A 60948-nucleotide genomic window follows, 5' to 3' on the forward strand; every position below is an offset into this window, starting at 1 on the left:
GCTACTCCCTACCATTCTTACAACTTTCTATCATATATCCACCATGCCAAAACCCATTAAATGTTTACATATTTGACTGATAATACTCGAGTGTTTGCAATTATAAAACGGTAACAGCATTTAATAAAGTTTTAATTTGTAAAACGCCACGTTCCATTCTTCGCTGTTTACTTCCGGGTTCTATTCAATGTTTGTTATCGCGATTTAATATGAAGATATACATGTTTAAAACCACACATTATTCGTTTGCAGAGTAGTGTAAATTCAACCAAATTTGTCAACATAATTATTTTTTAATAAATTATTTCAATGAAATAATATAACCCCCCCCCCCCCTCAACTGAAACAAAATTTATAAAGTTATGGTAATATATATATATATATATATATTCAATGTAAAATCCAAATTATATATATATATATATATATATATATATATATATATATATATATATATATATGTATGTATGTATGTATGTATGTATGTATGTATACATGAATGATATGATGAAAAATAAATAGGAAATTTAAAATATTACATATACTGTTTTTTGTTCTTAATTTTCTTTTTCTTTTTTTTACATGCAAGTAGAAATATAACAATGCTTTTTCATGCACATTTTCCTGAAATTAGAAATGACAGTGGTATTGTTTTACAATATTTATAATTTCTTAATGTAAATAATTTAATTGGTGTACAAAATGACAATCTGATAGCAATTCTGATTTCACTGAGCCTGTTTTAACATAAACGTATTTGACATAGGTATATAAATATTCTACTTTTCAGTACTTATATCAAGAAAAGTCTACTGTAATTTATCTTAATCATGGTTCATACACTTATTTACCAATCAAATTCATGACTTTCCATGATTTCCACTCATAATGAAATTAACAGCAATTGAAAACTGCTTTAGACATACTTTTTTTCTCTCCAAAGGCTGTAAGATTAATAAATTATAAATTAAAGAAACAAAATACTGCTATTTTACAAATGTGGATTTCTAAAACCAGATGCAGTAAGAAACAATTATGACTATATATATAAAAGTACACTTATGGTTTAAAGTGAATATAGGTACAACACCAATTAACTTAACACTAATTACATTAATTTCAAGAGATGCATTACATGCAGTATTCACACATGGCTTATTTCATGTTAATGATCAGAGTATGTACATGTCTTTGATAGGTACATAAACAATAACTATCTGGTATTATATTTTCAGTCCAACAGTGTGGTTTTTTCAATGCCATGCTGGAATTTATCATAATGTAGTCAACATACTCCCCCAAAAAGTAAAAAAGTATTATAAACTGTTATACAGCTTAACAGTCACTGCAGAAAGGTAAAGGTAAAAGGTAATAAATAAACTGAACAAATATTAAAATTTCCAGTTTCAGGATATTTATGTAAATAAATTCTAGATTATAATTTGGAAAGTATTTTGTAATGGTCAGTTTGTTTTTGGGTCAGTAGCAAAAACAAAACAGTTTGTTCTGTTTTATCTCAAGTATTTAATCAAATCTCACATTGCAAAACAAGCTCCTCAGTCTCTTTAGAATAACCAATAATGAAAATAAAATAAATATTTTTATTACATCTCAGCACATTTTAAATTTGGTGTTAAACATCTGTGTTTTAGAAAACCAGCCTTCATAATTTTGACCCATTGTTATTCTGACACTTGGCATAGATACTGACTCACTGAGAAGGTAAACCCATGGCCACCACACGGGCTACTCCTACCAATTACTTTAATTTCAGCATTTTCACCTTCATTGGAGTTATTTGTTTACACCACCATTACAGCATCCTTTGGTAGTGTTTTTGTCAGTATTTTCAATATAAGCTTAGTATAAAGAGAAACTGCATCCTAGATACATATTACATCTTACAAAAGAGATACCCAACTAGTAGGCCCCCTATAGACAGATTAACAAAGGAATAATCAAATACAGTTTAACAAATGAAGAAAAGAAAATTTTATTCTGCCTTGTGCCTAAAAAACATTCTGGGAACATGACTAAAAAATATTAGGTAGGGCCAGTTTAAAAAAAACAAAAAAACAACATTTATACTCGTTTTCACTTAAAAAACAATAAGAAAAAATAGGGAAAAATAATTAGGGTAAGCCCTTTTTTCTTAGGTAGGGTCGGTTTCAAGAAACTTTTTTTTTTTATGCCTTAATGGGCACACCACAACTTCACTAATTTATGTCTATATCGCATGTATGCTATTTGCATGTCTTGAACAGTTTTTTTCTTCTTCAAACTGTGTATTAGGGGCTGCGGAAGAGGTGAGGGCCGATAGGGCCATGGTCTCCTCTTTTTTCGTTACTGTGCTCAAGTCTGGAGATGCTATAGGGCCTATGTTAACATCTGATATTTAAACTTCCGGGTGAGCATGCCTCCGAACCCCCACTAACAGGTTCGGGCCTTCAAATACATATACATCTGTCTGTCTGTCCCTCTCTCTCTCTCTCTCTCTCTCTCTCTCTCTCTCTCTCTCTCTCTCTCACACACACACACACACACACCACAACCTTTTAAACGACAGCACACTAGTACCCCCACCCCATCCCCACTTTCAAATACACTCCGCTGGCCCTGTACATAATTTTAAAAAGGTGTGTTGTTTTTAAAACACTTTTTATTTTAGTTTTGTAAAATTATTGATTAAAATAAATAAATACATTATTAATCGACAACAAACATGATCAATGTCATGGAGGGGAGGGGGTAGGACGACCCACCAAAACCCTCCCCCTCACCAAAAAGTAGTGAACTGAACACCCAAATAAACAAATGTCCACATAGTATACATGAAAGGAAGAAAATATAATATTTCAACTCGATTTTATTCAAATAATATATAAATAATTAAAAAAATTTAAATCCACAAACCGAGAATGGATAGGTTTTTGGCAATGTTGTTGTTGGTTTTTTATTTTTTTTATTTTGTCATATCCGTTATGCAGTCTTTGTGCAATGCCTCATCGTCTGAAAAAAATATGACTTTTCCTGTTCGTACAAAGGTGGACAAAGTAATTTTATACGACCAGTGGCTTCAAATCACACTACCGAACAGGATCCATACTCACAAAACATCGTAAGCCTAGTTTTACACGTAAACGTAAATCTACGACTGAAGAGCTAGCTATTCACGAAACAACGAAAACGTAAGTTGTGTAAAGTTGGACGTAAATACCGTCCCGTCTTGCCATTTCGTGGTACTCACCAATTCGGGGTATTTCCCAAAAACGTCATATCTCGCGACAGTTCATGTGTACTGCGCCACCTAGCGAACGTTTCTCAAGAGAAAGCGTCCCTGGATACCGAAGAACAAAATGTTCAAGATTGCATCAATTAATGTAAGCATTATTAAACTACATTGTCAAACAAGTAAAATACATTGTTCTTACCAAAATGCATTTTATACCATTGAGCAAAATAAAGTACCGAAGTTAGTACAAGACCTGTAACATGAAAATGTATGCATCGTCTGCTCCACCTTGTTATTGTAAATTATAATCACGTGACATATATGACGTGGCTTTCGCCAATTTTTGAAACTATGGAATCGCATAAGGGCTGTCTCTTATATCTGATTCCTTGTGGGTTTTTTAGGATTTCACGTCACGTCATAAAAAGCGCTATCGATCATATAGCCCTACTCAACTTAAAAATGCATATGCAGATGTCACTGAAAAGGGAACTTCTGTATATAACGCTGCCAGGATGTATTCCGTTCCTGAACAAACACTCAGAGACAGAATATGCGGGATTATTTCCTCAGACACGACAAGGTCCGGACCTGGTCCAATGTTTTCAAACTGGCAGAACATTTGAAGTTGATGGCGTCTGTTGGCTATGGCTACACAAGAGCGCAGGTTTTAAATCTTGGAACCGACTATGCCACCCATTTAAACAAACGGCCACACGATTGCAACTCTCTTTCTCTACAGTGGTTTTATGGGTTCATGGGAAGATGGCCAGAATTAAAGTTGAGACGACCCAAATCCTTGTCAGAGCTTCGAGCCTACGCTACTTCAGAGGAAAGCATAACGAAATACTTTGATGAACTGGAGACAATTCTTGAAAAGTATGACCTCAAATCATCTCCTGAAAACATATATAACGTGGATGAGAAGGGAATTAGTATGACTCACGCACCTCCGTATGTTGTAGGATCTACAGACGAGGTTCCAATTGAAATAAAACGCCAGAAAGATCATCCACAGTCACTATGATAGGGTGTGGCAATGCACTGGGTCAACAAATCCCACCATATTTCATTTTTCCTGGGGCTCGAATGCGCCAAGAACTATTAGAAGGAGCCACCATTGGTACGAATGGCACTGTTAGTAAGTCAGGATGGTCCAATTCAGACATATTTCAAACATGGCTTGTAGATCATTTTGCGAAGTACGCAAAAGTTGGTGGAGATAAGAAGAGACATTATTGTTGTATGATGGTCACAGATCCCATATTTCACCTTATTTGGTTGACTTTGCAGTGCGGAATGGAATCATCCTGTTTGTTCTACCACCTCATACAAGCCATATCCTTCAGCCGATGGATGTGGGTTGTTTTGGACCGTTTTCTAAAGTTTTCAGTGATGAATCTCGAAAATGGCAACGTTTCTCATTCTGGAACTCTCACCCGCTACAAATGTCTGCTCTATTGCATGTCGAGCTTACGACATCTCGCTGACTCCCAGGAATCTTCAGAGTGCTTTCAGGAAGAGTGGGATTTATCCATTTAACCCAACAGCAATTGATTCATCTCTGTTGAAACCTGTTCAGTATGCCAAAAAGAGAAGAGCGGAACAATCTACAGAAACTGCGAGTAACAATGCCGATATTTCTCAACCACAAGACAGAAACACTGTTAACAATTTCTTTTCAAGTCACCTGCCAGTTGTACACCACGATAAACCCCATCAGTCTAAACCCAGGCGTTCAGTTCACAAGGTTGTTGGTGGAAAACCAATTACAGAGCCAGATGTATCATCCCAACTGTATGAATATGTCTCTTCCTCTAAAAAACCCAAAGTTGTTTCTTCAAGAAAAACAAAAACTGTAGCACCAATCAAAAAATCAAATTCACCGCAGCCAGGGCCCTCAGGAGTTGATAACGGGCTGATATCAAGTGACAACTTCTCGGAATCGGAAACTGAAGATGACGAAAAGTGTTGTGTTTGTGGGCTTTTTCAACCAGTTGAATTAAAAAGATGCACTTCACTGGTATTTACTATGTGGGGACAGTGCATGTTCCAAAACTGTAATCACTGGGTTCATTTAAAAATACTGCTGTGATGTACGATGTCTACGACGACATGACGTGTTTTTCTGCCCGTGTCATGGCTTGCCATGCAAGCAGGAAGAATAAACATACATGTATCTTGAGCAGGTGTGAAGAAACCAGACCTGTAAATATGTTACATTTACGTTGGACGTTTGTGTGTTTGGGATACATGTTAAATATAAGTTATATTATAACAATGACTAACATATTTTGTGCTTCGATTCTTTACGGAAATTCCCACTTGGTTGCCATCACTGGCCTGCCATAGATTGACTGAATGACGTAAACCCCGAATTGATAGGTACGTCATTATGCAGACGGGTTTTCCAGAGGCCTCGACGGTGATCATGTGTCGGCAATTTCCATCGGGGATGAATTGATTTTATGTAGCAAAGTATAGTAGGGTAAGTGAATTTTAACTTAGTGAAAACATATTAGCTGTATGTTTCCTTTGTTTATAATAGTAACCAATTCTTCGTTAATGCCACGAAAACTCGGTACGCGTGGGTATAAAAGAGTGCCTCCAGTTACAACTAACGCTACACGTAAGTCGTGTACATATAATAAATCAAGCACGATCGCCGTTATTTACTATTATTTACGAAAACTGGCAGCATTTCCAATAATTGAAGCAGTTTGCGATGGCGAACGCCCACGAATTAAAAAAAATTGTTGGTGATCGAACGGATGTTTTCGACTCGGCCAATTTCTACTGAGTTATCTTTTCCTTTTTAAGAAATATCCACAAGTTCGTACCAAAACGCGGATCCTCACCAATACCAAAACTGGGGCGGATCCAGCTTTTCTGATGAGGGGGGCTCCAAGACAAAAAGGGCACCATAACATTATGAAAAGGCACTATTGAAAAATTACACACGGTTCACATGGACCATAATATAATAGTGCTACAACAGGGACGCTGGCAGACGGATTCTACAGTGTTCTATACATTGACAGAATAAATAAATTTGTAAAAAACCTAAAAATCTAAATAAAAGGGGCACTTCTCAGATTTGAGGGGGGGGGGGTCCGGACACCTTGGACACACACACACACACACACACACACCCCCCCCCCCCCGATCCGCCCCAGCAAAATATCATGGTTCGCCGTTCGCGATGTTATTGTTAGCAAAAAACAAACGAAATTGCGTTTTGCGCATTTGTTATTTACCCAGTAGCCATCGTTTCTAATGGGGTTTTTTTATTATTATTTCTCCGGTGAGTGTTAAATCGTGGATTTACGTCCAACTAAGTTACGTTTACATTTACGACAGTCTTTGAGAATAAGGTGCTTCTTGCACGTAAACGTAAATCTACGGCAGACGTAAGTGCTAGTCGTAGACGTAAATTTACACCTTTTTGTGAATATGGGTCCAGCTGTTTAAAGCGAGACTATAGGGTGTATAGTAACGACGCGACCTCTAAGGGGGAGATAATTTCTGGGTGTTTGCCAAGGGGCTTATACAATACCACGTGTTCTTAGACGTGTTTGCGGTAATCAGTAGCGTAATTGTCTCCAAAAACATTTCTCCTCCAGCAGTTAGAATTTAAAATCTTCTGGATTGTCCAAATTAAAATGCACAGAAAATGAAGTCCATTTAACTAAACAAAAAAATCTCCATTCTGGGCTTCAAAGTCCTTTTTTTTCCCTGTCGCTGGCTTATTTTCACACCCAAGACCGTCTTTCACAATTCACCGTTACAAAATAAGACAAAAATGGTCTTGCTTGGTGACACTTAATATTTGCATATAACAAAGTTCAAACTATGTTTTCGTAATATTTCAACCAATAGAACAAGCCATCTAATTACACATGCGCACTAATTCACAACAGTTCCCTTGAGAAATTTACAGCACAATACGTCTGTTAAAAATCATGCGAAGTGCGGAGCTGTAGTTAGTGTGGTAGGGGTGTCAAACTATTCCCTATCCAGTAAATTCCCCAAACCTAAAAACAAAATCATTAAATTTTATTTCATAAAAGGATTTTTTAGACGATCTAAATATAAAAAATGTTCTCGGAAATAGCATTTTAGTACTTAATTCTCCATGCTATTCCCATCCCGAGAAATATAAACTACGTCCCTGAGTTTTAATATATTCCGATACCAGTACAGCCATAACACACACACACTGATAAAACTACCACAAACTGCATTTGCACGTGCGACACGAACAACTGAATAGTTTCATTGCTCCGGAACAAAATGTGAGGCTCACGATATTCTAGTTATTGATTGTATTTACCATCGAACTAATATAATTAACTCGATCTTAAGTGGGGTATAAATCGCCTCGGGGGCCACACGACTAAAAGTTTAGGGATATTCACCGATACACCTCGTAAAGTGTGGGTATAACTATTACTTAATATCTATATATTAGGTGTCGAGGTTGACGATTACATACATAGATATTAACGCACTGGCGCAGGAGATAATTAAATCCTTTCTGGTCTCACAAATTGTCCCATGTCTTTGCTGGGACTCGAACCTATGGCTCCGAATCGCCCGCAAATTGCAGACTTGCCACGATACATGTACGTACGTACCTGTTATACCATACCATATCACACATACTGCAGGAAGAAACCCATCAGCAACTACGTATATAACCGGAACATTATTAAAAAGTGGTGCTGTCGGGTTTCTTCCTGTAGTATGTGTATTAGTGATTAATATGTGAAACATTTGTTATCAGGGAGCTCGAAAATGATCGATATAACGGTATTTAACGTAAAACATAGCATTGTTGTTGTATTAGAGCAGAAATCTTTGACTACCGTTTGGTAGGCAGCGTTTGCGCAGAATTTATATAGGTTGGCCTCTGGTGGTTAGAGAGTGTTGATTACTGTCAAAATGTGCGTCTAACTCTCTTACCGTCAGAGTACTTGGGCTAGAACGTGACTTGTTTTAAGTTCGTCAGTGCACATCAATCTATTTATTAATCATCGGCTATTGGATGTCAAACATTTGGTAATTCTGACACGTAGTCATCAGAGGAAACCCGCTACATTTTGCCTAATACAGCAAGGGATCTTTTATATGGGCCATCCCATAGACAAAATAAATTTTAAAAAACCCACCAAAAAAACATATAACACTCCCGTTTATATACCAGTCGTTGGGGCACTGCTTGGGACGGGGTAAAAACCAATCGGAGAATAGGTACGTCGAGGGGATTCGATCCTTCGACCGAAGCAGTTCATGCGAGTGCTTTACCGACTGAGCCAGATCCTGGCCCTCAGTAATCGTTGAAGTTGGATTAGGAGCTATTTACGTTGAGACTAGGGCATACTCATTCGCCCCCAAGAAAACAGAATCTACATTTCCAGCTATATTAAAAAAACCCTAAAAAACCTAAAAAAAACAAAAAACAAAAACAACCCTTTTTTTAATTTAACGACGCACTCAACACATTTTATTTACGGTTATTTGGCGTCGGACATATGGTTAAGGACCACACGAATATTGAGGGAGGAAACCCGCTGTCGCCACTTCATGGGCTACTCTTTTTCGATTAGCAGCAAAGGATCTTTTATATACACCATCCCATAGGTGGAGCAAATCATCAAATTCGGGCAAAAACGATAGAGATATTCGGGCAAAATGTGCTCATCTGAGACCTTTTTTACCACGTATTTCCACCATTCTGCCCGCAAAATTAGTTGCATAGATAGTGATTCGTTTGTAACCCTATATAGCTGTTTGACAGTAGTGCTAATATAAAATAAAATAAATGTTGTTATCCAGATTCGGGCATTTTCTTTTAATTGGGGCAAAACCCAGCTAGCTGCCCCTTACAAAAATAGGAGCCCGTACGTCTGTGTGCTGAGGTGCCATTCATTCATTCATTTATCGTCTATGTTACACGCGAACTTGGGATCAAATGCTATTCATGTGTGTTTAAAGGTGTTACCTAAAAATCGTTTATTTTATATTGTGAAAACGATTACTGTTTTTGTAAACCTTGGGCTTTGCGTCTGCGTTTTAATTTGGATAACCAACAAGATTTCACTATTACTAAGCAAAAAGTGGAAATACGTTTTCGAGAAGGTCAGATACGCGTATGACAATTACAACGAGCCACAATTTCCGTGAATACGTCAAAAATTAAGACTACATCAAGTAACATTATGTATGTATGTATAGTTGGATGTATGGATGTATGAATATGATATATTGTATGTATGTCGAGGTTGACTGTTACATACATAGATATTAACGCACTGGCGCAGGGGATAATTAAATCCTTTCTGGCCTCACAAATTGTCCCATGCCGTTGCTGGGACTCGAACCTGTGGCACCGAATCGCCCGCAAATTGCAGAGTAACCACGATGCGCTCTGAGCTATTGAGGCATCCATAAAAAGTATGCTCTTTAACTCAACCACATGCCTGGGACCTACAATCTACGTGGTCGATCCCGCTTACGTGCATGCAACAGTAGGCAGACCTGGCACTGGCTAGTATGTATTGATGTATGAATATCTATATATTGTATGTATGGCGAGGTTCACTGTTACATGCATAGATATTAACGTATGCATGAATGAATGTATGTATGTATTTATTATGTATGTTTGAATGAATGTATGGATGGATGGATGGATGGATGGATGTAGAGGCACCACATCAGGTGAAGTAACAAAACAAAAAAAACAGAAACAAAAATCCCCAAATGAGAGAGAGAGAGAGAGAGAGAGAGAGAGAGAGAGAGAGAGAGAGACCGACCGACCGACCGACCGACCAGAATGAATGAAAACGAAATATGGCACTATGATTAAGCACATATAATGCTGTTACTCTACCATAATTATGAATATTACTTTTTTAACAGACTGACTGATCCGTCTACAGAACAGCCTACGTCAAGACTTGTTCCAACAGAACTATTTGAAACTGATGGATGTGTGTAGAGAAATATTCAAAGACTGTGGAAATGCGCAGCACGTACTGTATACTGTTAGAAGTATCCCCTGCGGTTCTAAAATATTTAATTACACAATTACAGTATGGTACCATACTAGTTAGAATAACAAAATGGTCAAGATTCACCTATTCACGCTTAATAAAATTATCAGTACCAACTGTACCAAGTGTCCTGGCAGCTGTAGTGTTGGTAAGTATCCGCTGAACATATTGTTTCAGCTATGTCGTAAATTAAGAATAGTTCCCTATAGCTCTCATCAGGTTTAGTTAGTAGTATTAAGCATAAATGCAGAACATACGTCGCACCCTTTATATATTACGCAGTTACCGTAGTGCTCCGGTGGTGGAAGGGGGAATCCCAGCCAACCATAATGTTTTGAAAAATGGTGATTACCCTTTTCCGGGAAAACCGTAGAAAACTTTGATATTTGTGATGCTATTTGAGAGGCAGGTATGTGACAGTATGACATTTGATGGTATTTAACTTATTTTTAATCAAATGAAAAGATGCCGGTTTTCTTGTTTGATAATATTAACTAGGTAGAGCCTAAAGTTGAGTGCGAATTGGGCAAATTATCATCATGGATGAATCGGTCAGCAGGCCTCAGACAATAATTATTTTCGCTATATGTTTCTATATAGCCTTAGTGGCCATAACATTTTTTAATAATATCAGCAGGCCCGTGAATTTTTGTATGTACCTTTGCCTGTCTGGGGGACACATACCCAGAAAAGGACAACCCCTGTTGTCGGCTCTTTCTCCCAGCATATTGGTTTAAACAAACACACCCTCTAAACCAGGCCGGAGTACACCCATTTTACACAAAAAGCATGACTTTTGCATGGGCCGGAATTACCACAAACAAGTCTTCAATGTCAACAAGTTACACATGTTTACAAATTACATGTTCTCCCCTGTTACTTCAGTCAAATAGTTGCCACTTCATAGCCATCTGCCATGAAATAATCACAATCAAACAGCAGACTACTTCATGGTTCGCACGGTCTTGAAAAGTGCTTGAATTTAGGAGTTTGAAATGAAAAGTGCTTATTTTCAAAGTGCAAAAGTCCTTGAAAAGTCCTTGAATTTCATGTCAGTGTGACTAGCGCGTCATTTTAACCAGAAATTACAGAACAATAGAAATTTAGCATTTTTACTTCCGTGTTCGCACTTTCATTCTAGCACTCGCGACGTTCCGCATCCCGAATGTACTCGGCCCATTCCGGGACAAATGCTATGTTCCGAATGCCTCAGCCGAGATTTACCGAATATTGACGAGTGTAATAGCCTCGTTTTGAGAACTGCAAACAATAGTCAGGCGAGACGACACAGAATGACTTAGATTTTGAAGTTTTTGCAAGCACATGTTCAAATTTAAACATGCCTAGTGGAAAGTGTGTTTTTAACAAAACGTGGTGTCGAAAATATGCATGGATCAGAGAGAGTAAGGACGTGTCAAAGGCCGTGTGTTCCTGTTGTCGCAAGGATATTAACATTGGCGCCATGGGCGAGAGCGCACTCAAATCGCACCAAAACGGCGAAAAACACAGAAAAAAATGGTTATGGTTTGTGTAAATTTATGGTCCTTGAAGACATAAGGTAGGTCCTTGAAAAGTGCTTGAATTTTATGGGTCCTTGCCTGTATGAACCATGTACTTGCGCGGTCAAATTTCCAGATTTTGGACAACCAAATGGGAAGATAACTGTAATCTGAGGCCTATCAGTCCATTTTCCCCCCTAAAAACTGGCCCACACTAATGCATTCCAATGATATACATATTAAAGCAATGCTTAGTAAGTATCGGGATAACACCTTTAAAATGAGAGTATATAGAGGTTGTGTTCAAACACCTACTACAGAGCCTTGCCATGGCCAATTTTAGCAATGGAAACTTGAGGGACACCTGGCTGCAACTTCAAAATGTAACAACTTTATCAAATGTTGGAATTCTTTCATACAGTAAACAGCTATTTTTTCTTCTACATATGTCAGGGTTAGATCTTAACGGTAGTCCGGTAGTCTGAGACTACCTGAAAATTAACAGGACTACCTGAAGCTGCAAACAAATAGTCCGCCGGACCACCTGGAATTTTAAAATGTATTTAGCACAAATGTAACGTTTTGTGGATGATTTACCCAGTACTAAATTATCAAAATAACAAACCGTAGCGTTATTTTAACTTAAAATTATTGCAAAATATGGACCACCTAAAACTTTGAGGGACTATCTGAAATGAAAGCCAGGTAGTCCTGTTAACATCCTGAAAAAATTATGAAGATCTAACCCTGTATGTTCTAGCTACACAGTGTTGTCTTGGAAAGATTTTGAAATATTTAAAGAAAACAAAATCAATCATTAGATTTTACTTCATTTTTAATGAAATATTAAACTTAAATTCAAATTTTTGAAACAAATTAAAATCTGTATCTGTAAAATTTAGCATTTTAGATATCGTAATTGGAGGCTTATTAAAGATATGGTGACTGAATTCATGGTACCTTAATTATTAGAAATGTGTCAGAGGGATGGTGAAAGTCACAAAATTGGGGCCATTTGCAGCAAATGTTTATACACTAATTTGAGGGAAAATTAGACATGATAGGCCTCAGATTCAATTTTGACCTGCTATATTTACTGAATCTACTTCATTTACTGTATTAGACATGTAGCCACTTCGTAAAAGGCAAAACAGCCCATCTAAATGCATATTAATATGAATATGCCCAACAGATGTTACTTAGGTATACATCATAATATCAGTGCTTCTAGAATTTTTATAAAATCCACTAGCCGTGGGACCAGTGATTTAAAAAATTTACTAGCCACGATTAAAAATTCACTAGCCCTTCTTTACTTAAGTTATTACAATTTTACCAAATAATAGTACTAATCAGATATGTTACCTAAAGAGGAAGATAGAGCTTAAAAACACTAACATTTGGGGGTTGGGATGGGGTTAGGATATTCATATTTACAAAATAGACTTAACTGCAACATTTGATCCAAAAAAAATTCACTAGCCTTTGGGCCAGGCAATAGTTATTTACTAGCCCAACACTGAATATCACTAGCCATGGGAGTGGGGCTACCATAATCTAGAAGCAATGTCGGGCATGGCAATAGTAGTTATTTACTAGCCCAACACTGAATATCACTAGCCATGGGAGTGGGGCTACCATAATCTAGAAGCAATGTCGAGCATGGCAATAGTAGTTATTTACTAGCCCAACACTGAATATCACTAGCCATGGGAGTGGGGCTACCATAATCTAGAAGCAGTGTCGAGCATGGCAATAGTAGTTATTTACTAGCCCAACACTGAATATCACTAGCCATGGGAGTGGGACTACCATAATCTAGAAGCAGTGTCGGACATGGCAGTAGTAGTTATTTACTAGCCCAACACTGAATATCACTAGCCATGGGAGTGGGGCTACCATAATCTAGAAGCCCTGTCGGGCATGGCAATAGTAGTTATTTACTAGCCCAACACTGAATATCACTAGCCATGGGAGTGGGGTTACCATAATCTAGAAGCAATGTTGGGCATGGCAATAGTAGTTATTTACTAGCCCAACATGGAATATCACTAGCCATGGGAGTGGGGCTACCATAATCTAGAAGCAATGTTGGGCATGTCACTGGTAGTTATTTACTAGCCCAACACTGAATATCACTAGCCATGGGAGTGGGACTACCATAATCTAGAAGCAATGTCGGGCATGGCAATAGTAGTTATTTACTAGCCCAACACTGAATATCACTAGCCATGGGAGTGGGACTACCATAATCAAGAAGCAATGTCGGGCATGGCACTGGTAGTTATTTACTAGCCCAACACTGAATATCACTAGCCATGGGAGTGGGACTACCATAATCTAGAAGCAATGTCGGGCATGGCAGTAGTAGTTATTTACTAGCCCAACACTGAATATCACTAGCCATGGGAGTGGGGCTACCATAATCTAGAAGCCCTGTCGGGCATGGCAATAGTAGTTATTTACTAGCCCAACACTGAATATCACTAGCCATGGGAGTGTGGCTACCATAATCTAGAAGCAATGTTGGGCATGGCAATAGTAGTTATTTACTAGCCCAACACTGAATATCACTAGCCATGGGAGTGGGGCTACCATAATCTAGAAGCCCTGTCGGGCATGGCAATAGTAGTTATTTACTAGCCCAACACTGAATATCACTAGCCATGGGAGTGGGACTACCATAATCTAGAAGCCCTGTCGGGCATGGCAATAGTAGTTATTTACTAGCCCAACACTGAATATCACTAGCCATGGGAGTGGGGCTACCATAATCTAGAAACAAATAGTCCCGGACCATAATGTTTTACACAAATTTGTTTTGTGGACAACCCAGTACTTTATCAAAATAACAAACCGTAGCGTTATTTACTTAAAATTATTGCAAAATATGGACCAGCTGAGGGACTATAAATCCTACCAATAGGTAACTTGCACTACACATGTTGTCTTTTTATTTAAAGAAATGTCAATTTCCAGTTATTCACTGTAACAAGTGTAAATCATGTGCCAATTGTCATGGCGACCTCAAATCTAGTGCAAAATTTAGCATGTCAATATCTTTTACTAGTCAAGAGAATGGCTGAGGATGGTGTGTGTTATGAAAATGCAGAGGAATGTTGTCAAAAAACAGGAGCAAATGTTTATAACTAATTTGACAAAATTAACCCATAATCGCAAGGTTGTTGGACCTGCTATAACAGTTATTTCTACTTCATAACTGTTATCATGTAGCCACTTCGTAAAAGGCTACCATAATCTAAATGCATATTAATATGAAAATGCCCAACAGTAGATCATATCAGTGCTTCTAAAAAAAATCCACTAGCCGTGGGAATTAAAAAATAATTTACTAGCCAATATGTGCATATATATTTACTTAAGTTTTACAATTTTAAATATTATAATCAGATATGGTAAAGAGGAAGATAAATATTAAAAACAAAAAAAATGGGGTTTTTTATATTTACAAAACATTATAACTGCTTTGAGGTTATGTTAATTCACTCAATTGGGGTTTGGCAATAGTTATTTACTAGCCCAACACTGAATATCACTAGCCATGGGAGTGGGGCTACCATAATCTAGAAGCAATGTCGGGCATGGCAGTAGTAGTTATTTACTAGCCCAACACTGAATATCACTAGCCATGGGAGTGGGGCTACCATAATCTAGAAGCAATGTCGAGTTCCATAGTAGTTATTTACTAGCCCAACACTGAATATCACTAGCCATGGGAGTGGGGCTACCATAATCTAGAAGCAGTGTCGAGGATGGCAAGTAGTTATTTACTAGCCCAACACTGAATATCACTAGCCATGGGAGTGGGACTACCATAATCTAGAAGCAGTGTCGGGCATGGCAGTAGTAGTTATTTACTAGCCCAACACTGAATATCACTAGCCATGGGAGTGGGACTACCATAATCTAGAAGCAATTGGTATTTTCTTAGTAGTCTTGCTGTGACATGTGATTTTAACATGCATCGGGTATATTGCTGTCAACTCTGGGCCAGAGTTTGGCACTTCAGATCAATCATACCCTTATGTTATTTTGGCAAAAGGGTTTTTTTTTTTTTTATGCCTACAAAAATGTCATTTAACAGGAGAAATTGTCTCCTGCACAGGCTGTCAGGAGATTTCATCAAATACCAGGAGACTCCTGCTGAATCCAGGAGGATTGACAGGTCTGCCTCAGTGTAGTATTTCTTGATTGGAAGGATATTTGTAGTAATGACCACTGAATATGCATTATGGATTATTCTGCCATATGTATTACAAGCCAAATGTTAACCTTTCTGGCACATTTTCTGCAATAAACTTGACAAGTATACCAGCATCTGATTACTGAACACAATAAATACATTCAGACAGCATAGAATATTAGCTGATTAGATTTTCTAAGGATAAAAGACCATTTTTGAAAAATGACAAGTGTGTAATTTACACAAATGTAGGTGAAATGTATTATTAGAGTACTTAATCTTGTTAAAAACTATAGTATTTATTTAAAGTATTTAATTACATTTAGTAGTGATATATTCATTATATTTAGATCTTCTGTCTAATTGCAATAATTGAGAAACTCATTAAAATTAAATATTAAATTATTATTTTTAAATTTAAATCTCAATATTGACCAACAAAATCCAACTTTTACTCTTTTTTACCAAATTATTAGCTCAAAACTGTTAAAAAAGATTGCAACAACATGTAATAACATCAGAGGTCATTTTATGCTATTTTGGAGGATATTGAAATTTAAAAGTTGAAAATTTTAATTTTAATTTTTAATAAATAAAATATTTAGAAAAATAAATAAATGAGTTTTTATATTCCTTGTGGTATTCACAATCAGTCTGTGTAATTTCACCTCTCTGGCTATAATACTTTCAACAGATTCAAGCATTGAACTAGTGTAATGTGTGAACTACTGTAAAACGGGTATTTTTCGCGATATAAAAAATGCAGGCAGTTCGCGGTTGTTAATTTTCGCCATGTCATGGTTTTTGTTTGTTTGTTTGTTTTATAAATTACTAACACGTACAAAACTATACTTTGGTACATAACATTAAATCGACACTAGAGTGGTCAACAGAGATATACGTAATATTATCCCTTTCTGAGCGACTAGTGCTGCAGCCACATGTCCAGCGGCGACCACACTGTGTGTACAATTAATGAAATTAATCCAGAATGTGGTTCAATCAACTCTCCAGAAAGTGTGAAATAAAGACAAACACTTGTACTAGTAATCTTGTTTTAATGTTTAAACACTGGTTGTTAAAAACGTCTCACCTCTTTTGTTTTTGTCACTTGTCGATGACGTTTTTCCGGACACTTACAAAACCATTTGTGTCCCTTATTTTGATTGGCCAATTAAAAATGGCCCATATTATACTAATTTCTAAATGTTTATTCACAGGGTAACAATACAAGTAAGAATGTCGGTTCCAAAAATCAACTACATTTATCATTCTTCACAAAAACAGCATTATGGCAGGTTCAGTTTTGCAGTGGTTGAAAAAAGCGTGTACAAACCTGAAACTGTTAGTTTACCTGACCCTTTAACGTGTTTAACGATCGAAGAAGTTCAATCGACACAGGCTGCCAATGATGCCGTTGATAAATTAAACACTTCTACAAATTGTAAACAAAAACACGGTGAATATAGACTGTATGATGCAGAACAGCATGCCAAAATTGCTAAACTGTTCGGGTTTTTTGTGGGGTTTTTTTTTTTTTGTTTTTTTTGTTCTAATGGATTTTATTATTTGCGTAAGTGTAATTTTCGCGGCTACATTAAAAACGCGAAAACCGCGAAAATTACACATTCACGAATAATACGCGTTTTACAGTATATCAGACCTCAGACCACAATTAATTTCGCTATATGTTTCTATATAGCCTTAGTGGCTATAAAAATATATGTGTGTGTATGTATGTATATATATATATGTATACTAATTTGTGTCAAGTGCCTGTGTCGCATGCAGATTAACAAAACGTTGGGTCACTTGGCTATAACTTAAGACTACAAATTTCATAGTATGCATCAATGCAGTGGCCACTTTCCAACCAGCAAAACTAGTTATTTGGTTTGGTCGCATACATGCAACTTGGTACAATGGTAGTAATTTTTGGTCACACTCGTCAAAAGTCCAATCGCATTTATGCGACCAGTTGGTCGAGAACTTTGAGCGCTGCTAATCACTATTATTATTTTTAAATCGCTTAAACAATTGTATACATATATACTTTTTACTTGCCATTGCCACTCTTTTTTCTCAAAATTAAGTGGGGTTTTTTTTTAAGTTATAAAAAAAAAAAACCAGGTTATGCGAACCAAAATAGGTTATGCAAAATCTTTTGGCATAACCCCTTTTCAGGTTATGCTAATTTTTAATTTGCGCAGGCCTGCATTGATTATGATATAATGCAATTGTGATGACGTCACATTAATTATACATCACATACTTGAGAGGCTTCCACCCGTCTTGACAAGTATTCCATAATAAGATAAAATGGCAGATGGCGAGAAATTACATGTTTTTTGTCCTAGGAGATCTTGGTGAAGTCGATATAGGTGACATGTTTTTTTCTTCTCGAAAATCTCACGGTTTTTCTCTTGCGACAAAAATCCATTGTAGTTAAAACAATTTCTGTTCTTGCTCAGTCGAGTTCTCGGCCAATCCGGCCAGAAATAATAAACAAAGTGAGAGGAGTGGACACAACAATCCGTATTTAGAAGATCAATGCCAAATACGGTTATCGCTACCAGTCTCTCGCATTCTCGTTGAGAGTTTACACACGTGACGTAAAAGTGAAAATTCCCTGACATCACCTGTCAAATATTGTTTTTAACACAAAAGAACGACCACTTTATTTTGTTTAGCACTTGATTATGTATGAATAGGTCAATCTCCAGGTTTTTACAGAAATCTCCAGGTTTTTGGGCTTCAGTGACCAGGTTTCCAATGCCTCGAGGTTGAGAGGTCTGGGTAGGAGAGCAATTTTTCGTAGTTGTTAACATTTTGGTTCGGACTTTAAAGCTGCAGTCCCTGGAATATTTTTCTTATTTAAGCATTTAGAATAGATTATCAAGTTCTATTTGGTACATAAAAGGTCCATCACATCGCTATAGTTTCGCAATGCTCGCATATCTAAATTATCTAGGTCAACTATAAATGCAATGGCCAGCTTTGTTTTTCTTCATTTAGCGGGACGCCAGTAGAACTGGGACTTTACGTGATTTGCGCAGACGCTGAGCTTCTAACGTGATTTTGAACACATTTAACTGTCTTGATCGAGGGGTCGTCTCATATCTCCAAAACATATTTATATCCATAGAGGTATGGTACAACACCTTCCCAGGAGTCAGTGGGGGATTTGCCTTGAAATTTTGACAGTGGCCAGCGGTTGGCATACGCATTAAATGTAAGGGGGTGTTAATAATTACGTAACGCTCTTGGGATGGAGGAAGAGGGTGTTGTGTACAATTTACATAACATTTTTCAAGACTCTATGTTGTTTTTATTCATTACTTAGACCTAAAAAGGTGGGGGGGTTTAACTGCGCAGTCGGTCTAGGATCGATCCCCATCGGCGAGGATATAAAAGGCCATAGTATGTGATATCCTGTCTGTTGGATGGTACATATAAATGATCCCTTGCTAAAAAGAAAAATGTAGCGGGTTTCCAAGGCGTGTGTGCAGGGATTTCAGTGGGGTTGGGAGTTGTGTTGAGTGAAGTCTATATGGGGCCATGCTCCCCCAGAAAATATATTTCACGTTTTTTAAGCTTGGGCAGGTAAGGGTTTCGACCCCCAATACCCTCCCCCTACACATGCACCCGTTTCCTCTCTTAAGATTCTATGTCAAAATTACCAAATGTTTGACATCCAATAGCAGATGATTATTAAATCGATATCATTGATATCGTTAAACAAATCAAACTAACTTTACCCTTTCCAAATGAAAGAATAGTTATTTGAATTTGTCGATTTTAACACTCCTAAAATTAAGAAAAAAGAAAGAAAGAAATGTTTTATTTAACGATGCACTCAACACATTTTATTTACGGTTATATGGCATCAGACATATGGTTAAGGACCACACAGATTTTGAGAGAAAACCCGCTGTCGCCACAAATTTAAGTTTGCCTTCAAATTACAGTCTTTGAAAATCACAGAAAAAAAAGGTATTAAGAAATATGCCATGTTTATGAATGGGTTATGTTCAATCTTGATTTCTTCGCTTGTTTTAATGTTATTTTTACGAACATTTTTGTGAATGTGACAGACACCTGAGCGTAGGAAGGTGCCAAAAAGTGTGTGTGTGGGGGGGGGGGGGGGGGGGGGGGGGGGGGGGGGGGGGAACACTTTTATATTTACACACTTTTACACTGTTATAAAGCGTTTCCTATGCCAGTGGTTTGTTTACTTTTCCCGTGCAAAAGTCGACGCCGTCGGAAACTTTCAAACACATGTACTGTTGCGTACAAATGACACAAGCGAAACAGGTCCACGGACAATAAATGTATTTCTTATCATCCTAAGCCTGAGGTGTCATGTGTCCACTAGCTTGAGTCACCTCTAGCCCTCCCCTTATTGATATGCAGGCCTGTGAGAATTAAAAGTTTGCATAATCCATATATGGGTCCCACGAATGTTTTTCAGGTAATCCATTTCATTTTGCGTAACCCGTTACAAAGAAATATATATCATCATTTGCACAGTGACAAACGGTGGTGTAAAATATTTTTAATGTCTTTATTTTTTCATGGGTTGTAACGTAAAACTAGACTTGCGCGAACAATGAGCAAAACGATCGTTTGCGTAATTTTTAGAGGCGTGATATGTTGTAGGGGAGGGCTAGAGAGGACTGTATGTAATACTTCTGCAATCTTCGACGACCAAATGGTAGCCAGCTACTGTGTCTAAAATACATTCCACGTAAATCTGATACCACAGAGCTTTAGTTTGTAAAGTAAAGTTTGTTTTATTTAACGACGCCGCTAGAGCACATTGATTTTTAATCTTATCATCGGCTATTGGACGTCAAACATATGGTCATTCTGACACTGTTTTTAGAGGAAACCCGCTGTCGCCACATAGGCTACTCTTTTTTACGACAGGCAGCAAGGGATCTTTTATTTGCGCTTCCCACAGGCAGGATAGCACAAACCATGGCCTTTGTTGAACCAGTTATGGATCACTGGTCGGTGCAAGTGGTTTACACCTACCCACTGAGTCTTGCGGAGCACTCACTCAGGGTTTGGAGTCGGTATCTCGATTAAAAATCCCATGCCTCGACTGGGATCCGAACCCAGTACCTACCAGCCTGTAGACCGATGGCCTGCCACGACGCCACCGAGGCCGGTAGCTTTTAGTTTGATTATTCTCGAGTCCAGTTATGACATTAAACGTACATGTAGTTAACCAGTACCAACGTGTCACGTGGGCACACACTTTGCTCTACGGCACCACAAGAACGTACAGCGCAGGTTCGTTTTGCTTACAGGTGTCCAGGGCTCACACTGCAATAAATTTTAGTTTAGCCAATTTTCAGATATGTAGAGTATTTCCTTGAAAATTATTAAAGTGTGGTTAATTTAAGGAATATTCTATTAGCCAAAAACTAAATGTTGTAGCCACTTTGTATACAAATTAGCAATTGGCTTATTTGGAATGTACAGGGTGAGCCCTGGGCGTCGGGTGTCTTCCTGTAGTGTTGGTACTAGTTTATAACAATATGTAAATTTAATGGGACAGTCCTGAGTTTACAACCATTGTAAAATGTTTCCTACCAATAGAGCCTTTTCGATGATGTAACATACAAATTAAATACATTTTCTTATTTAAAATATCAGTGTCCGTATTCACAAGGTTTTTGTTGTTGTCCTAATGCTTGTGGTAGCCTAAACCAGATTTTACCTCCCAATAATTTTGTACGTATGAAAAAATATATGTATCATGAATTAAGTAAAAACTGTATACGACCGTAAACACATTTGATATACAGACACTGGTATTCTAAACAAGAAAATGTATTTAGTAAGAAATAGTAGTCGCCAACAAGGCTCTGTTATCGCAAGCATCTTACAATGGCTGCAAATTCAGGACAGTCCCTTCAGTGTAATGACTGGACACGAGAATAATCAAACTAAAGCTCTCTGCCATCAGATTTAGGAAAATATGTCGACGATTGCTGAAGTATTACACACGGTCCGCTCTAGCCCACCACTACAACATATCAACAAGGGAAGGGATAGAGGTAACCCGAGCTAATACACACAGTCCTCTCTAGCCCTCCACTACAACATATCAACAAGGGGAGGGCTAGAGGTGATTCGAGCTAATACACACAATCCTCTCTAGCCCTCCACTACAACATATCAACAAGGGAAGGGCTAGAGGTAACCCGAGCTAATACACACAGTCCTCTCTAGCCCTCCACTACAACATATCAACAAGGGAAGGGATAGAGGTGATTCGAGCTAATACACACAGTCCTCTCTAGCCCTCCACTACAACATATAAACAAGGGGAGGGCTAGAGGTGATTCGAGCTAATACACACAGTCCTCTCTAGCCCTCCACTACAACATATAAACAAGGTAAGGGATAGAGGTAACCCGAGCTAATACACACAGTCCTCTCTAGCCCTCCACTACAACATATAAATAAGGGATGGCTAGAGGTGATTCGAGCTAATACACACAATCCTCTCTAGCCCTCCACTACAACATATCAACAAGGGAAGGGATAGAGGTAACCCGAGCTAATACACACAGTCCTCTCTAGCCCTCCACTACAACATATCAACAAGGGGAGGGCTAGAGGTGATTCGAGCTAATACACACAGTCCTCTCTAGCCCTCCACTACAACATATAAACAAGGGGAGGGCTAGAGGTGATTCGAGCTAATACACACAGTCCTCTCTAGCCCTCCACTACAACATATCAACAAGGGGAGGGCTAGAGGTTATTCGAGCTAATACACACAGTCCTCTCTAGCCCTCCAGTACAACATACATGTAGCAATAAGGGGAGGGCTAGAGGTGACTCGAGCTAATACACACAGTCCTCTCTAGCCCTCCAGTACAACATATAAATAAGGGGAGGGCTAGAGGTGACTCGAGCTAATACACACAGTCCTCTCTAGCCCTCCACTACAACATATCAATAAGGGGAGGGCTAGAGGTTATTCGAGCTACTGTCCACACACTTTCCTTTATGTCACCACAAGAAAATTCAGTTCGGCTTCATTTGACATATAGGGACGTCGGGTTTCTTTGTCTGGCGTTGGTACTAGTTTATAACAGTATGTAGGTTTAATACCATAGTCTGTCTCGAGAATAATGAAACTAAAGGTTTGTGGCATCAGATTTAGGAAAAATATTGTATTTTAGATCGAGTATAGTGATAGATATAAGAATTTTTTTTAATTTGTCCAATAGACAATTCGGGGATTTATCCTTGACTTTTTGCCAGGGTTCCATGTCTGATTGGATTTGGAAAAAATTTAAATTTGTAAATCATACTTGGGAATATGTTTTCAGGCCACTGAATAATGCGGTTTAGGGATCCTTGTTCTGTTAACGGTGCAGAAACGGATATTTTCAAACACTCAGAAACATGTGACAATCGGATCCAACCAAGAAGCCAAAGTTTGTTTTGTTTAACGATAACACTAGAGCACATTGATTTATTAATCATTAGCTATTGGATGTCAAACATTTGGTAATTTTTTTACGTATAGTCTTAGAGAGGAAACCTGCTACATTTTTCCATTAGTAGCAAGGGATCTTTTATTTGCACCATCCCATAGACAGGATAGCACATACAACAGGCTTTGATATACCAGTCGTGGTGCACTGGTTGGAACAAGAAATAAACCAATGGGGCCCACCGACGGGGATCAATCCCAGACCGACCGTGTATCAGGCAAGCACTTTACCACTGGACTATGTCCTGCCTCACCAAATAAGCATTACATACATATATATGTGTTCAAAATGGTTCAAAATCATCTGTTATCGGATGTGTTTTATGGATGACAAACGGATGCAATAATCAGACTGTTTATGATGTATATGTGTCACAAGCTTTAAAAGACCGATTTATGCTTCAGCAAAGTGTATTTTCACTCAAGCAATCTGGTTTTACCTTGGCATAAATTTGTTTTTTAATGTAATTTTTTGAATTGCAAGGGCCACATAATATGTTTTAATTATTTCATTGTGGTGAGGTGCACAGAAGAAAATTATTCTCAAAATATGTTGGCTTAATTTTGTAGGCATCGAAATAAGAAATATGTAACATCACATTAGTTACTGTTACCATATTCATAGTTCAGGTCAAGTTGCTGGTCAGATTACAAAACAAAAAATCAATAAGTTTTACTAAATAAACTGATATTTAATTGAAGCTGTACTGACACCATGCACAAATGAATTTTGAACTTTGAGTAACTGTAAATTACGTGACGTCACATAAGTTACACATTTGTTCTTTCAATTTCTACAAAAGTTGATATATTATGTGAGTAATTTTCTAGTGTGCACTTCACCACAATTAACTTATTTAAGAAAATTAATGACTGCATTAAATTTTGTACCTTAGTAAAAAAAAAAAAAAAAAAAATTGAAATAATAATTGGTACCATTTGTGTCGCATAAGTTACATATTTTAGACTGGTCTCAAAAGTACAGCAGTTACATGTATGCATCATCATGTTACAATTTTACCAACAATGATTAATCAACAAAAGTATATTTTTCTGTTCTATAAAATAAAAAATAAAAAAATAGTTTGAATAAATTTTTTTTAGGAATTTTTGTTTATTAAAATTAGTGAAAATTGGCATATTTATTACTGACAAATTACACCTTTCTTTTCATGCCTAAAGTCGCAAAGGCTGTCTTTTGTGCATCTAAAATATGCCTTTTTAAGAAAGTTTACTTCCTAAAAATACCAATATTATTAACTATATAAGATATTTTGTCATGTTTGTATATATAGACCACTTCCTGTGAAATGGCCATATAAAACAGTGTTTGTTCGCACTTACATTTTAAATTGTTTTAGTTATACCAGTTTAACTAAACCACATACCAAAGTGTTTTAGCTATGCCAGTTTAGCTATTCCGGTATATAGTGAAAAGATTGTGGTCCCACTTACTTTTTAAATTGTTTTAGTTATACCAGTTTAACTAAACCACATACCAAAGTGTTTTAGCTATGCCGGTTTAGCTATTCCGGTATATAGTGAAAAGATTGTGGTCCCACTTAAATTTTAAACAGGTTTAGTTAAACTAGTTTAAAGTGTAAATGTGAACGCAGATGTTGTTAGGCAACGTCATTTAATTTTTTGCAGAGTTCTTATTTTAAAATTGTTTTTCTTTTAAATATGTTATTTGCAGGTGGAAGATGTTGTTAGGCAACGGCATTTAATTTTGCAGAGTTCTTGTTTTAAATTATTTTTCTTTTATGTTTGCAGGTTGATTCATGTGCTCCATTAAAGACGTCATAATAGTTTCTGAGATACACATCAAGTGATTTGAGTTGTATGTGTTTTGCTCTTGGTGAATTAAACTACGTGTACACGTTTAGTATATTTTGCTTGCATCAAGTGTCGTGAGTTAAATCAAAAAAGATGAGCATGATGAGTCGAGGGATGCAAATGGATGCTGAGGATGAAGGTGGTGCGGATTTCAGAGCAGACTTGCTGTCGATCGATGATGACCTACATGTGGACGATATCAACACACTCAAGTTCCTCATTCAGGATTTGGCTCCGAGCAAAAAACTGGAAACCATAAACACTGGTCACGAATTGTTCGATTACCTAGAAAGGAGTGGTCGACTGAGTGAACAGAACAAATGGGTTTTGGCTGAGATGTTGAAAAGAATACTGAGACTTGATCTTCTTGACATGTTAAAAGTCGACGAGAAAGACCTCGATGAGCATCTGGCAAATTCTGGTTCTCATTTTTCTCTCTACAGACTTTTACTTCTGAGACTGGCCGATGACATTGGCGTTGATGACCTTCACAAATTGCTGTTCTGCTCGACCGATATTCCCAGATCCAAGAGAGAGAAAATAGCGACAGCGATGGACCTTTTTACTTTTTTGGAACAATCAAAGAAGCTGAGTCCTGATAATGTCGATCTGTTGGAGGACAGTCTGCATCACATAGGCAGGTGCGACCTTTCACAGGTCGTCACCGATTACAAAGGAACTAATTATTCCAATAACTTCCCAACTGGAGCTCCCGGGAATTATGTTGGTGGCACAAAACCGGCATACCAAAGTGCTAAGTTTAATCCTCCTGCAAGCCAAGCCCCTGTGACAGGACTGTCGAACAAACCTGGTCCTCCTGCTAGACCAGCCCCTGTGACAGGACTACAAGTGGAGTTTTCCAAACCACCAGCACTTTCCCACACAGGTCAAGCTGTGCTCGATCCAGGGTCAAGGTTACAGCCGTATCACGAGCAGATGCCAGAACAAGGTAACAGATTAGTTCTTTTTTGTTAAATTAAATCGGACTTTTGTTTGCGGGAATTTGTTTTTTTCCCCAACTGATTTTAATTTTTAGCTGATTCAGTATCAAGTTTTTAACTATTTTTTTTTTAGATCCCTTACTTTTTAAAATGCTCCACACAAATATTTCAGATATTTTGTCTCATATTATTTTCATATCTTGGCTTATAATGTTGCAGAAATGTTATCTTCTAATTTTAGGCAAAGACTTAACTGCATTAACTTATATTCTTTTTTGTCCCACATCAATGAAACTTTATGTAGTTTAAACAATATTTTATTCCATTTACTGGTGGGATTGGTCGACATGCTACAAGCCTATATTAGGACCTTTCCCTACATTTTTTTACAAACAAACTGACAAGATGACAGACGAAGTACAATTAATAATGAATGAATGAATATTTAACGACACCCCAGCACGATACAATTAATAACTAACAATAATAAAAGTTTATTAATGAAACTTGATTTATAGTTACAAACTGACGATGACAGACGAAGTACAATTAATAACTAACAATAATAAAACATAATAGTAGATGATTAACATAACAGTGGGCTACAGAAAGGAAAGGTATGTACATAGAAATAGTACAGGTAGAAAAATGTAACAGTGCTATTACGTTTATTAATGAAACTTGATTTATAGTTACACATGTCCAGGTATGGATGTTTATTACAATGCATGAAATTAAAAAAGAAAATATATATCCTCTGCCTCGGTGGTGTCGTGATTAACCCATCAGACATAAGGCTGGTAGGTACAGGGTTCACAGCCCGGTACCGGCTCTCATGCAGGGTGAGTTTTAACGACTTGATGGGTAGATGTAAGACTACTACACCCTCTTCTCTCTCACTAACCATTAACGACTAACAACTAACCCACTGTCCTGGACAGACAGCGCAGATAGCTGAGGTGTGTGCCCAGGACAGCGTGCTTGAACCATAACTGGATATAATGGCACAATATTTCACGAGAACCGTAGTGAGTCGGTTACACAACTTTAAAATCACGAGAACCGTCAAACGGTTACATGGTAACAAATACATTCTAAAATTTAAAGTACCATGTATCAGTAATGAAAGTGAAAATCAGTTTGTTTTTAAATACATGTGTATATTTGAACCACCAATGTAGCCTAGAACCATAGTTCAAATGTATTAGGATTCAGTAGGCTAAACTCATTGTTTACGAGAACTGTATTCATGTAACTGAACATGAACTGATTTCCAGTTACCTAAGATTTTGAAATATTGTCCCCTGATATAAGCACGAAAATAAGTTGAAATGAAAAAAAACGTTTATTTGAATTATTTTATTTAATTCAATTTTTTTTAAACATGCATTGAGATGACCATCTATGGCTGCAACTATCAGTGACACCGAATAAGTTTATCATGGGCATGTTACATGTACAAGCCTCCGAAAATTGTTTCATTTGCGCGTCACTCGCTTAAATATAGTTTGTGCTGTAACCCATATTTTGTTCACACATTGAATTTATGGGGCGGGATCACAGTGGTAAAGCGCCTGATGCCTTGATGCGCAGTCCGTCTAAGATCGATTCCAGTCAGTGGGCCCATCAGGCTATTTCTCGCTCCAGCCAGTGCACCACAACTGGTACATGTATATGAAAAGCTGCTGTACGTGCCATCCTGTCTGTGGGATGGTGCATATATAAGATCCCTTGCGACTAATGGAAAAATGTAGCGGGTTTCCTCTCTAAGACTATATGTTAAAATTACCAAATGTTTGACATCCAATAGCCGATGAAATCAATGTGCTTTAGTGGTGTCGTTGAACAAAACAGATTTTTTCGTCACATGTATCTTTATTTTATTTAAATATAATTATTTTTCTTTTTTTTTACAGTTATTCCAGACCCGATAATTCAGGATATTGCCATGCACATGTCGAACCAACAGTTTACTGCCCTTGGCTTTGAGTTGGGCTTTAACTTGGCGAAACTTCAGAGCCTTAGCCGGCGTTTTGCAAGACCGACCGAGAGGAATTTCAGCATGATCAAGGAGTGGTTGCTAGACAACCAGCTGGGTAGAAACCCGACCGTTGTGAGGCTTGCGGAAGCCATGAGGAGCGTCGAGATGACAATTGTGGCAGATCGTTTGGAAGAGATGTTTGGCCTGTCTCAGCCAGGTATGTTGACTAACATGATACATACAGGGCGTCTAGATTATGGTAGCCCCACTCCCATGGCTAGTGATATTCAATGTTGGGCTAGTAAATAACTACTATTGCCATGCCCGACAGGGCTTCTAGATAATGGTAGCCCCACTCCCATGGCTAGTGATATTCAATGTTGGGCTAGTAAATAACTACTATTGCCATGCCCGACAGGGCTTCTAGATAATGGTAGCCCCACTCCCATGGCTAGTGATATTCTATGTTGGGCTAGTAAATAACTACTATTGCCATGCCCGACAGGGCTTCTAGATAATGGTAGCCCCACTCCCATGGCTAGTGATATTCAGTGTTGGGCTAGTAAATAACCACTATTGCCATGCCCGACAGGGCTTCTAGATAATGGTAGCCCCACTCCCATGGCTAGTGATATTCAATGTTGGGCTAGTAAATAACTGCTATTGCCATGCCCGACAGGGCTTCTAGATTATGGTAGCCCCACTCCCATGGCTGGTGATATTCAGTGTTGGGCTAGTAAGTAACTGCTATTGCCATGCCCGACAGGGCTTCTAGATTATGGTAGCCCCACTCCCATGGCTGGTGATATTCAATGTTGGGCTAGTAAGTAACTGCTATTGCCATGCCCGACAGGGCTTCTAGATTATGGTAGCTCCACTCCCATGGCTAGTGATATTCAATGTTGGGCTAGTGAGTAATTGCTATTGCCATGCCCAACAGGGCTTCTAGATTATGGTAGCCCCACTCCCATGGCTGGTGATATTCAGTGTTGGGCTAGTAAGTAACTGCTATTGCCATGCCCGACAGGGCTTCTAGATAATGGTAGCCCCACTCCCATGGCTAGTGATATTCAATGTTGGGCTAGTAAATTACTATTGCCATGCCCGACAGGGCTTCTAGATAATGGTAGCCCCACTCCCATGACTAGTGATATTCAATGTTGGGCTAGTAAATAACTAATATTGCCATGCCCGATAAGGCTTCTAGATAATGGTAGCCCCACTCCCATGGCTAGTGATATTCAGTGTTGGGCTAGTAAGTAACTACTATTGCCATGCCCGACAGGGCTTCTAGATAATGGTAGCCCCACTCCCATGGCTAGTGATATTCAGTGTTGGGCTAGTAAGTAACTACTATTGCCATGCCCGACAGGGCTTCTACATAATGGTAGCCCCACTCCCATGGCTAGTGATATTCAGTGTTGGGCTAGTAAGTAACTGCTATTGCCATGCCAGACAGGGCTTCTAGATTATGGTAGCCCCACTCCCATGGCTAGTGATATTCAGTGTTGGGCTAGTAAGTAACTACTATTGCCATGCCCGACAGGATATCTAGATTATGGTAGACCCACTCCCATGGCTAGTGATATTCAATCTTGGTCTAGTAAATAGCCACTATTGCCATGCCTGGTGGCTAGTGAATTTTCTTTGGTCAAATGTTGCAGTTTAAGTCTATTTTGTAAATATTAATATCCTGCCCCTGCCCCCACCCCAACTCCCATTGTTAGTCTTTAGATGACAGATCCGATTATTACTATTATTTAGTAAAATTGTATTAATCTAAAGTAAAGTAGGGCTAGTGAATTTTTAATCGTGGCTAGTAAATGTTTTAAATCACTAATCCCCTGGCTAGTGGATTTAAAAACAGTTCTAGAAGCCCTGTACATATATATAAAAGTACACATACGTTGTTTTCACTTCCTACTTATTGAACAAGTTTATTTTGCGCAAGAATATCTAGAGAATACTCAACCGTTTATCTTGCACAAGTGAATTGATGTTGGCCTTCCCAAGCCTTTGGTGAGGGAAGAACAACATCAATTCATGAGTGCAAGATAAACGGTATTGACAAGTAGTGATTTGGGTGTTCTATTTATTACCCATTTTCAATATTTATCATTTTATGGAAGATTTTCCAACGATACTGTTGTTGAAAATAAGTTTGCAAATTGAGAACAAGAGGCAGACATGTGTGTCGTAGCTGTGATGTAAGTTACTTGTTGATATGACTTCCACCATGGAAACTATTCTTACACACAATTAACTGCCTATAGTGAAGCACTGTTTGTGATGTCAAAAACATATCTAGGGAAAGAAATGTTTTTTGTCCCTAGGAAAAAACCACTTTTCTTCCCTAAACAGGGAGATAGAGCTTGAAAAAATTAACATTGGGGGTTTGGGGTGGGGAGATAGATATTCTTATTTACAAAATAGACTAACCTGCCGAAGAAAAGTTTGCTGCATTGTAAGATGTTTCTCTTAAAGGGACATTCCAGAGTTTTCTGCATTGTAAGATGTTTCTTTTAAAGGGACATTCCATAGTTTGCTGCATTGTAAGATGTTTCTCTTAAAGGGACATTCCAGAGTTTGTTGCATTGTAAGATGTTTTCGACTAATAAAATATTTCTACGATTAAACTTACATGTTAAATATATTTTCTTGTATAGAATATCAGTGTCTGTATATTCAATGTGTTTCTGCTCATCTTAATATTTGTAAGAAGCCCAAACTGGATTTCGTCTTCAAATAATTTCGTACGTACGAAAAAACCAAAAAACGAAATTTAACCCAATACAAATATTAGAACGATCAGAAATATGTTTAATATCCAGCCACTAATATTTTATGCAGAAAAATATATTTAATATTTAATTGCAATCGTTAAAACGTCTCTTAGTCGATAACATCTTAAACATTGCAGCAAACTGAGGAATGTCCCTTTAAATAAAACAAACTTTACTTTTGATAGATCTCTTATTTCTTTGTTAGAACTCTTTATTTCATTAATTAGGAAAATGTTTATTTTTATTTCAGGTCTTGACATCAGTATGCGTCAGAATCGATTAAATACGGAACAGACTTCGCAGGCCTCTGCAAGACAAGGTAATTTTAATCTCGGGTCTTTAGTGAAGGGGCGTTCTCATTACGTGATTAGTTGTACCGACTTGTTGAACCGTACTGTGAGAACATCTAAATCGGAACGACTTTAGTCTTATACGACAAGTCGTGCCGGAATCGTACCGATTAGAACATGTTCTGTTTCTCATAACAAATTGTAAGCTTTCAACCAATCAAATCACATTAAAGTATAACCGTTTAGTTTTGTCACTTCCGGGTTTTTTCATTTGCTTACATGTATAAACATATGTCAAAATGTCTGGATTTCATGGGTCCATAAAACCTATTATTGTCCAGATGTGGTCAATAATTGTTTTGTTACATAATGCCATCAGTAAATTGTCTACATTCATGTTTTCTTTATTTCAGTGGAAAGTTGTATGCACTTACATTTCCCGCATAAAATATTTTTAAACTGATGAGCTTTGTTTGACGTGATCAAATCTCATGACATTACGTCTTCCCACACACACGATTCGAGTCGTTATGACAAATCGCATGTGACAAGTCGGTGCGACTATAATCGCACAATGAGAATGCTACTTTAAGACATTGCAGTCCTCTAATTTACAGGAAATAGTCCTGTGTTTTGGGAATTGACCCTTAACACGTGCTACCTGTGTGGTCCTCTGATTCATATGTTTTGGGAATCAGTCCTGCAGTCTGGGAATTAAAATTTCACGGACCTGTATTTTGGGAATTGATTATCTAAATGGAACATTCTAAATCATATAAATACAGGGCTTGAACTTAACGACAGCACCAATGGCAATTGCCGTCGTTGAGATATAAATATATCACCGATAGCACTGTTGTGAAAATTATTTCACGCGGGACATAGACATGATATGAAATGGTAGCGAGTTTAATATCCTATTTATTACCCATAATCGATCTTAATTTATTTCACTCATCTCGTTTCGTTGACGTTCCTGTAAGGTTGTGTGCCAATTGATGACATCATCGTGTGACGTCAAAAGTGTTACGTCCCACTTGGCGTTCTAGTGGGACGTATCACTTTGATATGCACCAAGATATTTTTAACCATATGGGTATATAATTTTTGCTGTATTCTTATTTGTATATGTGGGGCCGGGGTTAGCCCAGTGATAAAGCGCTCGCTTGATGCGTGGTCGGTTTGGGATCGATCCCCATCGGTGGGCCCATTGGGCTATTTCTCGTTCCAGCCAGTGCACCACAACTGGTATATCAAAGGCCGTGGTATGTACTATCCTGTCTGTGGGATGGTGCATATAAAAGATCCTTTGCTGCTAATCGAAAAGAGTAGCTCATAAAGTGGCGACAGCGGGTTTCCTCTCTCAATATCTGTGTGTTCCTTAACCATATGTCTGACGCCATATAACCATAAATAAAATGTGTTGAGTGTGTCGTTAAATCAAAAAAAAAAAAAAAAATATATATATATATTTGTATATGTTGTCACTATTGTTGTTTACTGAAATTCATAAAAAAAATTTACAATGTGAATTCTGTTTGTTTTCCGTGGTTTGAAAACCCCCATTAAGTCTTAACTTTGATCATCTTAAATTTTGAACCAGTTCCCAACACTAGTTCTCACTATACATCACTATAGACAAGAGTTACAGACATGTTCTACTCATATCTACACAATTAAAATTCGGTCTTAAAATTTCACCCAGTCCCCAGTGTCACAATTACCCTGTTTTGCGCCTAATAGCAACAAATTAAACCATGTTTAAACTCTGGGCTTCTAGAATTGTTTTTAAATTCACTAGCCATGGGATCAGTGATCTAAAAAATGTATGAGCCACGATTAAAAATTCACTAGCCCTACTTTACTTAATACAATTTTACTAAATAATAGTAATAATCGGATATGTCACCTAAAGATGGAGATAGTGCTTAAAAACACTAACATTGGGGGTTGGGGTGGGGACAGGATATTCATATTTACAAAATAGACTTGACTGCAACATTGACAACCCCCCCCCCCCCCCCCCCCCCCCCCCCCCCCCAAAAAAAAAAAAATCCTAACCCATGGCAATAAAAATCCCAAAAATATCACTAACTATGGGAGTGGGTCAATGTAGAAGCCCTGTCAGGCATGGCAATAGTAGTTATTGACTATCCCAACATTGAATATCACTAGCTATGGGAGTGGGTCAATGTAGAAGCCCTAATTAAACAAACATTCTTTCTGTTAGAGCTGGGAGGTATTAACATCTCACGTTCCCTAGGGCCCATTGCTAGTTTCCGGGTAATATACCTCGGTGCAAGATTCTTTTTTTCTTTTTTTTTTGGACAAAAAACTAATACCTATGCCGATATCAAGCAGGATTTTGGGAGTGTACCTGGTTCTAAACGCATGCTTCCATAATGTTGATATTATGTCATAATCCAATATTGTTCATGTGAAAATTTGACATGCTGAATTTTCTGTGTTAAATTTCCTCTTTTTATTGGGAATATGATGCCCACATACTCTTCTTGTCAGTCAGTTTGCATTTGAGTAATGTAGTCGGAAATATTTTTATCGTATTTTACTTAATAACGAATATTTTTCAATACCAAAATTCCAATATTTTGAGATTTGCTCGGTACGGTAAATTGGTATTAACATGATACTGTTACCAAATGGTATATACAGTATACTGTCCAGCTCAGCCTTCTGTTGGTTGTTAATCTTCAGATGCTCAAGGAATAAGTGGTAAAGCGCTTGCCTGATGCGCGGTCAGTTTAGGATCAATCCCCGTCGGTGGCATCATCAGGCTATTTCTCGTTCCAGCCACTGGTCCACGACTGGTGTAGCAAAGGCTGTGGTATGTACTATCTTGTCTGTGGGATGGTGCATATAAAAGATCCCTTGCTACTAATCAAAAAGAGTACCCATGAAGTGGTGACAGTGGGTTTCACCCCTCTATATATGTGTGGTCCTTAACCATATGTCTCATGCCATATAATCATAAATAAAATGTGTTGAGTGCGTCGTTAAATAAAACATTTCCTTCCTTCTTTCAGATGCTCAAGTTGTTCAGATGGCTCAGCAGTTGGACAGAATCGATGTCGATCCCGAACCCGTCCCATATTACAAGATGGATGCCGTGCCTAGAGGTAACAGCTCTTCTACATTTGATCACCCATCGATGTTTGGGAATAATTTACTCACAACCCTCAAATTAAGTTTAAAAAAAGAAAAGGTTTTAATGTCCGCAGAAACAAAAGCAAAGCAGGCTTCTGAAAATTGAAAAAAAAATCTGCCTCACTAGTTTAGTACAAACGGGCAATTATTTCACCCACATCGCGCCCTTGCGTGAACCCTGGTGACCCATTTATCAGTTACTCAGAAATAAATCCAGGTAACCCATTTCTTTTTTCCAAAAACCTTTTATATCTAAGTAAATGGTGCTCCAAATTTTGCATGAACAAAAAATAGGTTATGAAAAAAACATTTGAGTAAACACAAAGAGTAATGCGTGAACAAAATAACCATTCTCGCAATTTTCAGACACCTGCAAAAGCCACGGTGGGGGTGGTGAACGTAAAACTATTTAAACAGGTTCCGTATTCATAAACGTACTTAAGTCAATGTATGATACCTAAATACATACTTAAAGTACATAGATAAGTATCATACATTGACTTAAGTACGTTTATGAATATGGAGCCTGGAGTGTGAATTCTCCTCGGATCCGCTGTTTTCCACTCATGGAACATTGCATTTCCTCAAATTTTAATCATCCTTTCCTCCAAAATGTGTCAGATGGCACAGATTTTAACCTAGGATTTCCCACCCCTGTTTAAACCTAGTTTCAATGCAAGAAACGTCTGCAGACTCGCTAGGCATAACATTGTTATGATACCTCACAACCACCAACCCCTTCCCCACCCCCACCCCCGTCACAATGTATTGAATTCTGAATGAGATCTTCAGCATTGGAGTTAAAATATTTTAATTAAGGATATTTGTAACAACAAATCTGATTGGATATTTAGTGAAATCTTGGATAGCTAAGTCTGTGTTTTAACAGTAGAATTTTAAAAAGTGGAACTACGTCATGACTTAAGAAAAGAACGAAAGATTCCTTGCTGCTAAAGGAAAAATGTGGTGGGTTTCCTCTCAAGACTCTGTATCAGAATTACTAAATGTTGGATATTCAATAGCAGATGATTAATCAATCAGTGTGCTCTAGTGGTTTTGTGGTATGTGCTATCCTGTCTGTGGGAATGGTGCATATAAAGATCCCTTGCTGCGAATTGAAAAGAGTAGCCATTGAAGTGGTGACAGCGGGTTTGCTCTCTCAATATCTGTGTGGTCCTTAACCATATGTCAAGTTTTAGTCTATTTTTAGATGATATTTCACCATTTCAAAGTCGTAGACTCATGTTTTACTCAATTGTAACTTTATCCAAGTGTGTTACAGGTTTGTAGATTAACTAAACTTAGTGTTAATTTTCATGGGCTGAAACTAGGGTCTGTCCCTTTAATGAGTGTTCAAATTTTCTTTGTGTAATAATTAAGAGATATTTTTAGTTATGTGATATATTTGTGGTATTTTCTTGATTTCAGGAATATGTTTAATAATTAACAACAGAGATTTTTATCAGGATCCAAATGACTCGCATTCAAAGGCGATGCCTTCAAGGGAGGGAACTGATGTTGATGCAAGTATGTTATTTTATTACTACAACCAGCCTCGGTAGTGCAGTGGTTAAGCCATCGGACTACAGGCTGGTAGGTACAGGGTTCACAGCCCGGTACCCGTTCCAGCCCAGAGTGAGTTCTTACGGGCTCAGTGGATAGGTGTAAGGCAACTACACCCTCTTTTCTCTCACTAACCACAAACCAACTAACAACTAACCCACTGTCTTGGACAGACATCCCAGATAGCTGAGGTGTGTGCCCAGGACAGCTTGGTTGAACCTTAATTGGATGTAAGCACGAAAATAAGTTGAAATGAATGAATTGGTACTACATATATGTGTAGTCCATTATCAAGACTTGGGCTGTCACAGAAATGATCAAGTGAGGTTGTATGTAATGTTCAACAATTAAATTTAATATATGAAAAATTGAGGATTCCCGCATTCAGCAAATTACCGGGGGGGGGGGGGGGGGGGGGGGGGGGAATAATAACCACAGAATGGTGATTCCCCCTATTCCGTGGATTCAGATTTCCAGAAGAAAGAGTATGATTGTTATTTCATAGTATTTTATTTTGATTAAATAATTATACACTTGGAATTCTAAAATTGAACATGATAATTTTTGACATTTGTGTTAGTGTGAAATACAGAACAGATTTAGGAACGGTTTGGCGCTAATGTGCTACGCTATCTTCCAATGAGTTCCCTGCTTCCTGTTCTGGTCACATGGCTGAAGCTTCCTTCTTTCCCCTCCTCTTTGCTTATATTGTCCGGACATCTTTTCTTTACTCTTATAAAGTCTAAGCCATCATGGTTTTTCTGATGGTGTAGTCGACTTGGTTTTTTTAATCTGGAATAGGTGGTACACTGTGTGCATTATCCTGTCTGTGGGATGGTGCATATAAAAGATCCCTTGCTATTAATGGAAAAATGTATCAAGTTTCCTCTCGTATGTTTGACATCCATTAGCCGATGATTAATAAATCAATGTGCTCTAGTGATGTCGTTAAAGAAAACAAACTTTAACTTTTTATGTGGAATAGTTGGAAGATTGGGGTTGGCTGTTGGGATATTCGGACCAGTTTACTGCATACCTGAAGGGTGGGTGGGAGGGGGAAATGTCATTTGTTTGAGGTCAGGCTAAGTATTCATAAAAGAGAAAATGATCCAAGTTTTCTACATTTTTGCTTTTAGAAAAACTACAAGACACATTTCAGAGACTGCAGTTCATCGTGAAATGTTACACGGACCTGACTGATACAGATATGGCTCGTCTCGCATCTCAAGTCGCTCTGGAAGACCATTCAGAATTCGACTGTTTCGTATGTTGTATTTTATCTCACGGAGCAGAAGGAAAGCTCTATGGCAGTAATGGTCGACTGCTCAGCATCACAGACCTCACGGGTCCGTTCAAATCACAGACGTGTCCATCCCTGGCAGGAAAACCAAAGCTGTTTTTCATTCAGGCTTGTCAAGGGAGAGAGAAGCAACATGGTACGTACTTTACGAAATATTTCTCCGTGAACATTTTGTTTTTAAAAAATTTGATTACTGACAGTTTCTAATCAATTCAGGGCCAGGGTTTACAACATACAACCACTTGGGACAGATAATTTGTAATCTGTCGTAGGTAGAGCTAGGCGGTATACCGTGTATACCGTTTGATATCAGTATCATGTTAATACTGATTTACCGTACCAAGCAAATTTCAAAATACCGAAATTTTGGTATTGAAAAATGTTTCCCGCCATTTAGTAAAGCACTGACAATATATCTGATGAACGTAAAATGGGTTCGGTATAAATCAGACGAGAGCCTTGTGTATGGAATTTAAATTTATGTTGATAAAATTAGCTGGTGAGCCTCAACTCAGGCATGTATTTAAAGTAGAGTATATCGATAATACATGTACTGCTTGCTATTGGTGTTGTGTCAATACCGAATACTATACCAGTACCGAGGTAAAAAATACCAATACCGATATCAGATCTCAAATTTCAATACCGCCCAGCTGTAGTCATAGCCTGTTAGTTATTCTCCAAGTATGCAGGTTTCGACAAAAATACACTGGTCCTCGGTTCTGGCTAGTGAATGTTTGGTCTGGGCTAGTGAAAACATTCATCTGTATTACTTGTATTACTATAAACATTTCCATACACTAGCTTACCTTTTATATGACGCCCAATAGCCGATATGTAGATTTGCAGGGCTCGAACTTAACAATTTGTCTCTCACAGGAATATGAAAACAGAATTGCTTTGGGTAAAATGGGCCACCGATGTCAATTTAAAGCCTGGCCATGGCAATTGACTTTTGCAGCAAATAAATAAGACTGAAAGGTTACTTTGCTGTATGTCGACATATTTTAAATGCACTAATGTTATATACTGGTAGCTAATGTACACCAGGTGTAAACATTTTGCCATCATTTAGGAGCTTTACTGACGGCACTTATTTGCCATCAGTGATGATCCCAACCTACGGCAATTGATATCTCAACGACGGCAATTGTCGTCGGTGTCGTTGTTAAGTTCGAATCCTATTTTTGTCCTGGGGTGTCGTTAAACATTCATTTCATTCATTCAGTCAGTCAGTTATTGTATTACTATAATACATGTACAATGTATGTAAGCACTAGTCCAAGCCTCTGTGAGGGCCAGTGACTTTCTCAAACATCTGTCAAACACTGAAATATGATGTCCGATCTTCACAGGTCAAGAAATACAGACAGACAGTGCATACGAACTTGTCGACGTAGATGCACCACCACCGACGGAAGTAATTCCAAACGAAGCTGATTTTCTGTTCGGATACGCCACGGTGATAGGGTTTGTGTCGTACAGATCAAAGACGCACGGATCCTGGTACATCTCCAAGCTGACAGAGATGCTGAACAAATATGCTAAGAAGTAAGCTATCAATTAAAGCGACAGACCCTAGTTTTTAAACACTACAACATATTTTTCAATTTTAAAGCCGTTTTTGGATGATTTAAATTTGAAGTACATACATTTTATTATTTAGAATATGCATTTTGCTGCAAAAAAAGTTAATTTTCAAATGAAAGGACATCTGTGGTTTGCTAGAATATAAAGACTTCACAGCATTGCTACTAGCATTATGAAATGTGGAATAGACGTATTTTGGAACGTCTGAATATTACCTAAGCATCATCAGTTTTTTAAACCATTAAATTATCGAGTAACAAAGTATAAACTGAAAACAAAGCTGAATGACGGGGGGTGGGTAGGGGGAGGTCACCAGTCGGACTGGTGGTTAATATATATTTTTAACTCGTCCATAAGAATATTTACACGCATAAATTTATCAAGAGGGTTGGTACTTTCTGCAACCCCAGACCTCTGAAATTTGCGAGAACAATCGCGCGTCGCTCGCACAAATCTAGTTTTGCGTCACCCATTTTTCGTTTGAACATTAAATTCAGGACATTATTTACATCGTCATGGTGGGTTATGCAGAAAGGAAATGGGTTACCTGAATCTTTTTGAATTTTTTTTTACATCGCCCATGAATGGTTTATTACAATTTTCAATTTTTAGAGGACTCAATTCTGATCTGATATATATGTTCATATTTGAATTAATTTTTTTCTTTGTTCAGGGAAGACATTTTGAGTCTGCTGCTGTTGGTGAATAACGAAGTGGGTAAGGCCAATGCAGTGATGGACGGTGGCCGGTACAAACAGTCGCCAGCACCGCTCTACACGCTGCGGAAAAAGTTGATTTTCAGATGAAAGGGGACATCTGTGGTTTGCTAGAATATACACATTTCACAGCATTGCTACTAGCATTATGAAATGTGGAATGGACGTATTTTGGAACGTATGAAGATAGTATTATTATATTATCTAGAGATGCGTGAAAATTATAGTTAAGTGGTACTAAACATCACAAGTTTTTAACAATGAAAGAAATATTTGTTTAAAAACATCTCGGCACATAACTATGGCTATTTGGTGTCTAACATATGGTTATTTTGACACTTGTTCGAGAGTGAGAGAGGAAAGGAAAGGAATGTTGGTTTAACGACACCTCAGCACATTTGTTTTTATCTGTCCCATATATAGTTTTCGGATGTGTTTTTCTTTCACAAGGCCTTGAGATATTGAGTTGAAATTTTGTATATAGCTTTATCATGTACTGTACTTTTAATAATTTTTGACAGAGTTATGGCCCTTAAGATAATTACATAGTTTGCTCTTGTGAAATGCATTTTATTTTATTTTCAATATTACCTGTCCTCAAAACAAGTGCATTTCTCCCCCCCCCCCCCCCACGCAAGTGGACTGGTCCGAGCATGTCAACAGATAATGGGATGGCCTAAATCTTCTACAGCATGCTCCCTTGTAGTTCCAGTCATGTGACTATAGCTTCCTTCTTTTTCTCTTCGCTATACTGGTAGGATGTGTTTCTTTTGGCTCTGTTCTTGGGAGTTAAACTTGGGTTTTTTGTGTGAGAACTATTTGTGTATTTGATGGATTCGTTTCTGTCATTGTTGTTATGATTCTCGTTGTACTATTTTGGCGTAAACACTTGTTTTCAAATGTGTTTTTTCTACCAGAATTGTTGTTACTGGTGAACGTTGTGTGGTCGCCATTTGCAAAGATGGCGGCCCTGTTACCGGCTTTGTGTTTTTTATGGTTGTCTTTTATTTGTCTTTGAACAGAGATAATTATTTACAAGGTCGGATACTAGTAATATCCGAGTTCAACACTCTTGTAACTGTTGTCTTTGTTGTTATGTTTATCGTGGTATTATTTTGGCGTCAACACTTGTTTTTAGTGTGCTTCTACCAAAATTGTTGTTTACCGGTTAACGTTGCATGGTCATCATTTGCAAATATGGCGGCCCTGTTACCGGTTTTGTGTTAATGATTTTATATTATTTCTCTTTGTAGAAATTGTTATTATGTCTGATGTTTGTGCTTCTCGACAAATATCCTGTACTCGTTGCCAGACGTTTTTGTCTAGAGACGATCCACATGAGCTATGTCCCTCGTGTCAAGTGCCCTGCTCTTCGAAGACTAGATGTGTCGCTTGCTTTCAGCTGTTAGAGTAGGAGTTTGCAGTCTACTTGAAAATGTTGTCAACCAGATCCAAGAAGACTGACTACACCGGCGGGATCTATGGCGTCTTCCATAGCCGACTTGGTAGCGGACGTGCTGATATTGTACATCGATGACGGCGGTTGTTTCCAGGGTGGATCCTCAACCTGCAGGGGAGGGGACCAGACGTCTTCTTAGAACTTACAGATCGGCACGTCCAGTCGATGGCTTCAGTTCAGCGTAGATGTTTGTACATGCTGTCCTATTGGATGTTTTCCTGGTGACCATAGCTCCTCAGGTGCAGGATGCCAGATGACATGCCTTGTTCCAGCCGTCGGCTTCGATGTTGGTCTGCCTTACATCTTCCGTGACGTCGATGTCCACTATGGTTGCACACTATCGTCAACCGGCTTGCCTGAAGCGATCCATTCTTGACTTTCAACACAAGCCAGATATCTTGGCAGACCTGTGGTCGTTCACTATATCCGGTGGTGATGTAAGACAGTCGCTACTTCCGCTGGTTCCAGAAGTCATCCAGTTGCCATACCGGCCTCGGTGGCGTCGTGGCAGGCCATCGGTCTACAGGCTGGTAGGTACTGGGTTCGGATCCCAGTCGAGGCATGGGATTTTTAATCCAGATACCGACTCCAAACCCTGAGTGAGTGCTCCGCAAGGCTCAGTGGGTAGGTGTAAACCACTTGCACCGACCAGTGATCCATAACTGGTTCAACAAAGGCCTTGGTTTGTGCTATCCTGCCTGTGGGAAGTGCAAATAAAAGATCCCTTGCTGCCAATCGGAAGAGTAGCCCATGTAATGGCGACAGCGGGTTTCCTCTCAAAATCTGTGTGGTCCTTAACCATATGTCTGACGCCATATAACCGTAAATAAAATGTGTTGAGTGCGTCGTTAAATAAAACATTTCTTTCTTTCTTTCATCCAGTTGCCATCACGTGGTACAGGTTTTTTTACCGTTATCGTTTTACTATGGTTCATTGCGGCTTATCAACTCACTGACGTTCACTGTTGTTACAGCCAGCGTTTCTGACCGATGTTGTCTAGATTGTCTCTGCTGATGTCTCGCACCGGGTGGTGTGACAGCCGTAGATTTTAGCCGGTTGCTGTTTGCGTTGCTTCACTTCCACGTATATCGGGCATATAGCGTAGTGGGTTTCTACGCGGTCATTGGCTCTTGACTGTTTCACGGGATTACTGTTTCCGATGTCCTGGTTCCTGCATCACTCTATTACTGTTTCATGAAGTATCATTGCAGGAGTGATTTTGACGTCGGCGCAAGATTCGCCGTTTAGAGGTTGACTCCAGCTTCGCCGTATCCAGTTGTTTCTGAATCCATGCATTCAGTACTATTTGCTGATCCAGTTACCAGTCTCCCTGCAGTCCAGTCTCTGATAGTGGCAACGCCAGGTGAACGTCTTCGATGGAGTTTCTTTGCGGCCATTCCAGGCAACTCATCATCTGTTCGCCGATGTGTCACCTCAACGACCAGACGTTGTCCGGGCTGTGGTCTCCAGAAGAAGCCGTGCTATACATCATCCTTCTGGCATCAACAGTTGATTGGAGCGACTCTTATGGTGGCCACAGACAGTTTGACCGTGGCGGCTTACATCAATCGACAGGGCGGCACACTCCAGCAGTCTTCTGCGGCTGATGTTTCGCCTGTACGATTTGGTGGACAATGTACCTCTGCAGATGCGAGCAAGACATATTCCAGGGGTGCCCACTGTCCTAGCAGACAGTCTATCCCGGCCGTCATCGCCGCAATCAACCGAGTGGATGCTGCATCCGGACGCCTTTCGTTGGGTGTGCAAGCGTCTCTGGACACCACCTTCTGCTCTATGTTCAAGGTTGCCGGAAAGAACTTTTTGTAGACTTCTACCCTTGTGTCCTTCAATGGAAACTTATAGTGTATAGTATGCTGACGTCTTGAAGTTTTTCTGATGCCGGTCTTTTTTCTCCTCTCCACGTTGCAGTTTATGAAGTTTCTCTGAGCAGCAAAGTCACATGGCCAATTATCCCAGACGGGATTGCCATGTTTGTTTGTGTTATCATGTGACAAGATCAGATGCCATTTTGATCGAGGTTATCGCGCAAAGTAATAGTAAACGATGAGAGAGATTTAATTAAAAAACGATTTGTAAGAAAGATTAATAGTTTTATCATTGAAAACGTTCGTCAATTTATACATTTCTTTAACATAATAAATTTAATAGATATTAATTTTGTAAACATTAATCTGACAATTTTAATAGGTAGCCTAAAAGGAAATAAACCGCGATTGAGTTTTGGAAATAGCCGACTCACGTGACAAGATGGAGGACACGAACATTTTCGGGGCAAGAAGTTGCAGGTAAATCGGCTAATAACAAATTGACCTAATGAGTTTAAAGCCAAAATTAGCTTCACATACGAACTATGTTGATATCACTATGTCACCTAAGTTTGGAAAAATAACATATCACAGTCACCGAGAGGCAACACTAACCGATTATACAAAGAACAACTATTTTTCGAAAGCTATATTAATAAACTACCAGAAAAACTGGACAACACTCTTAAAATTTTGAACATCTAACCATTACCTACCCGTTGAAATTGGACGTTGGAATAACATACTCATAGAAGATAGAATTTGTACATTATGTAATGTAATGGACATTGGTGACGAGTTCCATTAATATCAGGGTTCATACACTTAAAACATTTTCATTATCCAGGACTTTTAAGCACCATTTTGGTTAATTTTCCAGGAATTTTAAGCACCATTTTGGTTCATTTTCCAGGACTTTTAAACACCATTTTGGTTCATTTTCCAGGGCTTTTAAGCACCATTTTGGTTCATTTTCCAGGGCTTTTTTACATTTTTCCAGGAGTCTGAATATATTACCTGGAAAAGATTTTTTTAAAGGCACCCAGTAAACTGTTTATTCAGTGGTTGTTATGTCTCAAACATAAGCTACACCTAATCTAGATATATCACATGGATGATAATTTATCTTTTCATTTGCCATCTTTTCCATAATTCAAGAGTCCAGTTGCTACACCCATATTATTATACGCGACCAAGTCCTTATAAATTTAGAGAACTAATGGAGAATAAACGAATTAGTACCCTAAAGAAATTAGCATGTTTCATTAATATAATAATTAATGAATTCAAACGCCCTTGACTACAAACACCATCAAAACCAAACATATTTAATAAAATATTATCTTTATCCACTGCACCATATACAAGTTTGACCGGCCTCGGTGGCGTCGTGGCAGGCCATCGGTCTACAGGCTGGTAGGTACTGGGTTCGGATCTCAGTCGAGGCATGGGATTTTTAATCCAGATACCGACTCCAAACCCTGAGTGAGTGCTCCGCAAGGCTCAATGGGTAGGTGTAAACCACTTGCACCGACCAGTGCTATCCTGCCTGTGGGAAGCGCAAATAAAAGATCCCTTGCTGCCTGTCGTAAAAAAGAGTAGCCTATGTGGCGACAGCGGGTTTCCTCTAAAAACAGTGTCAGAATGACCATATGTTTGACGTCCAATAGCCGATGATAAGATTAAAAATCAATGTGCTCTAGTGGCGTCGTTAAATAAAACAAACAAACTTTTTATATACAAGTTTAACAATCTATTTGTTTATAAGTACTTGAATACCCATATATCTGTATTATTACATAATATATTGATTTGTTTGTATTTGTGTATGTATTGTAATTAATGTATTTACTGTAAACCATCTTGTCATTGTATATAACAATATACAAGTTTAACAGTACATTTGTTTATAAGTACTTGGATACCCGTATATCTGTATTAAATATCTGTATTAGGCCTATTACATAATATATTGATTTGTATGTGTTTGTGTATGTATTGTAAGTAATGTATTTACTGTCAACCATCTTGTTGCGTGTGTATATAACAAAATGTTTATGTATATATTCCTCTTATGCCATTGTATAAAGGCCCGAGTGTAAATAGAGTCTTGTTTAGTTTAGATTTCAGCTGGCAGCAAATAGTCTTGATCATACAAGGCATTAGTTATAAGTAGGCGTCAAAACAACGGTCCATGTTGTTGATTGTCATAAATGACTACGAATAGATGATTCATGGCCCAAAAGAAAATTCCAAGACCCTTACAAACTCTGTATATCTGGCCACTGAATTACTTCAAATTATTTGTATTAGTCCACTGTTAAAAAAGTAATCCTATCATTGGCAAACATACTCCTTTATTTCACTAAATCATATTGCGTAACCGCTACCTGTGGGTCAGACTAGTTGAGCAATTAACAGTTTCAGCGACTTGCGGCAGTGGAGAGCACACACATGAAAGGTGGAATTTCAGACACCTATCAATTTAAGGTCTTGTTGATTGTGAAGTTACTGGACATTCTGATTTAGACCTGGGGCGGGGGCCCGGGACACTTCAGGTTCGGGGACCTCTCAACACAGAAATTAAATTACATGACAAATAAAAAAAATTAACTAATTTTATAATTATTACATTTTTTTTTTATAAAGGAAGTCCTTAGCCTGGGGGGACTATAGGTTTCATCTCTGTCTGGCTGTCCCACATATACTTATCCGGACAGGGTTTTTTTCCACAATGCTTCAAAATATAGATATGAAATTTTGTATATGGATTTATTAAAAACTGTTACAGGTAAAGTTTGAATTTCTTGGTGATATATTTTTATTTTTCAGAATTATTGTCCTTGAACTTAGGAGATATGAAAATTAGCTTTCCTGACACTTGTTTTGGAATACCTAAGATATTGAGCTGAAATTTTGTGTAGAACTTTATCATGCCTATTGGGCTATTTCTCAAAGGCTGTGGGATGGTGCATATAAAAGACCCCTTTCTACTAATGGAAAAATGTAGCGGGTTTCCTCTCTAAGACTATATGTTGAAATTACCAAATGTTTGACATCCAATAGCCGATGATTAAGAAATGAGTGTGCTCTAGTGGTATTGTTAAACAAAACAAACTTCTTTTTTAAAGCTTTATCATGTACTGTTACAGATCAGGTTTGAATTTCATGATGATTTACCAATCTTTGACAGAGTCATGGTCCTTGAACTTAGAAGATATGAAAATTTGTTTTCCCGACACTTTTTTTTGGAGTACAAGATATTTTGTTTTTTTTGTTGTTGATTTATTTCAATTTATTGTCCCCAGAAACGAGAGCAATGTCAAGGTTGGGGGGCTCGAATCATTACTGTACAATTGTATGCTGTATACATTTTTTTACAGAAATTTGTACTGTATGAAATATAATTAACATGTTTTTGTGTAATATAAAAATAAAAGACTTGTTTGAAAATATATAGATAAATCAAATTCGAACACACACACACACACACACACCCGAAAAAAAATTAAAATAAAATTAATAAATAAATAAATAAATAATAATAATAAATAAAAATAATAATAAAATAAAATAAATTAATAAATAAAACAAATTAATTAATTAAAAAAAAGAAGAAAAAAAATAGTTTGTGTAGAGCTTTATCATGTACTGTTACAGATCATGTTTCTTGGTGATATACCCGTATTGTCAGAGTTATGGCTCTTGAACTTAGGAGATCCTCTCTTCCCCCCCCCCCTCACCGAAAAAACAACAATTTGCCCTGCAGGGAACATGTATTAATACAATTGCTTTAGCACTACTCTCAGAATGCTTGTATATTGTAAGACCGGCCTCGGTGGCGTCGTGGTTAGGCCATCGGTCTACAGGCTGGTAGGTACTGGGTTCGGATCACAGTCGAGGCATGGGATTTTTAATCCAGATACCGACTCCAAACCCCGAGTGATTGCTCCGCAAGGCTCAATGGGTAGGTGTAAACCACTTGCACGGACCAGTGATCTATAACTGGTTCAACAAAGCCCATGGTTTGTGCTATCCTGCCAGTGGGAAGCGCAAATAAAAGATCCCTTGCTGCTAATCGGAAAGAGTAGCCCATGTAGTGACGACAGCGGGTTTCCTCTCAAAATCTGTGTGGTCCTTAACCATATGTCTGATGCCATATAACTGTGAATAAAATGTGTTGAGTGTCATTAAATAAAACATTTTTCTTTCTTTCTTTGTATATTGTAAATAAGCTTGTTCAATAAAATATAACAAAATGGGACTTGTGTTCAACTTTTGCTTCCCTCTTAGTTATCATGCAGTTGTCCCATTCTCTGATTGGGTTTTCTCCGTCCCAACCAGTGTCCCACAACTGGTATATCAAAGGCTGTGGTATGTGCTGTCCTGTCTGTGGGAAGTGCATGTAAAAGATCCTTTGCTGATATTGGAAACATGTAAGGGATTCCCTCTGAAGACTATGAGTCAAAATTACATCCAATAGCTGATGATTAATAAATGCATGTGCTTTAGGGTGTATACTACCAAATCAAATCCCATAGACGTCAATAGTAACATTTGCGGCTAAAACTCCTACCTGCAGCGTGTCAATAGATATATATAAATACTACCACCACTTACCCTTAAAGTGAATCGGAAAAACAATTGGGGCCAAGCTGCTCATTTCAGAGATAACTGGAAGGGTTTACGACTACCCTAGTTTTGCACAAAATTTGAGTATGGTTTTTTTTACAGGTACCCCATACGTTTCAAGCACAAGGCTACTTGATACAGTGGTACTAGATGAAATAAAATTGCATACATTTTTTGCCCAGATGAAACTATTTTTTTTTACAACTAACGCACTCACATTTATCACCAATCATTGGACTTGTGGTGTTCACTTCTCTATCAAAAGTTGGGTGCACCTTGAACTTTGACCCAGTCTGAAGTTATTTGGTTTAGTACTACCTTTAGTGCTGTCAAACAAAACAAACTTTAACTTTAAACTTGTTTAAATCTTCATATTTTTTTAACGACACCTCAGTACATTTTAAACTACCTCAGCACATTTTAAACTACGGCTATTTGGTGTCTAACATGGTTATTTTAACACTTGGTCGAGAGAGGAAAGGAAAGGAATGTTTGTTTAACGACACCTCAGCACATTTTAAACTATGGCTATTTGGTGTCTAACATATGGTTATTTTCACACTTGGTCGAGAGTGAGAGAGGAAAGGAATGTTTGTTTAACGACACCTCAGCACATTTTAAACTACGGCTATTTGGTGTCTTAACATATTGTTATTTTGACACTTGGTCGACAGTGAGAGAGGAAAGGAAAGGAATGTTTGTTTAACGACACCTCGGCACATTCTAAACTACGGCTATTTGGTGTCTAACATGGTTATTTTGACACTTGGTCGACAGTGAGAGAGGAAAGGAAAGGAATGTTTGTTTAATGACACCTCAGCACATTTTAAACTACGGCTATTTGGTGTCCAACATATGGTTATTTTGACACTTGGTCGAGAGCGAGAGAGGAAAGGAAAGGAATGTTTGTTTAATGACACCTCAGCACATTTTAAACTACAGCTATTTGGTGTCTAACATGGTTATTTTGACACTTGGTCGACAGTGAGAGAGGAAAGGAAAGGAATGTTTGTTTAACGACACCTCAGCATATTTTAAACTGTTGGGGGTGGGATTTAGCTCAGTCGGTTGAGTGCTCGCTTGAGATGCTTGCGACACAGGATCGAACCACCACGGTGGATCCATTGAGCTGATTGGGTTTTTTCTCGTTCCATCCAGTGCACCACAACTGAACAAAGGCCGTGGTATTTGCTTTCCTGTCTGTGGGAAAGTGCATATAAAAGATTCCTTGCTGCATTAGGAATAATGTAGCGGGTTTCATCTGACTACGAGTCGGAGTACCAAATGTTTGACATGCAATAGCCGATGATTAATTAATCAATGTGCTCCAGTGGTGTCCTTAAACAAAACAAACTAACCCTGTAGGTGAGACGTAGGACTAAATAAAGAATTTGTGTCAAAATTGTGACATGGGTTGATAGCTGCTCAAGATATCCCAGTTGAGACATTTTGGCATGCTATCATGGCTTCAGGGTAACCCCCCCCCCCCTCTCCCCCTCCCCCCCCCCACTTGCTACATCGTTAATCTGGTGTAACGTGCTATTTTGACCCCGTGGAATACTGACCCCCCCCCTTTCCTCTCGCAAAAGAGTCGGGGTTTGTTTTTAAGATAGAAAAATAGCACCTTGCTGAAAAAGATACCACGTTACCCCGGCGTAAGGCATTTGTCTTTTATAAGGCTTTTTACACACGTTTAAACAAAATGGTGACGGACGCATATTATTGTAAATTCTATCGGAAGAAACACTGAGGGGAAAGTCCTTATATTTATTAAACTACGTACAGAGAGGCCTTCAACTACTTAATATCTTATGGATCCGCTGGCGCCACAAAGGCATTCGCTACTATGTAACCGCTAGTGCACCTTTTCTCACCAATGTTGCCCACATTGACAGCGCAAAATAATCAAAATGGAAAACATTTGAATGTTTACAAAAACAATTATTATTAAAAGATCAATATTGAGAGAGTCGGTGTCTCAAATTTCAGAACTCGGACACAGAATATGTCAAAGTTGCGAATATTCTAACATAACGCTATAAAATGTTAAAAGTAAGCTACGTGACCAGTCAATGGTATTACATTATGGTTGTGTTATTTCAAATAATTTACAAAGTAATTAAACACATTCCAATCGGTTGTTGTTATTCGATAGATATTTATTAGTTAAACAAAATAGGCCATATTATCAAGTAACAACGTCTATCTCTATGTTAAACATAATATGAAAATATGCTCACAACTAAGTATTATAATACATCTTTATGAAAGCAGGTACAAGTGAACGTGATTAAATGTATACTGTATTCGATGTGTCATTGTATTTGCTGGGTGAAATACTCCATCACAGCCAAAAATCAAAACAAATCATGATTCAATTGTTTAACTGAGCTCGATTGATAGCTATGTAACGTAAATTACAAAAGCATAAAAAACGTAGATTATAAAATACATAATTGGTAAAATAAACAATCAACATGAACTTATTTCATGAATTCAAACGTTTACGTTAATTGTGTGACTAGTGTCAAACGGTCACACGTACAGTGTTTCAATACCTTAGTTTTTTTTTAATAATTTGCATAGAAAAAAGTTATAAAAAATAATATTTTTACCACAAATAAGGGCTGTTTTCAAATCTGCACAGTAATGCATCATTGGTTTCCTATTAAAAAAAAAATAGCACACAATATGTCTAACAAAACTGCGTAAAATAACTAGGAAAGTAAAGTTAATTGAACGGTAATGCTTGTGAGAAAGCAACAGTAACGTAGATTTCATTTTATTTAAAAAAAATTCGCCATGTACTTGAAGAGATTTCGTTGTCCTGAATAATATCCATAACCGTGTGTGGACTAGAACCAACATGAGAAATATTCTTCTTAGCTTATTTCATTCGCTCCCTGTGATTTTTGTTTCCCATATTCTAACCTTGTCTCTCCTCTCGCTTCCATTTCTTGTTGTTCTTTCTGCTATAGGTACATATCTATCTATCTCTCTCTCTCTCTCTCTCTCTCTCTCTCTCTCTCTCTCTCTCTCTCTCTCTCTCTCTCTCTCTCTCTCTCTCTCTCTCTCTCTCTCTCTCTCTTTAAAATGTTCATTGCCTATAATCACTCTGCATTTTTACCCTTGAAATCCTGGAAATGAAAAGGTAATCTTCGTTACTGTTGAAACAAGTCTACAGAAAGACAAATTCAATGATTAATTAATGACTAAACATTGGTTCTCAAGCTCAGATGTTACTGATTTTATATTTAAGACACGATGTCGACTAACACTTACATTTAATTGGAACACTACTGAATTTTACTATAATTAAAAAATATGTGTAATCTACGTTACCTATAGATTGTTATCTACGTTACCTATAGATTGTTACCTACGTTACCTATAGATTGTTACCTACGTTACCTATAGATTGTTACCTACGTTACCTATAGATTTTGAAGGCATATAGTAATATTCAAAGAACGTGTTTTGGCAAGGGAGACTACTACCTTTAGTGTGAATCAATAATAACGTCAAGCAATCGTTTTAATAGCAATGTTAGCATTTACATGTAACGTAGATTACATCAAGTAAATTACTTCAAATGGTTTTCCACCCATAGTAATAAATTAAAATAATGACACATGTATATCAATGCATTTATGAGACTACTTGGTATTATCGCATTACGTTCAGAAACCTATGGGTAATTGGCACTATTTACGTGCTTAATGCCACGTAACGAATTGCCCTACTGTTTTGCAACATGGAGACAGTAACTTTTATTAAATGTAACAAGTATACGTATCATCGATTCGGTGATGTTAGGGCTCCGAAATATGCATTTGATATTTATTTTGCTTGGTTCTATTAACATAACTTGTATTTATAAACGAACTGTAACGTAGATTACTCGAATTTGGGCGACAATGTTCAAAGTACCAGAAATGTTTTGCGTCAAGAATTATTTATTTCAAATTTTCACATAAATACAATGGAATATTACAGCATTGTTGCAACACACATTTATCGCAATACCTATTGCAAATAGTATGTTATCGTATTAGTATTGCATACTTTCCAAACGACAACGTAAAATTTGCGAAATTGCCCCTTCAGGCAGATACATTTAGTAAAATATCTTACGGCTCCCAGTCTGTTTCTGATTGACAACATTAGTACTGGTTGATAGCTTTTAGAAAGCGATAAAAATTTTTTTTATTCTATCACATTATTTGGAATGACAAATCGACGACGACAACAAATTGTTTAAATTGGGCAACATTGGTGAGAATGGATGTTATGTGAACTTTCCCATAGAGAACAACATACCACAGGCTTTGATGGGAAGACCCCCACCCCTACCCCCCGGACTGGTCCAACGATATCCTGTCGGTGCCTAGCTGGTACGTGTGCATTGCCCCATACACATCCACCCACACCCCCAAGCCCCCAGAAAAAATAAAATATGTTGAATAGGTTCTACTGCAGGGTGTCTCGATTGTTTTTTGGATTTTTTATTTTATTTATTCCACTGCCCCCATTCCTTTTAGACCTACTCTTTTGAACTCCATCTCATTTCTTCCCAATCTGGCAATTCCTGTCTTTCAACTTCTTTCGCTGTCCACCTCCACATCCCAGTCATTGTCTCTCCAACCGTGACTAGTGCTTGTTTCTTGTGGTTATTCGTGCCACACACCTGTTACTCCCCAGCAGCTTTTAGCTGTGGGCTTAAGTCTGACCACTTCGGAGAGTGTTCAGTAGTTACTTCTGGCATTGTTAAGAGGCACTTGTAACTACCGTACCTACTATGCCCCCCTACTACAGGCGGTCGTTAATTAGTGCCATGGGTCGGACCAGTTTTATTAGCGGCAGAGGACGAGGGTGCCAGGTGGGTGCAGGGAAGTACACAGAGACTGCATCCGTGGAGGAAGTTGAGACAGGTAGGCGATGGTGTGGACAGCTCAGAAGACAGTTGGAGGAAACTGACAGAAAGGGTCGAAACAGATTGAAATCGTGAGAGAAATTGGAATTTGTTTCGTTTTTTTTATTTTTTATTTTATGTATATTAAGATGAGAATGACGGGCAGAGGCGTATAGATGAGAAAGATCAATGAAAGTGTGAGCCAGCTTTGATGGGATTTGAACCACTGTTGTACCGATTCTCCCCCAGACGTTATTTTAGGATTGTACAAAATGTGAGCTACAGAGGTTATTTTATTAATGACGTCATTAAGAATAATACTGAGGTTAGGCTTATTATTATACTTTATAATTGACGTCATTGTGGTCATGTAATGACGTACATACATTAACGTAAAAAACAAAAAAGCAAGAAAAAAGCACTAACTGGGAAAACAAAACCCAAAGGTAAGTAGCCTATAGGTTAAAAAACCGTTTAATAATTTATTTTGTTTTCTTTTGTCACTATTTAAAAATATTAAGAATATAGTACAAATAAAAAATTTCCAAAACACTTTTCTTCTTAGTCAAACCAAACTGAAATTATTTACAAACTCCCCCCCCCCCCCACCAAAAACCCCCAACAAAAAACGTTTTATAGAATGGACGGACTATAGCTATACAATAATATACGATCGACTGCCCCCCCCCCCCCCCCCCGTCTCAATCAGTGTCAAGTAACTGGCATATTAAATACCGTGGTATGTGCTGTCCTGTCTGAAAAACTGCATAGGCCTATAAAAAATCCCTTGATATGAAAGGAAAAATTTAGCGGTTTTTATCTGAACGTATTTGTATCTTTTGTTGTCTTCGATGCGAGACCTTTCTGCCCACGATATAATAATTAATAATTACTTAAGTACTTGGGCCTTACTTTCTTAATTACAAAACGCGTGCTCAGGAAATTATGCAGGGGTGGTGGTGGTGACGGTGGTGGTGGATAAGTGTGGTCTAGACTTGCCAGCTAAATTTCTAAAAAAGAAAAAAACCATCACTTTGAGAAGATGGGTCGAACACACGAAACCTACTTATTTATTTACAAATTTATTTATTTATTTAATTGCATGTACCTACGTACCTACTTACGTTTTTATCTATCTTCAGCAATCTCGAACGTCAACTACAGACGATGGCTCTAGCGAATCGAGCTGACCGTGAGAGACGTCACCACTTCCTCCAGAACGTTCACCCGCAGGAACAGGTGATGACGTGCACGATCTGCCTGGACACGTTTAGGAGCCCCAAGTTCCTGCCGTGCTTCCACACGTTCTGCAAGTCGTGCCTCGAGCAGCAGATTGAGCGCACGTGCAGGTCGCAGCGCTTCCCGTGTCCGTTGTGTCGGACGAGCGTCAAGCTTCCGTCCGGCGGAGTAGACGGTTTCCAGACGAACTTCTACGTGCAGGAGATCTTCACGATCCTGGCCAGGTCAAGGGTCAGGGAGCCGCCGCGGGATGACGACGACGATGATGATGATGATGATGATGACGATCGGGCAGTTTGCGAGTTCGAGAGAAAGGGGCTGGAGGAGGAAGAAGACGAAGAGGAGGAACAGCCGCAGGTCGTGTCGGATCTCGTCTGCCCGAAGCACGCGCTGGACAAGGAGTGGCTGACGTCGTACTGCAAGCAGTGTCAGGTGCCGACGTGTGCCCGGTGCATGTGCCACGACCACTATGGACACGAGTCGGAGACGCTGTCCGTGGCCCTGGACGAGGCGCAGCGCAGTCTGTACACCCTCAACTTCCGCATCCACCGCTTCCACAACCTGACGCGCGAGATCATCAAGGACCGCCAGCGCTACATCGACAGCTACATCTGGCAGCTGAGCTCCGTGGCTGACCAGATCAACAGCAACGCCGACGACATCAAGATGACGGTGGACACGAGGAAGCAGACGCTGCTGCAGCTGCTGGAGAACCTGAAGGTGACTGAGGTGAACCGGGCAGAGGACCACGAGGCCGAGGTGGCCGACTACCTCCGGCGTCTGGACGAGGTGCGACAGCAGGTGGGCTACTTGACGAGCCACGCCAACGTCACCGACACGCTCACCTGCTACTGGCTGCTCAGGGACAAGGGCGAGCGCGTGATGGCACTGATGCCGAAGGCGATCGACAAGTACAGCGTCGTGTACGACAGCGTGTTCGTCGACGGCATGGAGAAGCGCATCGAGGAGGCGCTCGGCTACCTGCACACGGAGAAGGACGAGCACTTCGACCGGCAGGTGGAGCCCGAGGTGCCGGACGACATCGCCCAGGGCTCGCCCGTCACCAGTCGCTTCGTGGACGCCATGCCCGAGGTGACGTCCATCTACCTGGAGACGCTCAACGGGGAGACGTTCAAGCCTCGGGCGCAGAACGGCCGCATCCAGATGATCGTGCCCGTGCGCACGGTGGGCGCCTGGGTCGGCTACGACTCCGGCATCCCCTACATGGACCTCGTCACGACGGCGGGACTGACGGTCCAGTCTATCAGGGTGACGGGTCCCGTGACCGACGCCGCCGTCCTGGAAGACGGGCGGCTAGTCGTGGCTCGCACCAACCCGCACCGGCTGTCCGTCTGGGAGACGCGGGCTCGTCAGGCGATCAGGCACGTCACGCACGTCCCTCTGTCCGTACAGCCTTTCGGAATAGCGGCGAGGAGCGACCGGGAGGTGCTCGTGTGCGGCAAGGATGAGATCCTCGGCGAATCCACTGTCTACGTCGTTCACTTAGACACCAGACTGGTCACGTGCCTCTTCAGAGATGGCGTCGTCAATCCACTGAGGTCGCCCAACAAGATCGCCTACTACTGCAGCAGCAGCAGCAGCAGAAGCGATGATGGCGACGACGTCGTGTGCGTGTCCGACAGCAAACGCAGACAGGTCTACTTCTTCAACACGGAGGGCGAGTGCCTGAACGTGTTCCCGGCGAGAAAGTGCCCCTCGTGCCCGGAAGGAATCTGCTTGGACAAGAGAGGAAACCTCGTCGTGGCGGACAAGGGCAACAACTCTGTCATCGTCGTGACGACCAAGGGAGTGTTGGTCGAGAAGCTCGTACGTGGCGGTACGGGTCTGGCCGGGCCGCGGGCCGTCGCCGTCGATGACGTGGGGCGTCTGTGGGTTGGCGATTCGGGCGGATACATCTCGGTGTTTTACAACCAGCTGCTATATTAGAGAAACTCAACGAAAAAGGAGACGGCCACGTGTTCTCGTATATACTGACAGAAGGAATTTTAAAAATGGGACGTAGAGGAACTCGACACACAACTTTGTACAATAAGCTGAAATATATAATATTTATAGGTCTTGTTTTCCCGCCAGATTAAATTACATAAAGTAACAAATGACGAGATAGCTGGAACTACGTAAAAGATACGACCGTAGGAACGACATTTCTACTTGACAGGTTATTACAGAAGCGAGGAACATTTATCGTTTAGCATCAGGAAACAATATAGTAATGGTTTGGGTGGGAAATTTCCGCCGTTTTTCCGATGTTTATATCTGTTATTTTTATTAAGGTATAGAGAGTCATTTCAGAATAAAAAATGCTTAGACATAAACAGTGTACACACGATTTGCAATCTGACTGTAAGTACGTCTGATATTCTTATCAAGACGTTTGACGAAAGGCCTCTTTAGAAAGATAATGTTCCCAATCTGGTTAAAATCAACTCCACTGGTCTGTAACTATTACCTGTGATCCGATTTCAATCAGATTGATGATGTTCCCCACACTGTATGCACGCCATTGTGACAGATAACTTTGGCATATCACGTAGATAGTTGTGATATTTAGAAGACCATAGCAGACAGATGGCTAAATGGCATTCTTCCCGAAGGCCAAACAAAAAAATATGTATGGTCCTGGTTACATGGATGGGGGGCGGGGTTAGGTAGGTACTAGGTAGATAGGCTATAACTTTTTATTTTTTTATTTTTTTAAATTCCTAAAATCTGTCAAGCTGGTCTTGATAAAGAGAAGTAATGTAACATTTCAAACAAATGTCGCATCTTCGCACTGTTTTGAAGATCGGTAGAAGTGTACAGAAATGTTTAGGGTTAGCGAAAATGTGAAACAAATAAATAATAGGGTCGGTCGGGTAACCGGAACCACACGTATTGCTTTATTTGGCCTAATATATTTCTTCAAATATTTCTGTTGGACAGCGTGATTTAGCGGGAATTTCTTCTCCCAATCGTGAAATATAGGCTAAGCATTTTTGGCAATAACGAAGTAGGCTGAGGTATATATTTAAAATATCGCGTAAATATTATTTACAACATTTATATCTTTAAACTATATAATTTCTAAATATTTAGGATTTCTACATGAAGATAAAATTCGCGCACGTGTATTTTGTAGTTGTTTTATCTTAGCAATTTTCTTAATATTTTTTTTTTTACTGATTTAATGTTGACATTTTTCTTCTTTAATGTAACTATTAGTATAAATTTGTAGTAGGTATATACACGTTCATCATAGTTGAAAATAAAATACATACTTTGAAACACATCTTTGTATTTTGATATGTTCATGTATTTTATTTTAACGAGAAACAAAATTTAATGCTTCTCATTAAGGTACCCGCTTCCTAGACTAAGAATAAAAACAACCATTAAAACACACCCACACACAGGTATAATTATTACACACCCACACACAGGTATAATTATTACACACCCACACACAGGTATCATTATTACACACAGGTATAATTATTACACACCCACACACAGGTATAATTATTACACACCCACACACAGGTATAATTATTACACACCCACACACAGGTATAATTATTACACACCCACACACAGGTATCATTATTACACACCCACACACAGGTATAATTATTACACACCCACACACAGTTATAATTATTACACACCCACACACAGTTATAATTATTACACACCCACACACAGTTATAATTATTACACACCCACACACAGGTATCATTATTACACACCCACACACAGGTATAATTATTACACACCCACACACAGTTATAATTATTACACACCCACACAGAGTTATAATTATTACACACCCACACACAGGTATAATTATTACACACCCACACACAGGTATCATTATTACACACCCACACACAGGTATAATTATTACACACCCACACACAGGTATAATTATTACACACCCACACACAGGTATAATTATTACACACCCACACACAGGTATCATTATTACACACCCACACACAGGTATAATTATTACACACCCACACACAGTTATAATTATTACACACCCACACACAGGTATAATTATTACACACCCACACACAGGTATCATTATTACACACACACACAGGTATAATTATTACACACCAACACACAGGTATAATTATTACACACCCACACACAGGTATCATTATTACACACACACACACAGGTATAATTATTACACACACACACACAGTTATAATTATTACACACCCACACACAGGTATCATTATTACACACACACACACAGGTATAATTATTACACACACACACACAGTTATAATTATTACACACCCACACACAGGTATCATTATTACACACCCACACACAGTTATAATTATTACACACCAACACACAGTTATAATTATTAAACACCAACACACAGTTATAATTATTACACACCCACACACAGGTATCATTATTACACACCCACACACAGGTATAATTATTACACACCCACACACAGGTATAATTATTACACACCCACACACAGGTATAATTATTACACACCCACACACAGTTATAATTATTACACACCCACACACAGGTATCATTATTACACACCCACACACAGGTATAATTATTACACACACACACACAGGTATAATTATTACACACCCACACACAGGTATAATTATTACACACCCACACACAGGTATCATTATTACACACACACACACAGGTATAATTATTACACACACACACACAGTTATAATTATTACACACCCACACACAGGTATCATTATTACACACCCACACACAGGTATCATTATTACACACACACACACAGGTATAATTATTACACACCCACACACAGGTATAATTATTACACACCCACACACAGGTATCATTATTACACACACACACACAGGTATAATTATTACACACCCACACACAGGTATAATTATTACACACCCACACACAGGTATCATTATTACAGGTAGGTAACTGAATTACACATAATACAATATCATAAATGCACGGACACACACACACACTTGCGCGCATGCACAGACACACGCAGATACACATAATGCACAAAAAACACGCACAGACACACACAAGATACACACTCACAACGCGCGCACACATAACGCACAAATACACACGAATGTATAGTAATTCTACAAACAACACTGACAATGTCACAGATACACATACATACACAAAAAACACACGCACATAGACGTACACAAGATACACACACACGCAGATAGACAAACACAAGATACACACACACAAGATACACACACTCACAACGCGCGCGCGCACAACGCACAAATACACACGAATGTATAGTAACTTTACAAACAACACTGACAATGAACAACATCAACAGAACTACTACACAGACTTCATTTAACAAACCACCGGCCTCGGTGACGTCGTGGCAGGCCATCGGTCTACAGGCTGGTAGGTACTGGGTTCGGATCCCAGTCGAGGCATGGGATTTTTAATCCAGATACCGACTCCAAACCCTGAGTGAGTGCTCCGCAAGGCTCAATGGGTAGGTGTAAACCACTTGCACCGACCAGTGATCCATAACTGGTTCAACAATGGCCATGGTTTGTGCTATCCTGCCTGTGGGAAGCGCAAATAAAAGATCCCTTGCTGCTAATCGGAAGAGTAGCCCATGTAGTGACGACAGCGGGTTTCCTCTCAAAATCTGTGTGGTCCGTAACCATATGTCTGACGCCATATAACCGTAAATAAAATGTGTTGAGTGCGTCGTTAAATAAAACATTTCTTTCTTTCATTTAACAAGTGGTCAGCTGATCTACACACTGCAGGTTCTAATGGACAAAATCAATTTCTATTGCCGACAATGTTAACGTTTACCCATTGGGCTATTTCTCGTTCCAGCCAGTGCTCCACAACTGGTGTAACAAAGGTTGAGGTATGTTCTATCCAGTCTGTGGAATAGTGCATATAAAAGATTCCTTGCTGCTAATCGAAAAAATTAGCCCATGGAGTGGCGACAGCAGGTTCCCTCTCAATATCGGAGTGGTCCTTAACCATATGTTCGACGCCATATAACTGTAAATACAGGGCCGTAGCGTGAGCTGGACCTGGGGGGGGGGGGGGGGGGGAGAGAGAGAGAGAGGTCGAATATGAACCAAGTGGACCTTTTCTATTTTTGCACCACCAGAAACTCCAAATGTATAAATCTGTGTTTTAGTTCTGAAAGCGAACAATTTGCTTCAGCCCCCCTTTTATTTGCGCTTCCCACAGGCAGGATAGCACAAACCATGGCCTTTGTTGAACCAGTTATGGATCACTGGTCGGTGCAAGTGGTTTACACCTACCCATTGAGCCTTGCAGAGCACCCAACAACATGATAATGTTCATATAGTTTAATTCCACTTAATAATACAAGTCATATTACACAGCCATAAGACCTATTTGACGTGGGAATTACCATGTAAACAAATCAATACAATAATGTTCTTAGGGCTATTCCAAACATGACTACAGGGGGTGGGTGGATGGGGCAACAGGTGGGTTTGTAGCACCCAACTTGTTTTACCTAATGGTGGGCAAAGGAATACTGTACATGTATATCAACAACTTGACATACTGTTTGTTCAAAGGCTATTTATAGGTAATGCTGACAAAATAATTTTTAAAAAAGAAACCCAATTCTATAAAACAGATTATAAGGTACATATCTAAAGTTAGTTTGCTTTAAGGATATACATTTTTCCATTAGTAACGAGGGATCTTTTTATATGCATCATCCCATAGACAGAATAGCACATACCACGGCCTTTGATATACCAGTCATGGTGCACTGGCTGGAACAAGTAATAGCCCAATGAGCCCACCAACAGGGATCGATCCCAGACCGACCGCACTTCAGGGGTGCACTTTATCACTGGTCTACGTTCCGACCCATATCTGTTTAAGATTGTACACACATCTGATATAGCCGCCCATGTTTGGAATCATTAAAACTGGTAATGGTTCGCACGCACAATTTATAATTTTCAGAATAAAAAATTGCTGAAATATATTAACTTAATGACTCATTAAGTGGTATATGTTGGACACTGTTAATGCTAATAATGATAAAAAATACACACCATTTAATTGAGGGGTAGATTGTTTTATGGGGTAAGGGTTACAAAACCTCCCCCCCCTACCCCTCATCATTTCTGGAACAGCCCTTGTACAATGATAGA

General features: G+C 38.8%; 2 protein-coding genes across 3 annotated transcripts; both read left to right on the forward strand.

The window, feature by feature from the left end:
- Positions 1-10599: 10599 nt before the first annotated feature.
- LOC121387773 lies at positions 10600-40064 on the forward strand. Its single transcript, XM_041518979.1, has 9 exons — positions 10600-10699; positions 25289-26300; positions 28209-28490; positions 31307-31375; positions 34391-34483; positions 35940-36038; positions 37211-37510; positions 38730-38925; positions 39638-40064. The coding sequence occupies exons 2-9, from the start codon at positions 25445-25447 to the stop codon at positions 39768-39770; spliced, it is 2028 nt and encodes a 675-aa protein (XP_041374913.1). The 5' UTR covers positions 10600-10699; positions 25289-25444; the 3' UTR covers positions 39771-40064.
- Positions 39663-57036, forward strand: LOC121387775. 2 transcript variants are annotated; one of them, XM_041518981.1, is made up of 2 exons: positions 39663-39681; positions 53653-57036. In XM_041518981.1, exon 2 carries the CDS (start codon positions 53678-53680, stop codon positions 55694-55696), a length of 2019 nt encoding a protein of 672 aa, XP_041374915.1. In that variant the 5' UTR covers positions 39663-39681; positions 53653-53677; the 3' UTR covers positions 55697-57036. The 2 variants fall into 2 exon arrangements, with proteins under 2 accessions (XP_041374915.1, XP_041374914.1); XM_041518980.1 differs by lacking the exon at positions 39663-39681 and adding an exon at positions 52854-52956.
- Positions 57037-60948: the final 3912 nt, after the last annotated feature.

This window comes from Gigantopelta aegis, chromosome 13 (assembly GCF_016097555.1).
Source record: "Gigantopelta aegis isolate Gae_Host chromosome 13, Gae_host_genome, whole genome shotgun sequence".
In the NCBI taxonomy this organism is placed as follows: domain Eukaryota; kingdom Metazoa; phylum Mollusca; class Gastropoda; order Neomphalida; family Peltospiridae; genus Gigantopelta; species Gigantopelta aegis.

What these genes read in the sequence shown, in the direction of transcription:
- LOC121387773 (XM_041518979.1), top strand. Translation starts at nt 25,445, where the DNA reads ATGAGCATGATGAGTCGAGGGATGCAAATGGATGCTGAGGATGAAGGT. An exon ending in GGGAACTGATGTTGATGCAA is followed by an intron (nt 36,039 to 37,210) that starts GTATGTTATTTT and finishes TTTTGCTTTTAG; the next exon opens with AAAAACTACAAGACACATTT. An exon ending in CTGAACAAATATGCTAAGAA is followed by an intron (nt 38,926 to 39,637) that starts GTAAGCTATCAA and finishes TTCTTTGTTCAG; the next exon opens with GGAAGACATTTTGAGTCTGC.
- LOC121387775 (XM_041518981.1), top strand. Translation starts at nt 53,678, where the DNA reads ATGGCTCTAGCGAATCGAGCTGACCGTGAGAGACGTCACCACTTCCTC.